Source organism: Brienomyrus brachyistius, chromosome 19, assembly GCF_023856365.1.
Source record: "Brienomyrus brachyistius isolate T26 chromosome 19, BBRACH_0.4, whole genome shotgun sequence".
Classification (NCBI taxonomy): Eukaryota; Metazoa; Chordata; class Actinopteri; order Osteoglossiformes; family Mormyridae; genus Brienomyrus; species Brienomyrus brachyistius.
In genome coordinates, this window is record NC_064551.1 from 12,982,388 (window position 1) to 13,043,335 (window position 60,948).

Sequence of the window (60,948 nt, forward strand, 5' to 3'; positions counted from 1 at the left end):
ACCTGCTTATCTTAGCAGGATTCAGAAGTGTGGGTGTCAATGAAACACTGCTAGCTTTCAGGATCCAACTCTGATCATATTTACAGCATGTGGGTGTTTGAGTTTTAGTGCGCTGTGCTGATGGCTTTAACGCACTCGCTAAACGGAAGGCGTGCGGGTCAGAGGGTTTAGGATTTGTGCCCGTGTCTGGGGAGGTCATGAGTTCAATTCCTGAGGCCTGCAGAGTAATCATGTCACATTCGGGCCTTTGAATGAGGCCCTTAACCCCATTGCTCCCGGAACGCAGTCGGACTCTGCTCACTAACCCTCACTTGTACGTTTCTTTGGACAACGACCTCATAAAAATGCGCATGTTCCGTCTGTTCGATTTCACCCAAAGGCTGCCACACAGTACCCCCCCCACCCAACACCGGCTGCCCTATCATTAAAGAGGTGGGCGCCCCCACTACCCTGCCCCCTCCCCCGCCAAAGCTCATAAGCCATGTTACATGTTTGCCTCAATCCTTCTGCGCCACGATTAATCAAATTCACTCAGGTATCTGTAACGGCATCTCCAGGTTGGCACAGAACGCTTGAATCGGACTTTATCTTTTTGTTATTCACTCTGGAGTTTTTAGCTCTCCGCCCGGCCTGCGTGTGGGAGCGATGTCCATGCGGCCATGTCAAACACACCCACCCAAACCGGGTTCGCCGGTGACAGCCCCCCAACGTCACACTGTGAGAGTGACACAGATAATGACATGTTTGTTTATGCACATCCGTCTCCCGAAGTCTTCATTGTCGTCTTCGGGGAATAACATCGGGGGAATGTGGAATGTTTATTGGCGGGATCGCATCGCGTTCCCATGTCTGAAGTTGCGTCATCTATTTGCCGAAATGCTTCTCTATTTAAATAAGCCTCTTATCGCATTCCCATGTGACACCGGCAAGGCCCGCTTTCACCCACGACGGAAGCACACATACTATTTTCCCATGATTCCGGCTTAATCTACTTTGCAAAGGGTTCTGTTTCGAGGTCGCGCGCGCATCGCGGCACTGGACCATCACACCCAGCCTAATACTTGCTCCGAAGAGACAGGCAGCCGTGGGCGGGTTCGGCGTTCAAAGTCTGCATTCGCCTAACCCTGCATCCCACTCTCCGCCACAGTGACAAACCTCAAACGGAAGAGCTGAAAAGTCCGGCGCCTCCGGCAGCATGTAAACAATCCATGGTGGTACATAGAAGTTACCTGTGTGACTTCGCTAACGGAAGCTCATGTGCTCTGAAATTCAGTTTCTTACATCTGTCACCAGGCGTAAGATCCATTCTCGATGTGACTGTTCGGGTTGTGGAAGAAATACCAGCGCCAGCACACACAGCGGGTCAAGGGTCGTTTGTTCCGTCCTCATGAACGATCCCACAGGCCTTGATTATAAGTCCTTGGACAGGCGTATGTAACACATGTCCTCACTGGCTTGTTGCTGACTGACAGGGGTCCTCTTTGCTGACGGAGCAGCTCGCTAGGGCTTCGGACCTGATAAAGTTACAGTCCCGTGCAAAAGTCTTAGGCAGTTCAAAGAAATGTTTAAAGCTGTTTATCTGGGTAGCAAGTGTACTTTGGCTTAGAACAAAAAACACAAATTAACATTAGAGCGTGCAAATTAAGAATAACACAATAAAAACTATGCTTATCCCAGGAGGATAAGCGGTTTGGAAAATGGATGGATGGATGGATGGATGGATGGATAATAAAAACTAGTAATGATTTCTACTGTTTTCTAAAAAGTTACTGATATCTAGTTGGACGGCTAGATGAACACCGCTTCAGTTCCCAAACTTCTCCTCAGGGGCACCTCAGCCGTTCCATGATTTTGTTAAATTTCAGCAACAGCTCAATTAAATAATTAAATATATTGGTTTAAAAAGTCAGTGACAGATTGACTAGCTGTATGAGGTGTGCTAGTGGCCAAGTCAAAAAATACATGGCTGCACTGGACGGTCACTGCAAATACTAGGATGATTTTAGCAGAGGTTCTGAAATGGCTAAGCTGACACACTTTGACAGGCACAATATCATAGTTTTGCACCAACACGAGGATAATCTAAACATCATTATCTTTGCCTGCCTAAGACTTTTGCACAGTACTGTACATCTGCTGCTCTGAGAATTTTCTGCACATGTAAACCATGACATGATGCCATATAAACCAAGGCAGAATACCAGACTGGCAATAAGTCTTTATTATTGAATGGTTAAACATTCCAGTCCTCATGGTTGTTGATGTGACCCAAACTTCAGGGAGGCCATGAGGTGGCTTAATGTACAGGCTTATGCTGCGTTTCATTTACCTCGGAGGTCGGAAGCCAGAGCTGGGAAAGACGTCACACTCGAGATAACCATGTTCCAGTACAACAAGTCGGAGAGCCATTTAGCAATACCTAGAATCTATTTCAAATAGCAAGATATCTTGCTTAACCGGATAAGCTGTCAGATTTAAGGTACTCCAATTTAAATGGCCTTTATCTTGTTTCACTTAAATTTTGCCCAAACTACCTTACATGCAAGTTATCCAGCTAAGCAAGAAATCCTGCTCTTTGAAACAGCCCCCAGTTCTAGCCAGGTTCATTGTTAGCCAGTGCTAGCAATGTCAGTTGATAATAAGCCATTTTGTGGTATTTTGTGCATAAAAACACCATAGCAAAATGCCCACAGACAGCGGTTGGACAGTTCAGTTTAATGAGTCACAAATAAGACGTAAGTGCTAATATACAGTATAAAACTACAGCTTTAACTTCTGTTCGTAAAGGGCGCAGCCATCTTGAATTCTGAGGTCGGGGTTGTGTAGATCAACGTTTCTCAAACCAGTCCTCAGGGACCCCCAGAATGTTCACATTTTTGCTCCCTCCCAACTCTCTCGGGGTCTCTGAGGACTGGTTTGAGAAACACTGGTGTAGATTCCTCCGACTTTCAGAATAGGAATTCTGACTTCGGGGGGCGCTAGAGTTCAAATTTTCATCTAGGAACTCAGCATTTACGAGTTATGAGTTTTAATGGAACACAGCATTACTCGGGCTGAAGCCCAAAGGCCTCTGCTAAGCAGGGGCCTCAAACAGGGGCCCCCCGTTTGACAACTTTCACGGTGCCCCCTCCCATCAGACAATTACACCATCATAGAAAAAGGCATGTTACAGCACCTCTGTGCGATGTGCGGATCCACGTGGCCTGATGGCTGGTTCCATGCTTCTCCCTGTGCATCTCTCAGCTGATGAGAAAGCACAGGCCCATTCTCTTCCAGAGGCTGTGCTCTCGCGGCCCTTTCATCCGGGACCCAGCCCAGCAGACAGGGGAAGGAGGGGGCGGGGGGGGGGGGGGGGGGGGGCCTTCGCTGTGCAGCACTGACGTGCCTTTGAAGTGCTGTGCAGTGGCAGCTTCCTAAGTGCATTACGACTGGTAAATCTCAATCAGGAACAAAATGAAAACACCCCAAAGGACGCCTGAAAGGGAACCGTATCAAGGCCGTACATACCCCCCCCAAAACTACTCATTATGCTCTGAAGTTGGGGCTGGTGTCAAGAGGCCCCCCAAACAGCAACTGAAGGTTTGGGGGGAAAAAGGTAAGAAGCAAACAGATGTGGGAAATCTTTACTACATTCAAAAGACTAAGACGGGGGGAAATGTTCATTCCGAGTGTTTCCCCCACATAAAGTCTGCGCATTTAGTGTGAGTGATCTCACAGGGAGGCTTTCTCAAGATGTGAGGCTGCGTCTGTGTCAGGAACATAGGCCTCCAGTGCGGTGATCCGCGGTGGCCCAGAGCATGTCGGTACACATTCTCCCTGCATTCCTGGTGAAGATGTTTTGCCGTAGAACAATGCTTCAGTCCACATCCAAAGTGGAAAGCAGTGACCGACTACAGGAGATGTGACAGTAGCTTCTCACAACACACCATTACAGAACTTTACTGCAATATCTCAGTACCTCAGTACATGATTACAGTATTTCAGTATAATATCCCAGTGCCTCATTACTGTACTTCAGTACCATATCTCAGTACTTTATTACAGTACTTCACTACAACATCTCAGTGCCTCAGTACACAATTACAGTACTTCAGTACAATATCTCAGTATCTTATTACAGAACTTCACTACAATATCTCAGTGCCTCAGTACACAATTACAGTACTTCAGTACAATATCTCAGTATCTTATTACAGAACTTCACTACAATATCTCAGTGCCTCAGTACACAATTACAGTACTTCAGTACAATATCTCAGTATCTTATTAAAGTACTTCACTACAATATCTCAGTGCCTCAGTACACAATTACAGTACTTCAGTACAATATCTCAGTATCTTATTACAGAACTTCACTACAATATCTCAGTACCTCATTACATTGCATCAATACGCGATTACAGTACTTTAGTACAATGCCTTAGTACACAATTACAGTACTTTAGTACAATGCCTTAGTACACAATTACAGTACTTCAGTACAATATCTCAGTAACTTCTTACAGTGCTTCCGTACAATATCTTAGTCGCACGTTGCACCTTTACACCCCATTCAGCCATACCGTTTTATAGTTAAGCCCAGAGTATTCAGTTTTCTTCTCCGGGTTAAGAAAATACAAATTAATGTGCAGTTCTTCTGTTCTTACCTGGAAGGGTTTGTCTTCAAGCTAATCACTCCCCCCCCCCCCAAAAAAAAAAAAAAAAAACAGTATTATAGATGTCTATTTTAGGTTCTTGTGTTGTTGTACATGTGGCAGCACTTAGTACAGAATTATAGTGTGCTTTTAACGTGTCGTATTGCACACACATGCTATTGATTTCCTTCAGCCTCTAATGTGCTATTGATTTAAATGCAAAGTGGCATAAACAGGGTTCCTCTGTATACTGAGATAGGGAACTATGGGGTCCTCATACAGAATTAGAGAAGGTCATCAGTGTGAGGAGGGTTGTGGCGCCTCCTGGTGGGCACACCTGTGAACAGTGCTACAAAAAAAAAAAGAAAACACAAAATCGAACTTATTCTTAAAACAATAAGCAGAATTTTATAATCTTAAAGAAAAAGGTTTAAGGAAATAGACCATTTAAACAGCATATTGTTAGATGATTTGGTTTAGGGGCAGATACAGAAAGGGCAAAGGAAAATATTATATTTAGCTGCAAAACGTGTTTTGATTTTTTACTTTTATTTTATTTTTTACATAAGGAGTTGGTACGTAATGTATGAAAGCAGTTTGCGGATTTCTACTACATAATCAGGTAATACATTCAACACACTCATACTCAATAGGTGGCTAAGGTAGCAAATGTGCTGCGGCGCTAAACCAAGCTAGATGTTTTTTTAATAAGCATATCAGGCAACCAGCCATCTGCCATATAATGACCCTAGAGCGTCTCCCATATAACACAGGGCACGGAGCTTTCACTGGCAAACACAAATGTTTCCACTCTCCAAGATGCAAAACTGAATTCCTGCGTATGAAACCATTTCAGCTGGAAAGCAGTTCACAGTTAAAGTATTAGATCACTGTAAAGATAAAACTCCATCCGAGATATAATTAAAGGTCATTTGGATCTTTGCAGTTAAAAAAAAATCTCTAAAAGCTGAAATCACTAATGTGCAAGATAGGGTCTTGTAAAGGTCTTATAATTGAAAATGAACTTGATATAGTTAATAAGTATAATGACTGTTTTGCATGGATATTCACAGTAGAGGATGCGAGTAATATACCGACTCTTATTACTAATCCAGCGTCGTCTATGACTAATATACGTATAACTGAAGCTGATGTGCTACAGAGCCTGGCTAAGCTCAAAATAAATAAATCGCAGGCCTCTTTTTTAAAAGAGATGAGGGATATATTTGCCGACCTTTAACTTTACTATTATCGGTTGGTGTGGTACCTTCTGATTGGAAGCATGCTAATATAACAAACACATTCAAAAAAGGGGACAGAAGTAACCCAGCAAACTATAGGCCAATCAGTTTAACTTGCATAAATAATGGAAACTATAAGCCAAGCAAAAATGGTAGATTACCTGGATTCAGATAACATTCCGAGGGACAGCCAACATGGATTTAGAAGAGGTAGGTCCTGTTTAACTAATCTACTTGAGTTCTTTGAGGAAGCTACAAGAGAAATTGATCATATAAAGGCCTACGACGTGGTCTACTTACATTTCCTGGGTTCAGTTTTCGGACCACTGTTATTCCTAATTTACATTAACGATATTGACACCAATATATTCACTAAACTGGTTTAATTTGCAGACAACACCTATGTCTGTGATGTAGCAGATACTGAACTAGCAGCACAGAAGCTACTCCCCTGGTAGGGGTTTCAACAAACTAAGTAAAAAAACAATCCTGTACCAATTCCACCATCTCAAGTTCACTTACAGAAGAGCCAGAGACTGTGTCACACTGTATCGCAGGTAAATAAAAATCAACCATAACCACCACATCATTTTCAAATGCAGATGCAACTCACTGTCAGTAACACTCGCACTGTTAACTAACAAGGACTGACAAGCACACACGCAGACTGAAAAAAAAACAGCCACCAACGTAAACTGTACTAACACACAAACACACAGATACACTCCCAGACAATCGCTGCAACGCGCTCACAGTGCAACTGTAAACCACTTTCTCTCACTACAGCAATCCCAGCAGTGTCACTCCGTGGTTGAGTTTCTTTTGTTCATAAATGCTTCCATTTTGCAACAATACAGTTGATTGCAGAATATCTAGCAAGGAAGAATTTTCACAGACTTATTGCGAAGGTGACATTCTATGACCGTACCAAGCATGAATTCATTTAGCCCAGGGCTACTCAAATCGTAGTCCTCAAGGACCAAGCGCTGTTCGTTTCCCTGCCTTCCTTCACCTGTAAGCCAATTATGAAACCTCTCTGTCTAATCAGAATCAGTAATTACTAAACTAAATACCTGGAAAAACTGAAAACAAAGCCTGGATTTGGATTCAAGGGCCATATTTAAAAACCCTGATTTAGTTCTTCAGAATGACCCATTCTTTCACAAATGTTTGTAAACCTGACTGCATGGCTAGGTGCTTCATTTTGCAATGGGTCTGAATGAAACACCTGAATTCGATGATTAAAAGGTGTGTCCTAATACTTTTGTCCATATAGTGTATGTGTCAGTATGTGTCTTGTGGCATGCACGGTGTAGACTATCCTTCCAATGTTTCTGACAACGTCATTTGCCAGAAACGTTTAGTCGTAGTGGAGTTCGAGGATAGGATTTGGACGAAGTAGAGGCACTTTGGAACGGTCAGTCCTGCTACAGCGTGATATCACACTACAAATCTGTACTACCTCAACTGATAGATTAGTACCCAAGTCCGATATAACGTGGGATCGGATTTGTAGTTCCGCAATTTTCGTTCGGAGAGAAAAGCACTCCGTGAACTACAACACGATATGATCTTAGTGGGAAACACTACATGCACCGAAAAACAGCTGTCCAGGTGAATGTTAATGATGTCCAATTCGTTAATGCAATACTGTTCTTTTGAACTGGTTCTTTTCAGTGACTCGATCAAACTTTTTGTAAATCCACTTATTCTATTCAGTGCCCCTGTGTGTAGCGTAATCTGTGTGAATACTCAGCCACACGATGGATGTACCTCCCCGCTCGCTCATACTGACTCATTTCATCTCTGACTCTCTAGTTGTACTCATTCACTTAAAGAGCTGGTTCACAATGATTCATTCACGAAACTGGCATCACTCCTCAGTAGTTCCACATATTGGTGAGTTCAGCACCTTTGATTCAAGCTGATACTTGGCAGGTCTCGTGAAAGTCACAAGACCCCAAATTCACCAAGTTTTCGGTTATTCCTCACACTTCCAAACTCGATTCAATGCAGCGTGCAACGGTATGAGGATATTTCAGCTGGTGCAAATTTAGCCATGCATGCTGAACCTTGCCTGTAGGCGGGTGGTGAGAACATGCAGATACTCCAATGATGTCAGTTCTTGTTTGCTCCATCCATCGACACGTGATGTTAACTTCCTTGAATTGCTGTGTTCATCTTTGTCGAAATTTGGACTGTTGACTCTGACCCATCCTGGTGTTTTACACCTGGTTCACTGCTAAATCATTAAAGGCAACCGACTTGTTGACATCCCTGTCTCTATAAATAACATCAAAGCCTCTTTCATGTTTGAGGTCTTCGGACGTATTAATGGACCACAACTTACCAAGGGCTGAAAACTTCCAGGTAGAGTTAACAGCATTTGTCCGCTGTGGAAGAGCCGGGACGCATTGCGGATCTAATGCTCTGGTCAGAACTGGTTTTGTTGGATAATCTCTCTTGGTCCCTCACTTTTCCTCCAAACATTAAGTCAACACCTTTTCGCAAACTTCTTACGTGAACTTTTACATTTGTGGGATTCTTTCCCTTGCACCATTTATTAAGCCGGTTCCATTTGCAATGAGACACCAACTTCTGCTGGGAACAGATTCATGATCAAAATCCTCCCCTGGAGGACTTTCCTTTTATTCCCCAATTTTACTCAGACCTTTTTTCAATTTGACCTTTTGTGTCAATTTGGCAATTTGACCCTCAACACATCACTCATCCTCCAACACCGTCAACCAAGAGTCAAATCAATTCTGCGCGAGGCTGTGCAAACTGACTTTATATTATTCTTAACAATATCACACAAATCAGAAAAAAATGCAACGACGTGTCTGTGAAACTATGCATTCACATTATTATGAACGAATCATGGCAGCATCCGTAATGTAACTATTGACGTGATATGCAAATGAGTGATAGAAAACTGATCACCCAAATGTCACCATTGTGAGGGCATCCCGTGCCGCCTCCGGCAAGATGCTGCCTGGGCCATATTGGCCACAGCTAAATCCACCAGTGAGCTCCTGACCTGAATTTGTATGATTTTATACATTGTGCTGCTGACATATGATTGGCTGATTAGATATTTGCTTCAATGAGCAATTGAACAGGTGTACCTAATAAAGTGTCCAGTGAGTGAACAGTATGCAAACAGGTAACGAGGTCTAGACGAAGGACAGGTGTGGGTCATCAACTACACAAACACTAGGGACTAAAAAATACCAGGAGATACAAGGAATACATGTCATAATACAGGCACAAACACGGTATATAATGATGCTACAGGCAAGGATAGTCTGGAATACATAAACGCAAGGAATTTGATTAATGTGGGGTATTTCCGGGGCACCAAAACCCAAAATGTCACAATGGTTTGGGGCGGATGGTTAATCAGCTGCACACTCAGCCCTCTCGGCCACGTGGAGAGCCAGGGAGCAGGGAGAACAATGGGGACTGTGAGTGGGGGTAAACCCAAGGGAACACAAGGAACAAAACGGGATAACCAGCGACACCTACTGGCCAAACAGGGAACTTAGGGAAATGACGGATAGAACAGGACAAGGCCAGGACTGACCCTCACAGTCAGCAGCAGCATCCAGGACACATGAGCCCTGGGTCATGATCAGACTTTGTTCTAAGAGCTCTTAGCCGAGAGTTCCTGCACACCACTCAGCTGTTGCACTTAGCAATAGGTTCTCATCTCCAGGTTCCATGTCTGCTGAAGCAGAAAAGGTGCTTATAATTGGATACTTGAGAGTTTCTAACAACCGTAGAACAGCAGTTTCTGTAAAGTGCCTTCCTGGACCGGAGTTTCTGAAATCAAGGCGATATTGGACCCACTATCCAGCTTGGTGGTTCTTGCTGGAACTAATTATATAAAGTCCTGACAAGAAATGTTAAAGAGGAACTCCATTTCTATGTGTCCAAAAGCAAAAAGAATATGTTGGAATCTAATTGTCTCTAGTCCCCTACCAATTCTTTACAGAGGGGATGTAACTATACTAAGATACTCTCTCTAAACTACTGGTTAGAGACTTGGTGTGCATCTCAAAGCATAGCTTTATCGGTAATTGGAATCTTTTTTGGGAACAGCTCAGCTTTTATAAACAGGATGGTCTCCATCCAAATGGGAGGGTATCATTCACAATAGTTTACCTGCCTGACTTCTGAGAGTGGCACCCAGGCCTTAAACCAAAAGCTCTCCATTCTCCCACCTTTAGATCATGTTTGTCCTTGAGTCAGGGGCCCCATCACATGGCATCCCCAACATCCATCCATCCATTTTCCAAACCGCTCATCCTAATGGGTCGCGGGGGGTCCGGAGCCTATCCCGGAATCAATGGGCACGAGGCAGGGAACAACCCAGGATGGGGGGCCAGCCCATCGCAGCATCCCCAACATCTACTAACTATTTAGAAAGAGACATGAATGAACCTAGAAAAATTATAGTAACTATTATTAGGTAAGGAGCATGCACTGATTACAGTGTGTAAGGAGCAGGCACTGATTACAGTGTGTAAGGAGCAGGCACTGATTACAGTGTGTAAGGAGCATGCACTGATTACTGTGTGTAAGGAGCAGGCACTGATTACAGTGTGTAAGGAGCAGGCACTGATTACAGTCTGTAAGGAGCATGCACTGATTACAGTGTGTAAGGAGCAGGCACTGATTACAGTCTGTAAGGAGCATGCACTGATTACAGTGTGTAAGGAGCATGCACTGATTACAGTGTATAAGGAGCAGGCACTGATTACAGTCTGTAAGGAGCATGCACTGATTACAGTGTGTAAGGAGCATGCACTGATTACAGTGTGTAAGGAGCATGCACTGATTACAGTGTCTACGGAGCAGGCACTGATTGCAGTGTGTAAGGAGCATGCACCGTTTACAGTGTGTAAGGAACATGCACCTCTTAGAGTGTATAAGGAACATGCACTGATTACAGTGTCTGCAGAGCAGGCACTGATTGCAGTGTGTAAGGAGCATGCACTGTTTACAGTGTGTAAGGAGCATGCACTGTTTACAGTGTGTAAGGTTTTTTTTTCCAGTGGTTGGAGTGCCAATCCTGCCACCAACCCCCAAGTTATTCCCTGTAAATTGGAGGACCTCCTTATAAGGCTGTCTACCCAGGATGAAGCAACTGCAGGTTAAGGGTCTTGCTCAAGGGCCCAAGGGAGTAGAATCACTGTGGGCATTGAGGGGATTTGAACCAGCAGCCTTCCAGTCATCACTATTACTAGACCAAGATTTAAACCTAAACATTCCACTGGGGGGCTCCTGTGTGGATAATTTAATATCAATCCCACTGACAAGATTAAATGAGCCACAAAATAAACCCAACATAAAATGCTCATTATTGAATGTTTGCTCTGTAGGAAACAAATAACTTGAAATAACAAATAACTTCCTGCCAACAACGTTGTGCTTGACACCGGCCTGGATATTGACAGAAACCTGGTTCAGACCCACAAATCCTTCTTGTTGAATTAATTGAAAATAGAAGACAGACAACACATCAAATGTTGAAACTGAGAATTCTTTCCTTCTTTCTTTCTTACTTTGTTTTTGTTTTATTCTGTATAAGTGGTGTGGTGATCAGATGCACGCATCTGAAGCGGTCTGGGGGAACTCTGTTGTGCTGGCACTATATAATATAAATTGAATTAATACAGTACTGAGATGCTGAAGTGCCGTAATAATGTACTGGAAAAATTGTGCTGATATAGTAGAGTACTGAGGTATTGAGATATTGAAACCACCGTGGAGCCCTTAAAAAAGCCTCTTGCCCTCTGGCCAGCTCTGTGAAGGGAACTGGATTTTCATATAAGAGCCTCATTAAGCTCATCAAAGGTCTATTTTGGTCTCACTCTGGAGCTCCTCACCACTATTTCCTCTGTTTGAATGGTCAGTTTTAGAGGGACATTTCATTTACGGTTTCTTCTTAAACACTGAGGTTCTCCCCTTAAACACTGAACGGAACGGAACGGAACAACTGTGGTCTATGGTTTTCATCATCCTGCGTCGCGTTATTCAACTAGTGAAAACAAATTGATAGTCATGTCAAGTCTCTGTTTCAACATCTCTACAGTATCTAAAGTACAGTAAGGTATGCTGGCAAGTGCCTTGGTACTCAGAGCATGTGAGTCACACTGCTGTGAGCGTTCAGAGACTGCAGCGGTGCACAACTCACCATTACGCTACCATTTTGTTACCATTTTGATCCTCCATAATTTTTTTATTTTTTTTTTTTTTTTGGGGGGGGGGAGGGAGGTTCATTAATGTGTGAATTTTACTTTACAGCCAGAGTGCAGTGCCCTCTAGTGCTGAGTGGAGGAAGCACGAGTATTTTCATATGGGTTTTGGTCATCATTAGTCACGGCTGAATCCGTTATTCTGGCAAACATTAGCTGTTCTCGACCGCTGCTTATAGACGTGCTTGTGGCCAATGGAGATACTGTTACAGAGTATGAACCGTTTGGAAACCAATTAATACAATCTGGATTCAGCTGGGAATTCCAGACCCGGACCGGCACGTACCGCTCAAAAATATGCGCATAATGTGGCCACTGACTCGAGTGATTGATACTGAAGTGCAGAGTGCTCTGTCACTGACAGGTAAATGGTCCCCCCGCCACAAAAAAAACTAATTAGCAAGTGGAAAAAAGCAAGCAGAGACTGTGCAGGTAGTGTTTCCCAGCAGTCAGAGTGGGACACCAAATTCCAGGACACGTATAGTATAATATGTGCAAGCTATCATTCATAAATTGATTTTAAATTTAAATTACGAAGTGCTTTGGCGTTGAACTTTATTAAAGGCTAATATATAAGAATGTATCAGTACTATAACATAATGCTATAATTTTGTGAAATTGTCTTACGATAGTGTAGCGTTTCAAATACTAGAATATCTGAAGAAAAACATCTTCAAATGACAAAAACAGTAAAGCTATATAAAGCCGTTGTGAAGGGAATATACTTTGTATAAATTCATAACTATATATGATTTTTGAATCATGTTACTATAAATTCAAATTGAGATTTTCAGTATTGTAAAAAAAAAGACTCTGAAAGTTTACGTGTAATGACAATTGCATCCAGCAGATGTCGACAGAACCCGCATAATATCAGTTTAAAGTCGCTTATAAAAGTGACTCACTGCTGTTACCCGTGTGGTAACTTCCGCTGCTGCAAACATTGAGAAAAAAAACACTGTTAATTCAGATATTGCAGTAGATGTCTAGACCAGAATTTCCTTCCTGACAAACATGAGGTGGGGGATCGGGGGGGTGGACTGCAGGTTCAGAGGGGATTCGGTGTTTAATTAAGGGCCTTATGTTGCAGCAGAGCCCCCATCCCCAGCACAGGCGCATATAGATAAATACCCTCTCTTCCCCTGATTAACCGTCAGAGATTAACCAAGACAGAAATAGCTTTGGCTTCATCAAAAGCGAGTGTACAATGTAAACTTCTTGACTTGAACAGTACAGCTCTGACTAAGGTATATTTTTACATGTGAAAAGGGGAAGTCAAAATTCACTCTGTAGCTACAGCTATGACTGAGGCACCAGTTCTAAGGAGCAAGTCATCATGGGTGTGAAGACTTCAGAAGCTGATAGGACGAAAAAACAAATAAAAGTTAACGTGTGTCATCACAATTTGGATCTGGGCTCCTAGATCTAGAAGTTAGGGCTGTTGTTTCATCCATCCATCGTCTTAGAGCTTGTACCAGGAGGAAGAGCGTTTGGGGACACCCTGTAGGGGATGCCAGTCCATCCCCGGGTACATGCAACAGATGCGGTGGGTAATTGAGAGGTACAGACTAGCCGAGCTGCATGTTTATAGACTGTTGGAAAAGCCTACACAAGAAGACCATATTCCACCGACACAGAGCATGGATGGGATTTAAACCCATCACCTTGGCAACCATGTTGGTTCACACCCCGTTTAATAGAAGCCATTATGCAAAACACCCCTTAAGAATATTCCACTCTGTTTGTTTGTCTGTGTGCGTCTGTATTTGTGGGCGTTCGGGTGTGAGCACAGCATCTGAAAGTCAAATGTACTGCAACATATCCAGGAAGACTGTTATAAATAACTAATTACGTGTTAAAGATATTTCTTCAGATCTTTCACAAGTTTGTCATAAAGGACAGATTTGCTTTTCTCCTTCTTTTGTGGTCAGTCACGGGGAAGCAGACAGACAGGTGCAATAGCAGACTGGTGGATAAATGGTTACACACATGTACCACCTTAGGCAACTTAGGGACTTCAGGCTGCCTGTCCAAATAATAAAGAACTTCCACGCTGTCACCATCGAACGCTTTTTGACAGGCAGTATCACCGTCTGATCTGGGATCAGCACACGACAGGACTGCATGGCTCTACAGAGCATTGTGCAGCCAGCTGACAGTCAGACAGAAACTCCCAAACCGCCAGAACATTTACATCAGGTGATCACAGAGGTTTCAGCTCTAGAAAGTAAAAAATCCAGCCCATGATTTAGTTTCAACCAACAGGATGAGTACAAAGAATCACAGTCACAGAGCACTCAGCTGGTTGGTCGAAATGAAATCTTGGCCTGGATTTGTACTCTCTGGACCTAAAATTTCCACCTTTGATTAGGACATGGTGTCATTTTGCACATCTTAGATACTTATGATTATTATTTAATGTCTTATGTTTGTAGTATGTTATGCCTAGTCTCTGTCTTTTTTCACAGTCTGGGTCTGCAACCACACATTTCACTGCATGCTGTGCTCAGTATTGTTGTGTATGTGACAAATAAAAGTTTGACTTTGATCACTGTGACTGACACACACACACACACACACAGAGGTTTATAATATCTTTGTGGGAACTCTATTCATTTCTATGGGGAAAACTCTAATCCCAAAATGACGACCTTAACCCCCACCCAGCCCTAACCTTAACCACAAGTAACCAAACTAAATAAGAAGATGTTTCTACAGATGTCCTGCATGTTCACATTTTTGATTGCAGAATGTTTTATGAAATTGAAGTTGCAACCACAGAGTTTTATAAAATTGAGGTTATCCAAATAGGGACCCCCCCCCCACCCCCCCCACAGACACACACATAACCTCCACAGCTGACAATGACACACCGGCAAAAGAGCACAGCAAAGGACAGATATTACATCAGTCCATTAGTTAAAGTGTCTTCACATTCATTAATGATTTAGTGAATAAATGTTGTTATATGCAGTGTGATCGCCAAATGAATCCCGCGGCGAGTCTGCTGCTGAGGGTAAGTTTAGCTACTACATGTGGGTAAGACGCAGATGGGAGGAGCGGGCGGTGTGAGAACGGGGGCCACAGCCAGGAAAGTCGGAGACAGAACATGTCGGATGCAGAGCTGATCCCACACACTGCATCTCCACACTGAGCTCACGCTCGCTGCTGCACCCACTCGCTGACGCGTCGGCACAGAGAAACGCTAACGGGCCCCCGTTTCGAAATGGCGTACTGCTCCCGGGGGGGGGGGGGGGGTGCGAAACTGGGGAGATGGCGAGAGGGGGCCGTCTCATTCAAATTCTCCCCTCATGCGCCGGCTATTGTATCCGCAGGCCTGGCAGCGCGTAAAAGCCACGGCACATGGAACAAAGACGCTATTCAGCGCCCCAAGCAGCTTCCCCTACAGTCTATTCTGCCATCACAGGAACGGGCTGCTGGTACGTGCTATCTCACAGACACGGGGCTCCACAGACCCCGCTCCCTCCCTCCTTGGCTCAGAGTGCCTGAGCTCCTCCATTTGTCTCCCTGCCCTCCATGGGCTCGCTGCGCCCTCCTCGTGTTCCTCCCAGTCCCACCTTGCGCCCCCGCCCCCGTCCCACCGAGCCATACCACACGTTGCTCACAGTCTCCCGAGGCTGTGCCCCCACCCACAGCTCTAGCAGGCCCCTCTCTGGTGGTACGATCCAGATCGGCAGGAACTGTAAGAGAGCATTGTTTGTGATCTCGTCCTACAAAGGTCACTTCCTGTGTCACTCGGGTGTCTGTTTGGGCAACTGTCCTCCGACTTCTCACCTTCTAGTCCCTGTCAAGATTACAAGTTGTCTCTTAGCTCTGGGTGCAATGATCCTTCTAATATATGAACTAAAAATGTAATAACATCCTTAATGGCTTCATTAACACATTATACAGTCAAACATACCCTGAAAGCTGTCTCTGTGAGAAAATCACCAAAGAATCTGACCTGCCAGAACTTACAGTAAGACACATACAGAATCCAGGAAGTTGTCTCAAATGCATGTCAACTTTAATACTAATACTTTTAATATTAATCCATCCATTTCCCAAACCGCTTATCCCACTGGGTCGCGGGGGGTCAGGAGCCTATCCCGGAAGCAATGGGCACGAGGCAGGGAACAACCCAGGACGGGGGGCCAGCCCATCGCAGTAATATTAATCCAATTTCAGTTTGACGTTGTCATTGTTTCATAGAGAGAAGGATGTCCAGGTACCCAAATGGCGGAATGCCTTCCTGCTAGTGTATTCTCTCCAATAGGATCCAGGACACTGTGAGGGGAAAATGACCCGCAAAGGGATCCTTTTAATGTCTATGTTAAGTACCTTGATAATGGCAAATTGTTTGTTGTGTATTTAAAATATGTGATTAGTTCTTGACTGGTAGTTTCATTGATCAGCATACTTTTGGTATATCTTTACCCTGCCATAAATTACACATGGCTGACATTTAGCTTACAGTTTTCTGCATTATTTTACTGATTTATTAATCTGGATATTGTACTAGAGCATTTCAGGTAAAGTACACTGTGCAGGTGTATAATTAAGTACACAGTCATATGATATCCAGCAACAAACACAGGCAACAGAAGAGGTTAGTGGCTTTCAGTTTGGTTCCATCATAGGACGCCATCTTTCCATCAAGTCAGTTCGCCACATTTCTGCCCTGCTAGAGCTGCCCTGGTCAACTGCAAGTGACGTGATTAGGAAGCAGAAACCGTGGGGAGCAAGATCTGCAGTGGAGTGAAGGTCATACAAACTCACAGAAAGTGACCTGATCACCCTACGTCAACACCCAACCTGAATGGCAGCAAATCCCACCAGCAATGTTCCACCATCTAATGGAAAGGCATCCAAGAAGAGCAGAGGCTGTTATAGCAACAACGGGCAGGCAAACATCACACTAACACCCTCGGTTTCAGAATGAGATGCTGGACAAGCTGGTGTCCACATGCCTTTTACCATTTATTGTATCAAATACAAAGGTACCACAGTAGTGACCTTCGGAACTGATCTTAACACCTTCACCTCATATGCATCCTGCTTCCCCTCTTCTCCCAGCACTGGGTTGCCATAGTGCAAATATATTGCCATGTATTCAGTTTATTCTTCTGTTTATTTTATGTAGGAAAATTTGCTTCCCAAATTATAGCATATGCCACTGCAGATGCTTAAATGATGGTCCTGTTACATAGATACCTTGCATGCGAATATATTTTAACATACAGTGTGAACTGGAAACCAGAACACTCACTGGGAAGCCATCCACACAAGAGCAGAAGGTCTGGACTCAGAACCCCCTTACTGGTGAGGCATGAAGCAAGCGCAAGCATGCCCCCGTAACGTGGGCAGATCAGGGGCATCAGTAAAAAAATGTTTTTTTGCTTGACATTCCCCAAGAAAATGTCTCATCATTTTCTCGGGGCTCAGCACAGAGCCAGAATGACCCCTTGAAGGTGGGTGCCACTGCATACAGTGAGGCAGTGATGAAGAGAAGGGTGTCGCCGTGCAGTGAGCTGCCGGTCCCCTTCGTGCCACACTCTGTCGCTTGCATCCAGTCATCGCCAAAGGTGACTAACGCGTGAGTCGGACTTCCTCCACTTCTTAATGATTCTCCACGCGGCGTTCTTCTCAGTAACCAGCTTCTCCTGGCCCCGTCTCCTTCATCCACAGAAGCTCAGGCTGTCTTTTCACGGCCGCACTGCGGACCCTCACTTGGGCTTTGCTGGGCAGCATCCAAGGACGCTAGTCTCTCTCTAGCTTCCTGAGTGGCACCCCCAGGCAGGCGGGGGGCGGGGGCGTGGGCCAACGTAGCTGTCCATCAGGGACTGATTAACTCCTCTGACGAGGCTGACATGCTTGGGACGCCCCAAGCGGGACATTTGAGCTTATCTTTTGGATCTGAGAGAGAAATGAGAGAAAAATAAAAAAAATTATGTTGCCAGCAGTAAAACTGGCTATTTTTTTCATTTTTTGCCAGAACCCACACTTAATGAGCTAAATCCTTCCATTGTCGCCGAGGTGCGCAGGGCCCTGATTTTCCCGGGGCCCTAGGCTGTAGCTTTACAATCACCTATGGATTAATCTGCTCCTGTTGCCCCTTATGTTTGTCTTCAGGGAACAGAAACTGACCCCTCATATCAGAGGCCTTTCTCATGCCAGATGCAATAATCACTAAGCATCTAACAAGCACTGCAAATCACATTTCCGTACAAAGGACTCTTCCCTGTGAGAAGGAATAAGGATTGAAATGTAAGCCAAAGAGGTCACGACCAAATAAACAGTGTTTGAAAACCACAGCATCCATAACATCCGCAGTGCTGTTTCCTTAAGGCACCGTGTCTCAGCAGCAGAACTGTAGGCAGGCAGACTGTGGTGTGTGACGCCATGACAGTGAGCCTTAGTGAGTGGGATGTGACCACAGTTACACTGAGTCAGTGCTCAGCCTTCCTACAGAAAACACTGGAGCTCTCTGCTGCTGGCCCACCTGCCCTCTGTGGTGCAGACTGGTGCCCAAAAGAAAGAAGGTCATGTGACCATGTGGTCATGTGAAGGTCATGTGACCCCATTCTTCGGTCTTGCCATTGAAGAGAAATTGAAGAGTCCTTCTTAACGCTGCCTTCAGACCAAACGTTTCCCACTAAGAGATAAAATTCCATGCCTCATCCTAAAATATCCGTGGTCCCCGTCTTGCCCAATAACAAAACGTCAGAATGAAGAGGGATTTTTAGAGGAACATTTTGTGGATGGAACTCTTGGCCATAGACTAAGGTCTTTGAAGGTGGACGCTATGTGTTAAAGACCTGACTTCTACAACATCCACCTCAACAGTAATATTCATAGTAACATTTTACTTGATGGGGCACAAACACTTAGTAATAACTATGTGTTATACAAATAACACTTAATACAAATCATGAACAAATATAGTTGTTACTTGCGATAAAACATGCATCACGATTCATTAATGATGAACAAACATGAGATCTGTATGTAACTAAGACTTCGTGGTTAATTAATACATAATAGTATAATACTATATTTGTGCCCTGTCAAGTAAAGTGTTACCTTATTCTTTGTCTACCCCAATTATTCAATAATAATTGCCAATATTTATTCCTAGTCCTCCTCAATGCTTGACTGCTGCATAGTTTGCGTATAATTCGCTGTATATTAGTGCTTAGTTATTGATGATACCACCATGCGATTATTCAGTTAAGTTTGCAGAGTGGAGTTTGGAAACTGTCGATTCAGTGCAAGTTTACCACTCTGTTCAGTAAATGAAACCATACACAACATGCTAATTATTAATAACACGGTCTGCCAGCTGCCTGTTGGAGACACAAACCCCACACTCTTACATAACTGAACATATAATGACAATCTACACTGTTTTACCAGGTGTTGCATGCAGGTGCTAAAAGCTGCCGGGATCAGACATGAACAGAGGAAGGAGGCATTGTTACTATTAATAGCACAGTGTTCTCAATGAGCCATAATGACTAGTGTAGACGATGACTCCTGTTTTCTGACTGGCCCGTGATTTGCAGTGGCTAAGCAGTGGCATCCTTTGGCCACGTCACTGGAATCCCAGACTAACTGTGCAATCATTTAACACCTCAGCCATTGGGAAACCAACCATTCTCCCTAGATGGGGTTTGGCGGTTTTGGACTCCCACATTAATGAAGGCTTACTGTATGCGATGACTCCAAAGGCATGTTGATTTGCCATATTGCCTCAGTTAAGACAAATCCCCCACGGTTTCCCAGTTTAATTGTGCCAGGCACAAATTAATTTCAGCCTTGCTAAAATTTTTGAGCTGATTTTAGCAATAATGAAATGTAATATACTCTTCGTAAATATCCAGGGGTGTAAATGGATATTAAAGTATATAAAGAAATACATGTTGCTTTAATTGGTTTTACTCCACCCTTTGCCTTTGGACGTTTGCATTTACTGTTACGCTTATTTGCAACATGTTAGATGCTTTTAAAAAAATCTCACAAGCTAGTACTGTTGGATATCAGAGAAGCGCATTGTCAAGTAAGTGTTGTTAATCCCACCAATTTATAGTACAGTGATATATCAGGTATAATCTGATCCAACCAGCAACTGCTTATATTCTGTCAACAACAACAAAAACAGCAACACCAATAATCATAATAATAATGTATCTTAACTGTATACTTAAATATTGCTTCCGAATAATATGTGTGCGGAGCTAGTTAATGGCCTAAATGTTGTAATATTGTGTCTCACGTACAGTGCAGTTTGCCTCCTCTGACCCATCATAGCTGCCAGAGATGACTGTTTGTTATTTAAGTTGTTGAAATTTGTTGAAAAGGGAAGGCCAGACTGAGCATAAACCCACGGCCGCTTGCGCAGGTCCCATTGCACGACCCGCACAGGAAATGCTGTGAGATCCATATTTGCGAGATGAGAAACTGTGACTGCCTGAACCTTTGAATTCTCTGAAGGATGAAAGCATGTTGCTGGGAAAGGCCTTCATTACGTTTTCATTTGGTTTAAACAAAACATGCTTTTTCTCTTCTCATGGGACGTGATATTCTATGTTTAACATTTTTAAATGGTCACACACCTCATAATATATTCAACTTGGGCAGCAACAGTACATTTTGTGTTTAATTATTGCTTCACGTCATACAAAACATGGAGTTCCTTGATTGACAGGCCTACGTCAAGTCATTGTGGAACCTAAATCAAAATGGCGCCCGATTAAGATTTTTTATATGGTGCCCAGAGTTATTCATGGATTTCTCCTGCTCCTCTTACTCCAAATTCCCCATAGTATTACAGCACAGGAAGGAGAGTGCAAATGACTCATACATCTGGTGAAAATATTACAGCCCCATCCATTCCTTCCCTATTAATGCTTACTGCATGGCTTAGATACATACAATAATTATTCATATCCTCTTTCTTTTTATTTAAGTTTGTCAAGATACGGATGCAGTTCTTTAATAGAACATGCTGCAGAATTTCCCAAGAACACTCATAATGCATTGGTGGGTAAAATATTTGACGTGCAGAGGTCAGCCCTTAACGACTGCCTGAATACTTTGAAAGTGGAGAGGATAAGCAATTCCTTCCAAGTGGTTTCGGGATTCCTGACCCGGAAGGGATACCCCCCTGCTTTCTTCCTACTTCTCCTTCTCAAAAAAACAAAAAACAAACAGCTGATCACTGGCAGCAAAGCTGCTACAATCCCCTCAAAGAATGTGGATTTGAAAGCGCTGTGTGTTAAAGGCACATTTGGGGTTCACCTTTGACCCTGTTGGTGAATACTGTTTCCCCTGTGGTGTTCTGACATGCTCTGAAAAGCTACCACGCGAACTGTTGGGAACTTAGCTATATTTTCTTATTAATTAGTTATGCATAGGTTTTTATAAGAGGTCTTCAAAGTCTCAGAGAACCAAGGCTGGGTCTGAACATAGATACAAGGTCTTTTTCTACCTGAGATCTCATTAGACTGCGGGTCAGCTGCTTCTCTTCCATTCCCCCGTGAGCATTGCTGACCTGTCATGAGCTGTACAGGTGGCTCCTGTTTGGTTGTACATGCTGGACACCTCCACACTCAACTGCCATTAAGTTCTTAACTATTAAACCATAGCTTCCGAAGATTTACTAAGCAGGGCAAAAGGGTTGAGGAAATAATCAAAAAACAAAAGCATCGATGGGAGAGGCCAGTTCTGCGGGTGATCTACGAAAAATGCAAAAATTTATGAACAGAGACACAGTCATTTCATTTAAATAATGACTGACACAATCAAGGGTAGTGCAAATTAGTGTAGCGTAATGTAACAAGCACACCCGTTGAGGGTGTGGATAATATCCTAACAACTCAGATGCAGCTTGTTACAATCTTAATCTTAATATGATCGTACACGCATAGGCTTATTCTCGTGTCCCTCAGAGGCACCTCCTTGCGGCATCTGTTGCAGCCATGTTAAACCCAAAATAAGATACGCTTTTTATCTGCGTTAAATAGGGCTGCAATGTGCAGTAAATTGCCTACAGCAAACCTCAGTAAATCCCATTGCGTGATTCCTTTAAATACCCTCCTCCCCCAAATTTTGCATTTCGAAAGGAAACTCCGACAAATGTATAAGCAATATGGCCAGTCACAAAATTAACTGCATCAACACCTTTCCACCTTTGCCAAGAGAGCAGATGCACTGGGGCAAACTGTTAGTAAATCCGGCCCAACGTCAGCTAAACTACAATATCATTTAAAGCGGAGCACAGAACTTCATTTTCCATGCCTAATATGAGATGTCAACTTTGTAATACAAAGAATAAATACAACCATTTTCATATTTTTTTCAAAAAATCTGTTTGCTTTCTATGATTTTGGGCCTGACAGCAAACTATAAATAACGACTGCGCCCCAATCACTGCCTCGTTTTCACAGGAAATCCCACTTCCTCTTGAGCGGAGTCCTGTAGGGCCCCCTTGTCCAGGAGGAACTCACACAGCTTACCCAGAATTCTGCACGCTAAGGGCCTCAGAGAGACGCCTTGCATTCCAGGCTGGACATTTTCCCATGCAGGTCTCCCTGCGTTTAGTGTCTCACCACTGTCTCTTTTGGAAGGAGCTCTTTTGATGTTTACAGGAGACACAAATAAGACCCAGTCAGCAACATCCTTTTTTGGATTTCGAGTTCTATTCATACAAGCTGACCTTGAAAGAACTTCTGATGTACAAGGGACGGACAAAATAACTGAAACAGATACTATATACTAATCAGCTTTGTCTTAACGAGGAGTTGGGTCACTCTTTGCCTTCAGGACAGCTTCACCCCATCTTGGAATAGGCCTTCTGTCTGTAGCTGTGTGAAGTGAGCTATCTGACCATTCTCATAAAGCAACAACATAGAATAAAGGAGATTACTTTGCGATCTTGACCTGCCTTGGGTAGACTTACAGTATAACATATATCATAATATTTTGTGGGTAAATAGGTGGTTAAGCAGTAGGAGCTGTAGATGCCAGGTTGTCTCTGAGCAGCTTCATTGTTGTAACCTCAAGTGAAGTGTAATATGCACTGTACAGTGTCGTGTCATACTAGGGAAGCTATTCAAGTAACTTTGGGCAAAAGCATTTCCTGGGTGGCGATAACGACAGAATCCCCTAACGATGTATTAATAAGCAGGACCTCATAAGGAGCTGGGTTAGCCTCTGCCTTCAGAGCAGCGTCAATCCTTCTAGGAACGCTGCCATAAGCCTCCTAAACTGTATAAAAATGAGGCATCAGATTATTTCCATTACTTAGAAGGATGAAGGAGGTAGAAATCTGCTTTGCGATCTGACTTCAGAATGACGAAAAAGCTTCAGTGTCGATTATATCAGGTTATTTGGAGAGGCAACGCGAGTCTCATGACTTCATCCTAGTGCTCATGAAACCGTTCTTGAATCTGGTTCGCAGCGTGTAGGACATGGGAACATCACGAGGGACGACGAAGGTGCACCTGGGCCTACAGTATGAACTCATATTCCTTGGCGATTATACAGAAATGCAGAAGAATCTCAGGATGTAATGACTCTCAGGAGATGGCTGCCCATACCATTACAGAACCCCTTGTCGACAGTTGAATGCATCCTTTAGCATTCTCCAAATGCTGGAAAAAGAGGCGAAAGATGACCATGTTACGTTTTCCATCGCTCAGGGTTCTAGGTTTTGAATGCTAAACCTCAGCTTATGGGTTTGTGCACTTTGGCTTAAGATACAAGTGGTTTCCAAATGGCAGCCCTGTCATAGAACATGGAGTTTCAGGGTCACGGAGATGCTAACTCAGTTCACTAGTGCATTTAAGGTCATGGCTTCCTGTCATTGAGCTTTGAGTTCCTTTTTTGCATATTTTTATACTAATGTGCCTAAAATTCTGGTCCTACTTGCCCTATTTCTTCATTCTGAAATCTCACATACTAAGTGCTGATTGTCAGATGTCTTTTATACCTGACACATGCTGCTAATTAGCATTCAGCCTAAAATGAATCATCTTTGAAGCTTTGTTTGTAATTGTTGTTTAGTTACTTCTGTGCTGTTTTTATTACCGCTGCTTCAGTTATTTTTCCCACCCCATATGTAAGACTGTACTCACTCATTAATCATGTCTAACATGTAATTCTTTAAACAAACACTACTATGTCAAATACAAAGAGCTATATTTTTCTTGGTTTCTTCTTCACTGTTTATAAAGAGGAAATCCTTAATTGCCTGATTATTGCCTTTTTTCATTCCCTATAAAGTGCTTTCAAAGTACTGCATCACAAAGTAGCATCCGTGAAATGCAGGCCACTATATTCTGACCAGAAAATGCTGTACGATTCATTCTGATGTCTCTAGCATGAATGCATCACAGACAGGTGGACTTTCCAGACTCCCACCAGCAGAAACTGCTAAATTATACAATCACACTTTTCCCGCTGTGCTTCACGAGTCTGCATAAATCTGAAAATGACTAAAGACTGAATATAACTGCAGGTAATCGACATTTTTATTGTGATATGAACACGCTTGTGCAGATATAGGCTAATGGTAAATAAGTATGCAAAAAGATGCACCACAATTGATTCTTCCCTCCTAGTCGGGTGTCGATTATCAAAAGTTATACTGTAGCTTGGTCCAAACTCAAACCATACTGTATGTACCTCAGACATAGTTCGTTCTGTCAGTATTATGTATACATACTGTTATTTTGGCGCAATTTTACAAATCAGTTTGTTTTATTCAAGTTATAGTGTATAAATGCCTGTCTGAAGACTGGCTAATTAGCTCATCAATGGCCCTGTTTACACAAGGTTTTAAAATGTGTATTGGGTGATCGGATTACAAGTGAGCAGCGCTTTCGCCATGCGCCAGCATGTGTCAGCGTTAAACACAAGTGTAAACGACCACCAAGACGCATTGCGATCTGATCACTCAAACCACTAGCGGAGGTGGTTGCTTTTTGACCACATATAAACACTAATGCGTCCTGATGCATCCCCGAGAAGGAATGTCTGTCCTTAAATCACTGCAATAGCTTCCACTGCATTACAGGATTAATTAAAAAATATTATTACTCTGTACAAAGCACTAAATGATCTTGGGCCTAAATACATTTTTGATTTACCTGAACTTTATGAAGCATCCATACCCCAGGGGTTACTTGGGGCAGGTCTACTCAATGTTCCCAGAATTAAGACCAAGCACACTTAAGTCAGGTTCTATGCTTCCTGACGACGTGAGGTCTGCCAACATCTTTTTAGTTAATTAACTATTTATTTGTTCGTTTTAGCTTTAAGGCTTCTGTTTTGTTATAGTAAATGTTTTTTTTTTTTGACGTCTTGCATTTTAATGTGCCCTCATGCCTCTGTAAAGCACTTTGAATTGCCTTGCATGTGAATTGTGGTATATAAATAAACGTGCCTTCCCATGCACGTGCGCGGGGCAGCAACACAATTCGAACACAAGTGGTACCTTGGAGACACAGGCGTAAACGGCGACGTGTCTAGTCTGTCTGCTTGTGATCCGATTGTCCAAGATGCTTCTTAAAACCGGGCGTAAACAGGGCTCCATACTAAGTAACAGCCAATGTTAAAAAAAAAATCCAAAAGTTAATCATTATTATTAATCATTGTTATTATCATGGTATTATTACTACGCTATAGATAAACATTGTATACGTGTAAGTAATTTTATAAAGAATAACTATATGCAGTGCATATATGCTACATAGCTAAAAGGAAATTAGTGATTCAAAGTAGCCATTCTAGTGGTTATTCTAAGCAAATCGCTTGCTTTTTAAAACTATAGCCCTTAGTGTGATTGTAGTGTGGCTGCTGCGATACACAAACAGATGCATCGCACAGTTGGAATTGCTCATTTACTTAACATGAGTGTTGAACTCGTGACCTCCGCTTTCGATCTTTGTTACAATCTTGTTATTCGTAGTAATTTCTTCATGTTGTTTTACCAAAGATGATAGTATAAATTGGTAACTGAGTAGATTAAAACCTCTGCTTGCATTTGCTTTTTTTTTTTTTATTATAAGACGTTGCGAGGGAATCACCCTTTATAAAAATGTATTTGAAACAGTTACTAACATAACAATGGTAATCTGCTACTCTGGATGATTTACTGTTTTACGGACATCTCTGAAAACACAAACAAGTCAGATAACAATATTAGAAAATAAAGCTTAGTTGTTTATCAGCAAGTATCTATGGGTCTCTTTCTAATGTTTTCATAATATGCGCAGTTTCTTCTAGAAATTGAAACAATACATCTGACAAACAGATCCAGCTCCCCCAGAGAATTTAAATAGGTCTAGGCATACAAACTTAAACTTGCATATGGGAACATGATGTAATCCCACGTGTTACAGAGACGTTGCAATTACTCGCTCTGAATATCAGTCCCTCTTAACTCCCCCCACCCCGTTCCGGCCTGCTTTCCCACCGGACCAGAAACGCCGCTGTGTGGAAAAAAACATCCCAAACGAATCCCGCTGCTAAAACCCTGCAGCTAAACTATGTAAATTGGATCCCCATGCAATACAGAGAGAAACGTGCGTCCATGCAAATACAAGCCTCGTGTGCTCTCACACTAACTCCCTTTCTCTGAGTACCATCGCTATGCTGAAACTTCTATTTTTTTTTTTTGGGAAGTGCGGGGACTATTTTAAGGGGGGTTGCTGGATCATAATGATTATAATTTTTTAACGCGGTACGCGCGGGCGTGCGCGGTTCGGGCGAGCGCGCCGCGTTACGTAAAGCAGTGCACGTCCCCGGCTCGGCCGGCCACATATGTGTCGCTTCTCGCGTTCTCATTTTTTTCGGAAGCGTCGCGGAAGGATCCATCTCTGGAGTTGAGGTCAGCGCTTCCGCCCAGTTTTCCTATGTGCACCGCCGAGTTGAAAATGGAGTTCGGGGAAGGCTGCGATCTCACATCGGCTTATTAAGAAAACAAAAAACAGGAAAAGAAAACATAAATACGCACGGCTCCGTGTCCTTTCCTTTTGCTTTGGTTTCAGGACGGACTTATGCTCTTATGCGTTGGAGGTGGATATTTTATCAGAAGATTATACGCTGCAGTACTCCGCACTAGATAACGCCGTGTGCCCCCAGTTACCGAGGGAATTTGTTGCTCCGGATAAACGTGCCTGCATTTATGCTGTTTGGCTCTTTTTTCCCTCCGCCTCTTTTATTTTCTTTGCTTTTTTAAAAAAAACATCGGCATTCGTCTGACTAGCTGATCGTGGCTTGGTGTGAATATCAGGATGATTATTTTGCGGTGGCTGGATTTTACTGCAGTCGAAGAAAGAACAACTCCATCTTGCTATTCTCACGAATAGATCACGGTTGTGTGTGTGATCAGCTGCGATGCATTTGCCATAGACCGTACGATTTCCCTTCTTTTATTTGATATAAACTGTTGGTCCTGTGTTTTTTCCTCATTTTTTTTAAAAATGGTGATGTTTGCGCGATTTTTCCCCGCTGTGGCTGCGTCGTTGGTGCGACTAGGATTGGGATCCCCGTAAGGAAAAATGAGCGAGGAATCGGTTAATCCAACCAACGAGTAAGTCTCTTCTAATATATTGCAAGGATCTCCGTCATCTCTGTCCTCTGATTTTTGTAGGTTTCAGGACTTTGGGCGCTCCATGCTGCATCCAAATATCCACAACAATATTATTGTATTACCAACATTGACTTCTCCAGTGGTGTTTGCCTTCGTTTTCTGGGTAATTGCTTTACTGATTCTAACATATATGAAATGCAGCCACACAAACCCCGACGTTTGATGGCTACATCAGTGGCTAGCTACAGAGTTGGGAAATGAAAGCAATGGATTGCAAATAACGTTATAACCTATATAGATAACTATATCTATATTTAGTTTTTTTTCTTTCGCTTCCAATGGTTAACCACTGAGAAGTAAAGATATTAGAATGTCTTAAAATGTTGTTTAGGAATGTACGTAGTCATTTAAGGAAAAAAATAATTATTCTTGATACTTCCAATGTTTTGACAGTCGTGAAATTTTCAGAGCATGATGCATGCAGATCTTGCTCAAAAATGCATGGCAAACAGAAGTATCTGGCTTTCGATATTACGGTTTGATCGGTTTATTAATTTTGTTCAGTTTTCTTTTTCTGACCTCAGCTTCGGGTATACGTCAGGTACCGTTTTGTGTCAGATCTGGAACAAGCGAAGCATTAAGTTAAAATAGCCGTTGCGAGGTTATATGTCATAATCAAGCAGACAGCGGTTGACTGCTGCAGTGTCAGTAACAAAAAAAAAAAAGACGCCATATTTTTCCTCAATCACACTTTTGCATACTTGCGGCGCCATTCATAAAAACGTGTAAGCACTGTAACACGCGTTGTTAATGAACCTGTGGCTCGCGGCGGCGCGGACGCACTCGCGCCCGTCCGTGCCGGAACGCCCGGCTGTTTTCATGAAAACGGGCCGACGACCTTCGCGTGCGCCTGTTGACAGTCGGCGAGAAATATCAGCCAAGGGAGGTGCTGCCGTCACGTGACCCCCCCATTCATAAAGTACCTGGTCGCCCATTCACAGCGCGCTGTCCGGCGCGGCGCCGCGTCTCCCGAGTCCGCGGCGATTAGCGCGTTATCGATCCGAGCTGCACGCGCTGGGCCCCCCTCAGACTCGGGCTGCGCGTCCACGCCGCACTATTTTCTCGTGCTAAGGCCGTTTAGTTTTTATTTTAAATTAGGCGTTACTGCTTAGTTTTAGGAGCAAATGCCCAAGTTGCGGTCGCGCTAAATGTAATAAGTTCTAATTTTATCACTTGTTGTAGGCCCTGCCCTTGATATTACGGTGTAATAGCAGCATGTGATGAATTAAATTAGCGGAAAATGACACCCAGCATTTATACACAAACACTAATAGTGCGTTTTTTGTCGTGAAATTTCGAGGATGCCGATATTTTTATTTTGTATTAATTTTCATATTTATGTAAGCAGTGTGGCATTAAAAAGAGCTATCCGAAAATCAGCCTGAAAAGTGCCTCGTTCGGTTGGTCTTCACAATCTCTCATTAGTTAGCCTTTCACAGTTTTCCCCCACCGTTTTATAAACATGACCTGAGCCGAAAACATTTTTTATGGGTTGTTATAGATATATCTTTTATTTTTGTGTAGTTCAAAATGTGACCTGTGACAGCAAGGGCTTGCAGTCACATATCAAACTACTCACTTATTTAAAGCCCTTTTATACAAGAGGCCAAAACATGCAGCAGTACAGTCTGTATTTCACCCTCTTTTATAAAATAAAGACTCTTTGGGTCTTCACCTTTCCGCAGGCTGTTCAGGTTCACAGAGGTTGCTATTTGTAGATTTGTTTATCTCTTGACTGTGAAATAGTTCCTACCAGCTATTTAATTTGTGGCCTTCGAGTAGGAGAGGAAGTGCTTAAATATTTAATAGGCCCTTAGGTGGCTGAAGACAATGAGGGTGCCGTTTACAGTGATGGAAGGGGTGGGAAGGCCAGGCCACATGTTATATGGCATGGGAGAGGCTACGCACAAGCAGATGTTGTTCCTCCAACCTCATTAACCTTGTGATGCATGCTCTGGAAATCTGTATAATCCAGTCATAAATGTTTTATGACTGTTTTTTTTTTTTTTTTTTTAAATATCCGGAAAGTCTGGGTAGCTTAGATGCACATGTTATAACATTGTGGGGGACAATTTTGACTGTGAACCTATGGGAGAGACAGTGAAATTCTGACATTCTCTTCCTAGGTTTTGTGTCGTGGCTTGGAAGCACTAGCATGCTGTCGGTGTGTATGGAGATGAGGGATTTTTGAAACCCGAGCTTTGTTTTTTATTCAAAAGTATGTGTGCCAGTCTTAATCTGGGATGGTGTGAACCCCCCCCGGCCCCCCCCTTTCACATTGCAGACAGTGTGATATCCGTCAATGTGCAACATTTTTGTCAACGGAATACTACTGCGCTGCTTTCACAAGGATATTTTTAACCTGTGATCACCCTGTCAGTTTACTCCAACCGTCAATCATAAATGAGCTGTTAATCTTTCGGTTAAGCCTCTTTTTGCCTTGGGACACTAAAGGTATTTCTAACCTACAGATTCCATGAGAGAATTCATTTGATCCCATGGGGGTAACAATTTTTGCATACAGTAGATGCTTCTAATAGGGTAAAGGGCACATCCGTTTGTCGTGACAAACATAAACACATTTTTTTTTTTTTTTTGTATATTCATAACAATTTCAGGCCGACAGCTTATTGAAATCTTGCAGTTCCTGAGCCCCTGAGTTTTGCTATCTGCATACTCATCTGCGCATATTTTCCTATTTGTAAAAAAAATAATTAAAACCATTTAATTTCATTACCAAGTCTCCAAGCCTCCTGAACTGGAGCAGTTGTCAGTCGTGTTTATGGTGTCTGGCTTGTATAATGTGCTCAGGTTCACGTAGACAGGCATATGTCGTCTTTTGAAGGAACAGTGGCTTAAACTAAGTTCTGTTAATATATAGTTGAGACAGCACCACATTTCCTGTAGAATATGTAGTCCCCACTGTTATTGCCGGGGGGGGGGGGGCAAAATAACAAGCGGGGAATCTGAGATGCGTTGCAAATAGTTCTTACTATTTCATACAATAGTGATTCTTTAAATTACGCAACACGTTTTTTTTTCATTTTATTTTTTTAGCATACAGGGGTGGAAAACTGAATCACAGTTACAAAGATGAGTCATGTTAGGCTAATAGCAGTAACTAGCATGTGTCAGGTATAAACGATGTCAGTCATCCAGATTTTCATTTGGAGAATGCTAAAGGATGCATTCAACTGTCGACAAGGGGTTCTGTAATGGTATGGGCAGCCATCTCCTGAGAGTCATTACGTCCTGAGATTCTTCTGCATTTCTGTATAATCGCCAAGGAATATGAGTTCATACTGTAGGCCCAGGTGCACCTTCGTCGTCCCTCGTGATGTTCCCATGTCCTACACGCTGCGAACCAGATTCAAGAACGGTTTCATGAGCACTAGGATGAAGTCATGAGACTCGCGTTGCCTCTCCAAATAACCTGATATAATCGACACTGAAGCTTTTTCGTCATTCTGAAGCCAGATCGCAAAGCAGATTTCTACCTCCTTCATCCTAAGTAATGGAAATAATCTGATGCCTCATTTTATACAGTTTAGGAGGCTTATGGCAGCGTTCCTAGAAGGATTGACGCTGCTCTGAAGGCAGAGGCTAACCCAGCTCCTTATGAGGTCCTGCTTATTAATACATCGTTGGGGGATTCTGTTGTTATCGCCACCCAGGAAATGCTTTTGCCCAAAGTTACTTGAATAGCTTCCCTAGTATGACACGACACTGTACACAGTGCATATTACACTTCACTTGAGGTTACAACAATGAAGCTGCTCAGAGACAATCTGGAATCTACAACTGCCACTGCAACATTGTGATTCATATTGTATTGTGAGCCTACTCAAGGTAGGCCATCTTCTGCAGTATGGCTTTTTTTATTATTATTATTTTTTTTTAAAGCTTTGCTAACACTAACCTCGGACATAGTCTATCAGGAAGTTGGGCCTTACTGTACAGCTTAACGAATGCTTTTAGACCTATCTCCAGCATGTTCTCCTAATATTGGGAGCTGGCCAGCAGCTAGACGAGAGTGTAACTGAGACTTGGCCGCTTCTCTGCACTCGCCCCTGTCGACTCATGGACGCGGAATGCCGCTGGAAGTTCTGGTTGCCGTGGGAGCATTTAGGATTTTATTCACTTAGCAGGTGCTCCTGGCCAAGGTGGCAGCAGGCCAGTGCAGACAGTGTGTCAGTAATGATCACAGATGGTATTAATGTTAACAAACACCGTGTATTAGTAATGACGGTCCAGGATGACAGTAATTCATGGGAAAACTGTAGGGCAGAGTCTGATTGTCTTAACACAAGAGAATATGTGTAGTTGGTTTTTCAGCGTTTCTTAAAATTGGCTGCAGTTCTTATCTTCCAGCCGGATCCAGAAAGCTCCGGAAAAGTTTGTGATTGCAACACAATTCTGGAGAGGATTCTTTGCCGTGGTGGACAAAGATGGAGTGTCCCTAGAAGGCGGGGCAGCACCAAGTGCTTAAGCAGCTTGCAAAAAGGTTAATCTTTGTTTTTGTGACTGTGCCTCCCTGCTTACTGTGGCACTACATTACCGTAATTGCATTCAATGCAGCCGATTCAACAGAATATTCACTTTTTGAGGGAGAAGATTCATTTACTTACTACCACTGTTTTAGCTGCCAAGTTGTATGTTTGGTTATTCTTGTCTTGATAAAATTCCTTTTTTTTGCCAGTCTGAAGCATCTTTGGTGTAAATTAATTTAGATATTTGGCACCTTTGTTATTAGTTTTGTGATTTTGATTGGTGTGTTTCACCTGTTTACATTTGCCTTAAATTTTGGATTGGATGGAGGAGTGACCACCAGCCGTATGTACATTTCGACCTGTCATCCCCCCCACTGGAGTTAGTAACCTATTTACGAAGCAGTGTTGATTCTGTCAATGAATCTAGGCCCTATTGCCCTGTGATTGTGTCGAGTACTGGTGGGCTTGGGTGTTGTGATGAGTGCTGATCTCTGGGATGTTGTGGAAGGCGGGGACTTCTGACGTATCCACGCACTATTTGATGCGTTTTTTTTTAATTTATTTATTTAATTTTTTTTTACTTCCTCCCGTCACGAGTTCAATTGTATTGATTGAAACTACATCCACTTCCCCTTTTCACGTAATGGTTCCTGTAAGTATTTAGGGAGTAGACTGTGAAACTAGCTGAAATGTCACTGGGGAGGATGCTGTAGGTTTTCTCAAAGATTCTGGGAGTAGAACTGCTTGCCATGTTCTAAATTTACTGTTTAGACTGAGAAAGTCAGAAGATCCCTTTCGTTAATTAGTGCCCCTGCTGGATAATCGCGAGTAGAAAGTGCAGAATAGTTGTGAATATGGGGTCATGTGATCTGAGACCCTTGTTTCCTTTATGAAATGTCATATTTATTTACAGTGTTGCATTCTGTGCCTTGACCTGAAGACGGACAATAGACTGCTGCAAAATAGGTAACATGGGTAACAAATTGTTGCCCTGTGAGAACTGCTTGCTTTTGTACCCTAGAGAAACACGGCTGTCCATCTATAAAGGTTGGTAAAAACTCAAAAATAATAGTAGTGGAAAATGCATAGATCATTAGTGCAGAAGAGCTGCTTCACTGCATGATGCTCAGTAAACAAATACCAGTTGTCACTGTGTTTGGGTGACATGTTAGTCTCACTTATCCGAGGCACGGTTTTCATGCAGTAGCTGTGCTCCCCTGCATTATGTACATTGCCTAAGTCAGTGTTTCCAAATCCAGTCCTTGGGGACTCACATACAGTCCATGTTTTTGCTTCCTCTGAGCTCAGGGAGCAAAAATGTTGACTGTCTGGCAGGAAGCTTGGAGGGAGCAAAAACATGGACTGTTTGTGAATGACTGACTTCATTTGGGCAAAATGAGAATCGCTATTAGCTGTCCCCCCCTACGGGTCCCATTCATGCTTTGCACCATCCAGGGTGATTTGTGCTGAGCAAGCCGACATCATCACCATCATGTCGAAATGTTTTGGGCCACGTTTTGATGGCTGAAGGCTCGCTTTTGTCGCCGCAGAAAGTTGTTTATCCTCATGTTGATTCGTGACTCTACCTCTATGATGAAGTTCAGCTGTTTTAAACCGCAGCTGTTTCCTGCTATGGATAGTCACTTGTAAACTCCTGTGGTTAAAAGATTAATTTATGACAATGCAGGTTTTTTTATTTTCTTCATTTAGCCCTCATTGTTCTTCAGGCTTGGGATCGCTTGCATCCTAAACACTGTGGTGGGTGCTGTGTCGTGGGTCCCCATGTCGTGTTTGTGATGGGAATCTGCGTTCTGAGAGCTCATGTGACATCAAAGCTTCCCCTAACACTGTGTCAGCTCCCGGTCACACTTCCTGTTATCACAGCTTTAGCGTTTCAATTTGGCGAGCAGCACGGGCTTATGATGATAACCTCCTATCTTAATATGCACTGCTGTGACCACTGCTGTACCGCGGCGCAATGTACCCGTGGTGCAGATGCAGGATTCGTGCTTTAACTGGGCGAGGTCTCACGCATGTGCATGCGCTGGGGAGCTTTTTGGTTCATTCATCTGCTTGCATTTCAGTAATGCACGTATTCACTTTGGTATTACCTGCTAATTTGTTTCAAAAAGTTCAGTCTGAATCTGATCTTTCTGTACTGTGCCGTAGGTTTTTCAAAAACGTTAAATGAAAAAATTACTATTTGTCACAAATGACTTTTTTTTTTTTTCTTGTTTAAAATGTAAAATTTGGCTTCTCGATTATTGGGCAATATCTGGAATGAAACATAACGGAAAGAGGGTAAACGGAGAGCCTCAGTTGTGTTAAGGTAGGGCTGAACGATTTAAAATTCAAATTGAAATCGTGATTTGAAATGACAAGCTGCAATTTAGGATGTGCATTATACAGCACATCTGACACAGGGTTTAAAATTATCGTGAGAATAGTTTTACAAATTTGTGCCGTGCTCCTCGCGTGCCGGTCATGCTCACCAATCAGAAGTGGCCGAAGCTAGACCCAGAAACGCATGAAACCGTTACATTTCTAGGGCAAACAAAAAAAATATATATATTGATTCTGCTGCTGAGCTTTAAGCAAATTATGTGCCTTTTTCATTATTATATTATCACTGTTATTAAGTCACAGATTTTGTGGTAATTGTTTAATGCTAATTTAAACAAGTAATATGAATTGTTTCCAGCATGTACACATCTTTAAGTTTTCGTCCTTGCATTAGAATATAGACCACTTAATATTTTGATAGTATCCCATGTGCTAATCCTGCATCATATGTTTTAAATCTATTGCACATTGAATACTGAACTGAAGTTCAATTGAATTGCTTGCCAAATGTTTTTGGAAATTGTCTGCAAAACCCCCAGATCGGAGGCAAATTGTTTTGCGATCAGCGCTGGCAAACCAGCACTTGATTGCTATGTGTGAATTAGGGCTGCCACTAACGACGGACCATGTTTTGATACGCAGATTAGCAGTCTGTCTAAAATTATTATTGAGATGTGTATTGTGATGCCAAATTTAATAATCAGTATAAATTCAGCGTCATCTGTATGTCTTATCAGTAACCTCTCTGAGAAAATTAAAAAGGTATGTAAAAGGTGTTCCACGGTCAACTGTGTTCTCATTGCAAAGTGAAGCTTTTAGGAACTACAGAAACACAGCCACGAAGTTGCAGACCACATAAAGTAACGGAGCGGGGTTGCTGAGTAGCGTCGTGTGTAAAAGTCGTCTACACGCTAACTCAGTCACTGCAGAATTCCAAACTACTTCTGGCATTATTTGCACCACAAAAACTGCACTGGGAGCTTCACAGAATGGGCTTCCATGGCCGGGCAGCTGCATGCAAGCTGCACATCACCAAGCGCAATGCCAAACGTCTGATGGAGTGGTGTAAAGCATACCGTCACTGGACTCTGGAGTAGTAGAAATGTGTTCCGTTGAGTGACGAATTACGCTTCTCTATCTGGCAGTCTGATGGACATATCTGGGTTTGGAGGCTGCCAGGTGAATGTTACTGCCTGACTGCATTGGGCCAACTCTAAAGTTTGGTATGGAGTTTTTATTCAGGAGTTGAGCTAGGCCTCTTAGTTCCAGTGAAGAGAACTCTTAATGCTTCAATTCTATGCTACCAACTTTGTAGGAACAGTTTGGGGAAGGCAACTTTCTGTTCTGTTCTGATGCTTTCCTGAGTGTATCTCAGTGCACAGAGCAAGGTCAATAAAGACATGGCTTTTTTGGTGTGGTGTGGTGATTTTGGTGTGGAAGAATTTAACTGGCCCTCACAGACCCCTGTACTCAACTCCATCAGACACCTTTGGGATGAACTACAGGTGTTGAAACTGAATCACTTGGTTTTAGACCGCAACAATTTATTACTATGGTGTTACATGGTGTCTGTGGCCAATACAGCATCATTTCGTCTTGGGAATGACGTGAAAGTCCTGCACAGTGGCCAGAAGGATGTCAAGCCATCCCTCTTGGAGGGCAGTGGCCAGGTCACTATGCCATGCCTGTGAAGGAGAACATTTCCTGACTCGTTCCTCTAAAACACCTCAAGGTTCTCTCTAACATTCGGATCTGGTGTCTATGCAGCCCGTGAGGGATGTGTGTAGTCTTGCTCTGTGTAGTTGTGGGTTATAATCCTGATACATGGCACCAACTTCAGAGTACAATGTTTGAACCACTTTTTGAACATGGTCCTCCAGAACAGCTCTCTAGTTCTTGGCAGTGACACGCCCAACAAGTACTGGGCCTAGGCAATGCTATGATATTGCAGCCCAGACATTTACTGATGCTTCTCGGTGCTGCATTCTGGGTACGCAGCAGTCTGGGTGCTAACTCTCTCTGGGGCTCGTCCACACCGTAACACTCCCGGATGTGGGATAGACAGTGAAGGTTGACTCAGCGGAGAACAATACATGGTTCACATTGTTCACCGATGAAACTGACATTTGACATTGGCAAAGATGACTAAAGGTTTAGCTATAGCAGCCTGGCTATGGATATGAATGCTTTGGATCTCCTAATGAACAGTTTTGGTCGAAACCGAAGAGTGGAGGTGCGCGTTAAATCCTGCAGTTGAACAGTTGTAGTTTTATGTTTTTTGGATACAATCTGGGTTAGTACCCAGACATCCCTTTCAGACAGCTTCCTCTTGCGTCCATGGTTACTCCTGGATGTGGTTCGTGCTTCGTGGTGGTACGCCGACATTACCCTGCATACTGATATGCCACAAGAACTCCATGTCGAGATGTGCCCCAACAATTTGTCCTCTTTTGAACTCTGATATGTCTCCCATTATTTTATGCGGATTGCAGTATTTTATGTACAGCTGTGTGATTGCACTGCTAATTCAACCATCATACTCTGTTCCTACTGATGGAATGTGCAGTCAGTGAAGATTGGCCACCAGGCTGAGCATATATAGGCGTGAAGCCTCAAGCACGATATCGGCTAATGTTTTAGTTTCATTGTCCTACCTCTGTAGAACAGATTGAGAGCCAGGCCTTCATTTGTCCATATACTGTACATGTATATGTGTGTGTATAGTATAAATTGTATAAACAAATTTCATTAATAGAAGCTCCATCTAGAATTTGCTCTTATTATAATGTGTGCTCTCAGGATCATGTCACTGCAGGCTTGTAATCATTTTGTGGGGAAAATTTGAGTTTTTTTTTTTTTTTAAAAAACACGAGTATGCTGATGGAAGGATGTCATACCTCATTGTCACTTCATTTACATTAAACTGGATCATTTTCATTTAGAAGTAGCCTATTTTTTCTGTTTCTGCAAGCGCGGTGTGCATGTATACATTCGTATTTGTGTGTGTGTGTGTGTGTGTGTGTGTGTGTGTGTGTAATTGCTACATTGCCGGGAACCGATTTCCCCCTAATGTGATATAAACCTGTTACTTTCTACAACCCCGTTTCCTAAGAAGTTGTGTTATGTGAATAAAAAACAGAAAGCGACGATTTACAAATCATATAAACCCATATTTAATTGAAAATATAACAAAGACGACATGAAATGTAGAAATTTAGTTTTATGACAAATATATGCTCAATTTGAATTTAGTTGAATTTAGGAACGGGCATGTTTACCGCTGTGTTCCATCACCTCTTCTTTTAACAACGCTCTGTAAATGTTTGGGAACCGAGGAGACCAGTTGTTGGAGTTCTGAAAGTGAAATGTTGTCCCATTCTTGTCTGAAAAGGATTTCAACTGCTCAACGGTTCGGGGTTTCCTTTGTCATATTTTTGTTTCATGATGCGCCAGACGTTTCCAATGGGTGACAGGTCAGGACAGCAGGCAGGCCAGTCTGGCAGCCGGACTCTCCTAAAACAGTCATGCTGTTGTAATTTGCTGAATTTGTCGTTCCACATTGTCTTGCTGAAACATACACAGCCTTCTCTGAAAAAGACGTTGTCTGGATGGCATCATATGTTGTTCCAAAACCCATATAGATCATTCGGCATTATTGGTGCCTTCTCAGATGTGCAGGCTACCCAAGCCATGGACACTAACGCACCCCCACACCATCACGGATACTGGCTTTTGAACCGTTCGCCGATAACCAGCTGGATGGTCCCTCTCCGGTCCTGGCATCCATGATTTCCAAAAAGAATTTGAGATTTTGATTTGTCTGACCACAGGACAGTTTTCCATTTTGCCTCAGTCTGTCTTAAATGACCTCATGCCCAGAGAAGTTGGTGGTCTTTCTGGATCATGTATTAGATATGGTTTCTTCTTCGCACGATAGAATTTCATCTTGCATTTGAGGGTGCAGTGATAAACTGGGCTCACAAACGATGGTTTTCGGAAGTGTCCCTGAGGCCATGCACCGTCTGGTTTTAATGCAGTGCCTCCTGAGGACCTGAAGACCAGGGCTGTCCAGTTCTGGTCTTCGGCCTTCTCACTTGCTTACAGACATTTCTCTGAATTCCCTTAATCTTTTAATGACATTATGTACCATGGATGATGAAATTCACAAATTCTTTGCAATGTTACATTGTGGAACATTATTCTGAAATTGTTGCAGTATTTGCCCACGCAGTCTTTCACAGAGTGGTGAACTTCTCCCCATCTTCACTGCACAGACTCTGCCTCTCTGAGAGGCTCTGTTCGACCTGTTGTCAGTTCACCTAATTGGTTGTGAGATATGCAACCAGGTGTTTTGTTTCAGTATTACTCAACTTTTCCAATCTTTTGTTGCCCCATCCCAAATTTTTTAAATGTGTTGCTGACATCAAATTGAAATTGAGTATATATTTGTCATAAAACAATTGAAATTCTCAGTTTCAACATTTGATAGGTTGTCTTTGTTCTATTTTCAATAAAATTTGGGTTTATATGATTTGTGAATCATTGCATTCTGTTTTTATTTACATTTTACAGTGTCCTGACTTCTTTGGATACATGGAAAAAATGAAAAATTCCAAAAGTCATGTGTATTGTATGGTTACTTAGGGTTGAGATTCGGGCTGGGTAGAGACCAAGGCTGTCATTGTTGGGATTAGTGTTGGTTATGCCCATAGAAATGACTGCACAGTATGGGGATAAAAGTGTGTGTGTGTGTGTGTGTGTGTGTGTGTGGGAGTGTTCCTGCCGTGCAATAGCATCTTGTCCAGGGTCTCCTGCTCCAGCCCGCCCCCCCCCCCCCCCCCAGAGGGTCATCCACAATAAGCAGCTGGAAGATGGATAGATGGGTTTCCACTATGGTCGTCATGGTTACCTATTTGCGTTACGCCCGGTGTTTTTCATTGAATGAATCCGGGCAGGATCGCCGGCACTCCTGGCATTTCCGCCTTTTAATCCGTAAGTCTGGGAAGTGACTGAAATGGCTACTAAGCAGCTCCAGAGTGAACTAAGAAGAAGGCGATTTTCTGTTTCCAACGCTTTTCCTCACAGCAACAGAGCCCATTCAGAGCAGCGCCGCGTATCGTCAGCCAATTCTTCGGATTTTCGGTGAAAGGTATGATTGCCGGTAACAATGCGGTCGCTACAGTAGCTAGAGGAAGGTAGCATAAGAAGCGGTGATGCCGTCTTGCAGCCCACTCCCACCTCCCGCCTGTGCAGTATGCAGTGCTTTCTGGATCTTTCATGCTGCAATGCATGCGACCGGGATGAGTCATCCACTAGACCATCCGGTGCAGGGACTCCACTGCCTGCTGTGCCTCCCAGAGCCTTTAGCCCCTCGGAGCCCAGTTGCCACACGTGATGCCAAACGCCGTAGTTATATAAATCAATTAAATGTAGAGAAGACTCGTGTGATGCAGCCGCGCTTGGCTTCGGTCAAGACAGGGCTACTGTGATTGAACAATGATGCTTGGGCTTGTAACTAGAACTGTTGTTTGGCCGTCTGTCCCCCTGCTGTTCATCCAGGTTATGTAAACTAGCAGAGCATGTCTGACGATTGTGTTCAGTGCCCCCGTGAAGGCCACTGTCACTGTGGGGGGGAGTTTTAGGTCCTTCCTTATTTTGTTATTGAAGACTAAAGGCTTCCTTTGTACACATGTCAGTAAAGCTGTTTCTGTGGATGGCCATGCCCCTGTGACCGTAGTTCTGCCCCTTTGTGCCCCTTCTAGACCCCTTCCTCACCTTTACTTCCTGCTCCATAATTATACCGATTGGGTATTTTCTCAGTCTGCGTGTCCCCTTGTCTCCAGCGGAGTTCCATGAATGACCAGTAGGTGGCCATGGCGGGTTCCACGCTGCTGCACATTGAACCCCTGCGGAGAGCAAGCCAGCAGCTGAATGGCTTCCATGGCGTAAACAGACTGCTGCTCTGGTAGCCTGGGGGGGGGGGGGGGGACATCCCAGCTTTAGCTGCGTTAGCTGTGGCTTGGGTATGATGTAGGGTGGGGGAGCTGGGTGCTGGCTGACCTCCAGCGTGTCTCTTCTGAGCTTGGAGGACCAGCCAGTCTGCTCAGGCCAAATAGTGTCTGGTTGTCCAGAAAAGGGACGTCCCCTCCGTGTGCTGCTGGAGGCGATGGATGTGAGAACGCTACGTCTCCGGCCGCCGGGAAGCGACCGTCTCCGTTGGCCGCTGTTGGTGTCCCTCCCAGCTCAAGCGATGCTCATGTCCCCCACTTTGTCCCATCAGCTCTGAGCTGTGGCCCATTTGCATCACATTTAACCCCCACCCCATTGGGTGCAGGGACCAGCATGTATGTGTGTGTGTATCTTTTCTTGCGGGGGTCCATGTGCCAGCTTCGTGAGTTGAGTCACCTGGGGGCGGGACAGGAGCTGAGTGCACGGAGGCAGAATGTGCATCAGCGTTTCCAGTACTGCAGTGGGGGTGCTTCTGGACTTGGCCTGTAAATTGTGAGGAACTTGTGATATCCTCAGTGTTTTGTACATCCTGAATAAGGCCCAATGTTTTTCTGGTCAGTAATACAGGATGAAGCCCTCATGTTGGTAACGATGGTGAAATAATGAAGCTGATTAGTGGCTGTCATCTCATTTGTTATATCAGGAATTTGATGTTGGATATCAGGAATTGGCATAACGATGTGTTTTGTGACTGATTCCCATTTGCAGCCCTTATGCTCTGTCTTACTGTGGGATGTGTAAATATGACAGCACGCCCTGCCTTACACCATAGGATGTGTAAATATGGCAGCACGCTCTGCCTTACACCATAGGATGTGTAAATATGGCAGCACGCCCTGCCTTACACCATAGGATGTGTAAATATGGCAGCATGCTCTGCCTTACACCATAGGATGTGTAAATATGGCTGCACGCCCTGCCTTACACCATAGGATGTGTAAATATGGCAGCACGCCCTGCCTTACACCATAGGATGTGTAAATATGGCAGCACGCCCTGCCTTACACCATAGGATGTGTAAATATGGCGTCGCGCTCTGCCTTACACCATAGGATGTGTAAATATGGCGTCGCGCTCTGCCTTACACCATAGGATGTGTACATATGGCGTCGCGCTCTGCCTTACACCATAGGATGTGTACATATGGCGTCGCGCTCTGCCTTACACCGTGGGATGTGTACATATGGCGTCGCGCTCTGCCTTACACCGTGGGATGTGTACATATGGCGTCGCGCTCTCTCACACCGTGGGATGTGTAAATGTGGCGTCACGCTCTGTCTCACATTGTGGGATGTGTAAATATGGCGTTATGCTCTGTCTTACACTGTGGGATGTATAAATTTGGTGTTGTGCCCTGTCTTACACTGAGAAGTGTAAATATGGCGCTACGCTCCATCTTACACTGTGGGATGTGTAAATATGGCGTTATGCTCTGTCTTACACTGTGGGATGTATAAATTTGGTGTTGTGCCCTGTCTTACACTGAGAAGTGTAAATATGACGTTATGCTCTCTCTTACACTGTGGGATGTATAAATTTGGTGTTGTGCTCTGTCTTACACTGAGAAGTGTAAATATGGCGCTACGCTCCATCTTACACTGTGGGATGTGTAAATATGGCGTTATGCTCTGTCTTACACTGTGGGATGTATAAATTTGGTGTTGTGCCCTGTCTTACACTGAGAAGTGTAAATATGGCGCTACGCTCTGTATTCCTCCATGAGGTGTATGAATACAGCATTACCCTCTGTCTTCCGCAGCGGGGTGAGAGTTACGCTCTGTCTGCAGGGCAGTCTGCAGGGCTGTCTGCAGGGCAGGGTTGAGAGGGTGACTTAGTCATACCGAAAGATCTCAGGGGGATGGACACTGACCTCTCGCACAGTGTGGTGGCGTGAGGATGGGAGGTGTACTTTCACAGTCTGCAGCTTGCTCGTAGCGGGGTGGTGGGGGGCTATTGTTGCTCAGGTGGTGTGAGCATGAAGCAAGAGCACAAGCAGTGAGGTCTGCTTCCGTTGTGGTTTCAAATGACCTCAGAGCCGAATCTGCAGCTGACGTCTTGCAGGGCTTTATCAGACACATTTATGACCTTCTAGCCCCTGCTCAGCTTATGACACGTGTGGCTGTGAAGTTACGCCTGTCTGTGTTTGTGTGTTTATATGATTGACTGAAGGAAAATGTATATGTTACTCTGCTGTGTGTGTGGTCCTGGTATACATTACATTGTGGGGACCAAATCTTCTATTTTGTCGTCGTGGTGACAATTTTTTTTGGGCCCCCCAAGTGCAAATTCAGTTGTATAAAAATCTGCATGCAATGAAAAAGTTAAAAATGCCATAAACCTTGTATTTTGTTTGGGAAATTATGATTAAGGATAGGGCTTGGTAGGGGTTAAGGCTGTCATTGTGTGTGTGTGTGTGTGTGTGTGTGTGTGTGTGTGTGGTCACGGTTCCCAGCCTGCTGCTGCTGGCCGCTCTCAAAATGGGGAAGTCGTGCCCCTGAGCAGGATCAGGGCACCAGGCTTCCCTCAGCTTCTGTTTGTGGCGCCTTCACAAGTCTGCGGAAACGCACAAGCATGTTTGCCGTGAAATGCAGTGCTGGGTGACTTCCCATTGTCGCTGAATCTTCGCCTCCCTTCACTTTCGCTATCTCTGATGTATCACTGAAGACGTATGAAGGCCTGCCCCCCACGCACTCAGACCCAAGCCTTGCGAAGGCCTGACCCCCACCTGCTCAGACCCAAACCCTGCTAAGGCCCATCCCCCCGCCCGCTTGTGTCCGATTTCGCGAAACCTCTGCTGTCTGGATGACCGCCCCACGTGCTGTTTGAGGATGACACTCTGTTTCACTGTGGGTGGAGGCTGCGAAGGGCATCACTGATGGTGGCCACAGCCATTGCATGTGGGGAGAGGACCTGTCCCAGCACATACTGGGATTTTTTGCTTCTGTACACGTGTCAGGACCTGTGGTCAGCCTGGAGATCATCTGTATTGGCGACTGATTGGCAGGACTGTTTTTCCGACTTTGTTATGCTACCATGTCTTAGTTTATTGTTGAGGACCGAGGCTGTTGCTTACAGAGACATTACTGTCTGTCTTCATGTTAATTGCAGATCTGTTTCTCTAATGGCAGTGATCTGTGGTTATTTCTTGATTTCTCTCCTTTCCCCTGACTTTGAGCTCATCTAGTTAATTTTTGGCACGCATGAGATCGGTGGTCATGCACTAACCCCCTCCCCCTTCCTTTTGCCCCCAGTGACAGTGACTATTTTGCACGTGTGAGAGCCGTGGTCATGACTCGGGACGACTCCAGCGGAGGGTGGCTTCCCCTGACGGGTGGGGGTCTCAGCTGTGTCACCGTCAGGAGAGTGCGGCGGCAGGATGGGGACGGCAGCCGCACCGACTTCCTCATCCAGGGGGAGAGGCTCAGAGACAATGCGGTAAGCATGCCTGCTGCTGGGCTGGGGGCGTGGCCTCACCTGCATGCTCCCTTCTCAGTGATGGGTTGCGGTCATGTGCTTTTTTTTTTTTAAAGGGGCAGGGCTCCATGTGAGGCTGTGAATGGGACACAAGTCAGTGCAGGATTGGAACACATAACATCTGCTATCATCTTAATTTGGTCTGATCGGTCGGATCGTGGGAACATTTTTCAAAATCTCTTCCATTTTCAGAATAAACTCATTAATAACTCTCCCCCCCACCCCCCGGTGTCTTCATCAATGGGGGCAAAAACTGCAGCTCTCATTAAGAATTCATTCATTAATTCATTCCTCAGGTCATTCATTCTTTTTTGTCTTAAGTGAGACACGCACATCACGTGTACTTGCGTTGTTCTGACAGCCTCACCGTGGATAAGCTCAGGGCTTTGCGCACTGGCATAGCTGATTTTATACACATAACTGGAAAAACATGTACGGGCTTTTTCCTCTTCTAGATCCTCCATTGTCTAAATGAAAGGCAGTGTGCTGGCTGTAGTAAAAAGCAGGCTTTCGCATGGGACACAGATAGCATCATAGCCAGGGTCTCCGTTCTTGGAAATGTCTACACCACATGCTTTCAATAGTGATCATTTTGGAAAGAGGGGGGTGGTGAACACCCCTGCTTTCCTGAGGTAGGGGGATCTTTGTGATTTAATAGAAGACTGTCGTCTTTTGATATGGGACTGATCCCAGCATCAGTATGGCTAAACTGTAACTGTTTGTATCGATGAATGGGTGAGAATTGTCTATCTTTTTCGGCCATTGGCGTTTACGTAAGCGGGCGTGGTATCCGGCGGTAATCCCCACCGGGCCACGCAAGGCCATGCTATCCGGTCGGCAGCTTTAGTAACGGGCCGTGATTTATGGACACGTGCAGCTGTGCGGGTCCACGTTTGACACGGAGCCCGGGACTATTGGGAAAGACTCATTTAGGGTCATCACAGCGATCGGGGGGGAGAAGCAGCCTCCCTATGGCCTGCTGCTCCGCGCCATTTCCCATCATGCTCCGCGCCATTTCCCATCATGCTCCGCGCCATTTCCCATCATGCTCCGCGCCATTTCCCATCATGCTCCGCTCCCTTATATGTGACAACATTGAAAGCCAGAGAGCCACGCACCAAGCAGTCAGATCCAGGGTTTTCATGGCGAAGGATGGGGGATGGTACGTGTACCCCCCATGATGGATAAGCATGGATAAGCCCCCCCCCCCCCATATAAAGGGGGATGAACCGGCACGTGTGGCCATTTTGGGAACACGGTTCTGGCGTCTAACCCTAAGAGGCATGGCTCTGCTTCCCCTGTTCTGTCGCACAGGGCTTGGTGGTGTGAGATCTGAGGAATGCCCCCCCCCCCCATTGATAGGGAGCACTGATTCTGTTTAGGTTGGGGGTTGAATTCCCTGTGTGGAATGTGGTTTAGGGTGTCCCGGCGAGACTTCCTCTTCAGGGCAGCACGTACGCTCACCTTACTGGCCCCGGCTCCACTCTGTCTCGTTACCCCCCTCCCCCCACCTGCCTCCCCAGGGTCCTGCCAGAGAGACACTTCATACCCCCATGCTGCTGCTTTTCAGTAATCAGGGGCTGTACACACACACACACACGTATATGTACATACACACACAGAAAAGCAGGAGATATATGCGCATGCCCTTGGTATGCACACACACACACACACACACACACACACATACTGGGAATGCACACAGACAGACAGCCAGCCGCATGCACACAAGGTCTTGCAGATCACAGGCATTCCTCACAATGAAAGGAGCTATTTTGTTTAGTTCCTTCAGGACAGGAAGGTAACAATTAAATATTAATGACCCATAGTTAGATGCAGGAGGATTGTGGAGTTTCCTGTACACCTTTTATAGAGGATGAATGTGGAAATGGCAGTATATCCCACGGCGTGCGGACAGTGCGAGGGTTTTAATCCAGCTAGTCTGCGTGCCGCAGGTGGTGCTGGAGTGCGTCTTGAAGAAGGAGCTTGTCTACAACAAGGTCACCCCCATCTTTCACCACTGGAGGCTCAACGAGAAGAAGTTCGGCCTGACGTTCCAGAGCCCAGCAGACGCCCGGGCCTTCGACAGGGGCATCCGAAGGGCTGTGGAGGACATCGACCAGGGTGAGCCCCCTGTGCCCCGTTTCCTGACTGTATAACATAACATTCCTGCTTTAGTACTGCACTCGTGAAATAGGGGGTGGGGGTGATGCGTCTGGTGAGTGAACTGGTGATCTCAGGCCACTCCAGGCAGCATGCCTGCCAGCCACTCTCGGCGTCATTTATTACCCCCAACCACAGGAACTGCCATTCAGTGTAAAAATGCCTCCAGGTTCTGCTTGTTTTTTTTTTTTTACTTTTCCTCCTGAGTAATTTTGGTCTTCACTGGTATTCAACGTGGGGGGGGGGGGGGGTGTTGAATACCTTGCAATCTTCTCTGTGGTTGGCTTGTGCTGCTCCTGTTTTTCTCAACAATGGCTGCCACACCCAGCTCATTCAGCAAAGTATGGGAGGGGGGGGGGGGGGGGGCATTTCGGGACAGAGCCTCCTGTGTCCATGACTTCCTGTCATACTGCCCGTGATTCTGATTGCCATGAATGTGCCCCTAGCCCCCCCGCTCCGGGGAATGGCTTTTAAACCCGGTGATTTGCCAGACACCCTCACACCAACCCGTCTCTGCCCGTGGTTCAGGAGCGGAATTGTTAGATCTGCAGTGACGTTCTGTAACATTCTGGCGGGTGATAGAGGTGGCGGGTGAAAAGGAGTCCGTTCGGCCAGCCGCCACCTTCTCCGAGTTACATAACGGCGCCCCCTCCCAGCCCCAGCATACGTCCAGAAAAACTTTGGACTTCCACAATTTGAAAAGAGCCGCAGTTCGCTGTTATGTCACGCTCTGCTGGGTATTCCAGGGCTGGACAGCTGCCTGGAGACTCCATCCAAAAGCAGAGCTTTTCATGGGGGGGGGGGGGGTTGTCACAGAAATGGGCACCAGGCTGTTAACCTGACAGCCCTCCATGACCCCTCACACGGTGACAGTGCGCTCCGGCGATTGCCAGAGCTGTGGAAGGACATGATGGCACAGAGAGGTGTCCTTTGTGCATTCCCCTGTTGGCAGGAGAGGCAGTGCTGCATTGTGGGATTGAGGGGCCTGGCTAGCCAGGGAATCACCGCGAAATAGCATGCTAATCTGCCAATGGAAACCATTCCCTCTGTGTGGGGACCATCTGAATCTAAGGTCAGAGGTCTGAGGTATGGTAGTGTGTGCCTCAGTGGGTTAATGTTCTGTGCTTGTGATCAGAAGGTTACTGTATCAAGCCCAGCCTCGGCACATCTGTGGGTCTTTGAGCAAGGGCTTTAACCCCCAGCTCCCTGGTGGGGGTCCTTCGCCGCCAGCTTGCAAGTTGGGGGAGGCGTAAAGAGAATTTCCCCACGCAGATCAATAAGGTATCAGTTGTTATTATTATCCTCAGGATTATGATCACCTCGAGGTTTAAAAACCTGGTAGTTTGTTGAGTTTGTGCGTGTTTTTGGTCTCTGAGTACATCCGGTAAAATGTAGGATGATGCAAGGCGTGACAGTCATACTGCATTCAGGCCTTAGAGGGCAGCAGAGAATACGGTGTTTCCTGTCCGGTAGGGAAAGACCCCACAATGACAGTCTCTCAGTACAGCAAAACGGCTACGGTCTTATATAGCTACGTAACACGTCGTCTTTGTGTTGCGATCCCGCCCGGGCCTGTGCTGTCATTAACTTAGCGTCAGACGGGGCCACGGCGCCACACGCTGGCGGTTTTATTCCCATTTGCCGCTCTTATTATGGAAGTCTGACGCACTGACCGTATCACTGACCCTAAAGCCCCCGGGGCGGTGTCAGAGTTGCCATAGCAACCAGCGTGTGACATGACATGCGTGTCCCCGCGGCACGCCGTTTCACCCCGGCTCACACGCACATGTTCCATCAGGCCGACCAGTTTCAGATACCAGTGGGTGCTTCTGATCTGAGACCCGGCTCCTTATAGAAGCCCCTCCGATCCACCCCACATAGCCCTAAGCAGATCCTTCACACGTCTGCGCTCTGAGCCCTCTGTCGGATTGAGGCCCTGCGTAACCATGACAACGGGCTACAGGGCTTCGCCAGCAGTCTGGTCCCGGTTTCCGTCAGAGAGGGAAGCGGCGCCAGGGGAGGACGTGGTGCGTACCGTACACACATATGTGCCCGTCCACGGCAAGTGCATCGGGTTTGCCTTCCAACATATTTGTAATTTTTGGGTTTTGCTAAGAGAGATGAATGGGGTATTCTCATGTATTATCATGAATATTACTTTAGCTGAATGGTTAATTATAAGGATTATTTAGCCGAATGCCTGCGTTGTTTTTAACGTACTTTATTGAGTACCACGCCGACATACAGTTAGAGAGAGATGACTGTGTAGATTGGCTGAAATTAAATGTGGGAGCAGGGCGGGGGGTTGTGGTTTTTCAAGACCTAACGCCATGGAAACAGGGGGATTGTTATGAAACGTGGTTAAACTGCAGTTTCGTGGTCGGGACTCGCCCCGACCGTCTGAAGCGTTCCATCTTGCTGCAGGCAGGAAAGGTAACAGTACAGTCTCAACAAGGAGAGAGACATTTGGGTAGTTTGCTTGAAACTGTGACCCGGAGGTGGGGGGGGGGGGGGCTTTGTGGGATGTGGGCTGGTGTTTTCATTAAAGAAGCGTATTTAAAGGTGAGTGTGTGCAAGCAATATGTACAGGAATCAGTAGCAGACAGAACAGTCCGTCTGGCCTTATTCCAGTAGAATAAGTTTTGGTAATATTGTGGTTTCTTTGTATGCTGGTATTGTGTACATGTGTCTAAGTGTAGTTGTTTGTGTGCGCGTGTGTGCGTGCATGTCATGGGTAACACCACTGAAATGCGGTTTTGTCATTACAGGCTGCCCTTCGACCCACAGTGACCCAGAGATGTGTGAAGACGGAATCCAGGTATGTCTGCTGATGTGCTGCTCAGGGGCAGGAAGAGGGCAGTGCTAAATTCACCCCCGGCACATTTCCAGTGAGAAGCACGAGGGGGAAGCTAATCGTGTATGCAGGCCGGCGCCACAGGCCCGCTGCACTGGCCAACTGCTGTTTTTGTGATGCTAAGTAGACATTTCCTGTAAACCGCAGGCATGCAAAGGAGACGGCCTTCTCTGGAGAAGCCCAGCTCGATGTCTGCACTCGTCCTTGCACACAATAGGGTTATTTAAGGCAGTGTTTCCCAACCCGGTTCTCAGGGACCCCCAGATGGTCCACGTTTTTGCTCCCTCCCAGCTCCCAGCCCCGATCTGGGTACTCAGTCATGCCTGGAGTTTAGCCTACAAAATGAGCTGCATCCTTGTACTTTGTGCGGGTGGTTCTCGCGAATCGGACTCCCAGAACTGATGGCGTGTTCAGTACTAATCCGTACATAGAGGCCAGCATCCACCTGTCCTTCGTAATCCTCATCATGGGGGCAGCATCACAGTGACGGCCATCTTATTCACTGTGAGAGAATGTGCTTCTGGGAAATGAAGTCTTTCCCATGGTTTTCCCTCAGTATCTGCCTGCTTAAAATGTAGATAAAGTGTGGTGTATGAATATGAAAAAAATAATATATATAACCATTCGCAGTGGAAAAACACCTTTTTGGGAATAATTTCTGCATCCTGTTTCCCACATACTTTTTTTAAACACTGATTGGGGACACATCGTGGTTGCCTGGTAGTTTTGCCATCTCCACATTCTTGAAGCCAATTATTTGGCCGGTCATCTGTGTGGAGGATGAAGTGGTAAGAATGACCACTAATTCTCCTTTGGACACAAGGACTAAGGACTGCAGGTGTAATGAGATGCGTGGATCTGTTCCAGTTTACACACAGGTGCTAATACGTGTGATATTCTGTGAGCGCTCCGTGTCATTGCCTGCAAGTGCTCCACATTAGTCTGTGAGTGCTTTGCGAGCACTGCCCTGTGAGTGCTCCACGTTGCCCTGTGAGTGCTCCACGTTGCCCTGTGAGTGCTCCACGTTGCCCTGTGAGTGCTCCACGTTGCCCTGTGAGTGCTCCACGTTGCCCTGTGAGTGCTCCACGTTGCCCTGTGAGTGCTCTGTATCATTGACTATGAGTGCGAGTGCTCCATGTCATTGGCTTTGAGTGCTCTGCGTCGCCCTGTGAGTTCTCCATATCATTGGCTGTTATCACAATAAAATTTTTCGATTTGCGATAAATGTCAAGTTATTATTTCTCTCCAGATTAAAGGCTGACTTGGAAAAAAAAGATAAATCATAGTTAAAAATCATCTTTCTTTATGGTTAGAATGTAAAAATCACTTGCCAGTCAGTAGTGATGCCCAAAATGATGCTTCCAGAACAATTTGCTGTATTTTCTGACCCCATTACATTGAACTCTCCGTTGAAAAATGGGCTCAAAGCATGACGGCCCAAACTGAAACTAAAAGCACTATGTGTAGCAAATGCATTTTGCATTTCACAAGTTAGAGATACAAGATGAGCAGGTTATGTTAGGTATTGCTGAAAAACGCTGTAGCTGGCATTCTTCCTACCTTTTCTTAATTCTCTGTGGATCATTATTGTCGAAATTTCTCATGGATTGAATTTTACTATGGATTTTCCTTTTAGATCTCACTGGATTGCCCTTATTGAAGGGGTTGCTTTTGACTTACTTGCCCTCCTGGTGAATTGCCCTGTTGTTTTGACGGTTTTGTCTCTTGTCTGCCTATTTGCCCTATTGCATTCTGTTATTTGTTCGATAAAATCCCCCATTTCCATGCCTGCATTTGCGATTGTGCTCCACTGCCGATCCTGACTGTTGTAATGGAGAAAGTGGCCTCGTTTTGTAATGCAAAGCATATCGCCAGTAACATGTTGTGTCTAAAATTATATCAAACTTTCATAGAGCACTTGGCATATCGATATCGAGGGAAATTATATCATGATAATCATTGTTATCATTTTATCTCCCAGCCCTACCTGTGAGTGCTCTGTGTTGCCTTGTGAGTGTTATTTGTTGCCCTTTTAGTACTCTGCGGTGGCCTGTGGGCGTTCTGTGTCATTGGCTGTGAGTGCTCTGCTTCATTGGCTGTGAGTGCTCTGCTTCATTGGCTGTGCGTGCTCTGTTTCATTGGTTGTGAGTGCTCTGCATCATTGGCTGTGAGTGCTCTGTGTTGCCCTATCCATGCTCTTGTCATTGGCTCTGAGTGCTCTTTGTTGCCCAGTCCATGCCCTGCGTCACGGGCTGTGAGTGCTCCATGTTGCCCTCTGCATGCTCTGTCATTTGCTGTGCGTGCTCTGTGTTGCCCTGTGCGTGCTCTGTGTTGCCCTGTGCGTGCTCTGTGTTGCCCTGTGCGTGCTCTGTGTTGCCCTGTGCGTGCTCTGTGTTGCCCTGTGCGTGCTCTGTGTTGCCCTGTGCGTGCTCTGTGTTGCCCTGTGTGTGCTCTGTGTCATTGGCTGTGAGTGCTCTGTTGCCCTGTAAGTGCTCTGTGTCATTGGCTGTGAGTGCTCTGTTGCCCTGTAAGTGCTCTGTGTCATTGGCTGTGAGTGCTCTGTGTTACCCTGTGAGCGCTCTGCGTCACGGGCTGTGAGTGCTCCATGTTGCTGTGTGAACGCTTCATGTTGCCCTCTGCATGCTCTGTGTCATTTGCTGCAAGTGCTCTCTGTTGCTCTATGAGTGTTCTGTCTTGCCTTGTAAGCATTCTGCGTCACTGGCTGCAGGTGCTCCACATTGTCCTGTGCACGCTCTATCATTTGCTGTGAGTGCCCTGTGTTGCCCTGTGAGTGCCCTGTGTTGCCCTGTGAGTGCTCTGCGTCACTGCCTGTGAGTTCTCTGTGTTGCCCTGTGAGTGCTCTGCGTCATTGACTGTTAGCACTCTGTGTTGCCCTGTGAGTGCTGTGTGTCATTGGCTGTTACTGCTCTGTGTTGCCCTGTGAATGTTTTGTATCATTGGTAATTAGCCTATGAGTGCTCTGTCGCCCTTTGTTGTTATTTGTTGCCCTGTGAGTGTTCCGCATTGGCCTGTGAGCGTTTTCTGTTGCCCTTTCAGCGTTGTGAGTGTGCTGTGTTGCCCTGTAAGTGCACTGCATTGCCCTGTGAGTGCTCTGTGTCACTCTTTGAACGTTACTTATTGGCCTGTGAGTGCCCCACGTCGGCCTGTCTCATGACCAGTTTCCACTGGGCTTCCTGTGTTCCCAGCTTCTCCTCTGGGCTTTAGTGAGATTGAGCCTTCTCCACCCCGGCTGTTTCTCTCCTTCCCATTTAGGTTGGCACCCCAGGTGTTCCCTAGAATGCTTCTTTGACTGATGTATCCCCCCCCCCCCCCCCCCCCTTCATAGCGGAAGTTCCTGGTTGGGCGACTGTTAGTGTGACCTAAAAATGGAGGTTTACTACTGACAAAACATAGTATTTGTATGGCCGTGTGCGAGCGTGTCCCCGTGCGCGAGCGTGTCCCCGTGCGCGAGCGTGTCCCCGTGCGCGAGCGTGTCCCTGTATGCGAGCGTCCCCGTGCGCGAGCGTCCCCGTGCCTGTGCGCGAGCGTCCCCGTGTGCGCGCACAGGCACATCTGCATATCTGCAGGCACAAACGTACTCTTGTGATTCATGCCTCGTTTTCTTCTCCTGTGTGACACATAGTCTATATTTGGCACGTTTTGATTTGTCGAAATAAAGGGAAATGTCGCTCCGATGAATGCTGTCCTAAAATTGTTTTTTACAAAAAAGCGTCCATTTTGTCCTCTGTAAATCAGGGACACACTGTCTGCGGACCTCAATGAGAGTAAACGAGAGGCATGGTTTTAGTAACAGCTTTCTTTGTGAAAAATACATTTTTTAAAAGAAAAGGAACGTCATTGCTTAAGATTATCGACTGTAGCGCTGGTATACGGTGGGAGGTTAGGAGCATGGCAGTGTTTGTCGGGCACATGCTTGCCGTTTCTGCACCATTAAAAATGCCGCAGGGCGTAAGCGTGGAGATAAGAACTCAGTGTTCCAAGCACACAGCCTTTGAGTCAGTGGAGAACTCAAGACAAGTGGCCTGCATCAACCCCAGCTCCCTCTGCTGGCTGAAAATATTACTGCCTCAAAAATCAGTGAATGGGAAATAGACTTGGGACTTAACTGGGTTTCTAGCATTTATTTTAGATGAAGCTGACATGAATGAAGCGTGTCGTCTGCTATATTCGCAGCTGAATCCTGAAGCCCCTGCTATTTGTCCTCCGACAATGGAGAGGAAGGCAGAGATCTTCTCCCGGAACGTGGTGACCAGTGAGCCCTGCCGGGTGTGCTACGTGCACGGCCAGACCTTCGACTTCTCGAACCCGAGTCGCCGCTACCTGCCTCCCCCGGTGAGTGAGGCTTTGCGCTTGCCCTGTACAGCACAGTGCTGTGTTTTATGGTTGTGGTTGGTCCTCTCACACGAGGTGCCATGCTGAGTGGTAATGTCAAGGTTTATGGGTCTGCATCAGTTTGGCTTTTCTCTTGGATTGTTTCTCGTCTGACTCATGCCTACAGGGGTGTGGGTTCGAATCTCTCCTCCGCTGTGCCTGTGTGGAGTCTGTATGTTCTCTCCGTGTCACATGGGTTTCCTCTTGGTGCTTTCAGTTTCCTTCTTCATTCCTATAACAGGTCGGCTGCATAAAGTCTTAGGGGTTGTGCATGTGGTATTTATGCGTGTGTGTGTGATGAACTGGCATCCTGTCCAGGATTTCTCCCATCCCTGTGTCTTGTAAGCTCTTACAACAGGGCTGGACAATCTTATCCGCAAAGGGCCGGTGTGTATGCAGAATTTTGGGGTAACCTGTAGGTCAGCTGTCCAAACGCAGGTGAGGACTCTTCAGCCAATCTGTCCTCTAATTAGTAATCGAATTAGGGAGTTGCAGCGAAAACCTGCATACACAGCAACCCTTTGCGGATAAGATTGCCCACCCTCACTTAGAGGATTGTTGGATAAATGTTTTCTCTTGTTTACACGTCTGAATTTAATGCCATTGTTCTCTCCCACAACCAGGTCAGCATCAAGACCCCACGGCACGTGAGTTTCCAGGACGAGGAGGAGATCGTGCGGATCAACCCGCGGCGGGACGTTCTGAGCCGCGGCTATGAGGATTACCGGCACCCGGTGACGTGGAGGCCTGGCCCAGAGCGTGACGACCTGGACTCAGGGGGCCCGCTATTCAAGCTGACGCTGAGAAGTACCCCGGGCGTGGGGAGCTGGGCTCCGACCCGGCCAAGGGCCCCAAAGCCCCGCCATCGCCGCCGCTCAAGACGACGAAGGCGTCGCGGAGGCGCCGTGAGGACGGCGAGCGCTCGCGCTGCACCTACTGCCGCGAGATGTTTAACCACGAGGACAACCGGCGCGGCCAGTGCCCCGACGCGCCTGATCCTGTGCGCCAGTGCATCCACCGCGTCAGCTGCATGCTGTGCGCTGAGAGCATGCTCTACCACTGCATGTCCGACTCGGAGGGAGACTTCTCGGACCCATGCTCCTGCGACCCCTCCGAGGAGCACTTCTGCCTGCGCTGGATGGCGCTGGCGGGGCCTGTCGCTGGTGGCCCCCTGCCTGTGCTGCTACCCTGCCGCTGCGTGCCTGCTACCACTGCGGCGAGGTCTGCCCGCTGCTGCGGAGGGCGCCATAAGGCCGCCGGCTGAGCCGCGCCCCCCCTCCCCCCACGCATTTCTTGACCACCTCCAGAGGGTGACGTCTCTCTCTCGCTTTCTCTCTCTCTCCTGGAGCCTTTGGAGAAGGAGGGCTGTTTTTTTTGCCCCCTCCAGGCCGTGAGCGGTGAGCGCCTCAGCCTGCGAGGGAACGGAGAGGCTCTGTAGTGCTCCACGCCGAGGACGAGGCAGATCACGACAAAATCACAGGCACACACTCACACGCGCAGACGCACGCACACACACACGCACACGCTCATACACTTACGCATCTAGACCGCAAAGCCGGACTAACAGATGCAGCGATGTCGATGAGAACCAGAGCGGCACGCTGTGCTCGTCAACATGTGTTTGTGTGTACCCTTGTGAAGGAATCTGTTGTCTTTAGTGCAGAAAACAAACAAACAAAACAATGTCGAAACAAGCCAACGTCTTGCGACTGAAAACTAGAACAGAGAATAGCTTTGGGAGTGTACAGCAAAAGGGATCTACATGGCTCTTCTTTTTCCATTTGCGGTCGGTAACAGTGGCCTTTTTCTCAGAAATATCGCATTTGCTGGTGAAACGGCGCAGTTTTTGCCACGGGAGCCTCAAGAGCGGGTCTTGACGCCATTGACGGTTCGCCTTCCTGACCCTCACGTGACCGTGCAGGTGCGATAGGTGTGCTTCTCGTTCGTTTGGGACTGTCTGTTGCGATCCTCATCAGTTTTGCCGCCATTTTGCGACTGCCCCGCACTTGGCAAGGCCAGTTCACACACAGTATTTCATTCCAATGCAAGATGATTCATTCCGTAACAAAAACGTCTGCGCCCATGTACACCCTGCCGGGGGGTTAAAATTATTAACAGTTATACTTAATTTTCTGTATCAGAGGTAAAGAAGCCCTTATTTAATGAACTCGAGACCAATCTAAAGTAGTTTTACTATCAAGTGATCTTGATAATGTTTTCTTTACATCTACTGTGGTTATCTGCTTCAGATATTTTCGTTTGGTTTTGTTTTCTATTCTTTCTGTTTAACTGACAATAAGCATTTCATTCAGCAGTTTTTTTGTTTTTAATTCTGGCTCTGACTACCCGTTTACAGTGGCACTTAATGGTCAGTCAATCCTTCGCAGTCTCTTTCGAATAAGGATGGGATTTATGACAATATTCCCCAGACATAAAGAAACCAAAAAACACAATAAAGTAAATTGGACAATTTTTGAAAGTGCTGGTTTCCACATTCACTACGATTCCCGTTTAAAATGAGATCAGTAAAATCCACCACACAGCAACAAAGATGTATATATGTATACGTATATGAATATATACATTTACATATAGCTGATAGCCTGTCTGCGTGCATGTGTATATTTGCGTATGTATACTTGTATATCTCCACGTAAAATTATGTATAACAACATGCTCGCGCATACTATGTCAGTAGGCAATAAATGTAATCTATATTGATCATTTGCAGAGGTATTTATTCAAGTTGATATAGTACATACTAATATCGTTGAATTAAAGCTTGGCGTGTGATTGCTAATTGAGCACACAATATTAGTATTTGCTTTTTAAAAAATTTTGTTTTACACGATATTCACCTAGAATATTTATGCGTATTCTTTTTTTTTTTTAAACAGCATCTTAAAACACGCCGAATTTGGTAATCCCAACAAGTACACTTTAAGAAGAGCAGTTATTGTGGCAGCCTGAGAGGTGTCATAATCCCCCCCCCCCCCCCCCCCCCCCCCGGCGATGGGGATGGGGGTGATGGCTGGAACTCTCGGCATTACCCATATAAAAGCCACTCTGACTTCTCAGCACCAAACTTTCTTCACCTTTCTATGCAATTTCAGCTGCCCAGTGGTAACCCTTTGCTGACACATTCGTTGTATAGACTGACTCTATATTAATGAGGTAATCCCAAGGTACTGAACCTACAGCGTGTGTAAATAATAAGTAACACTATGTCTAAATCATGATAGCCCCCATGCTAAATTGGTTAGATGTATTTATCACCGCTGTCCTAGACCTGACAGCGTTATGTACATAGCTCACCTTTGAGTATTGTTTCACATTGAAAAGTAGAGAGTGGCGCTTACCTGATGGAAATTACTTAAGGGGTTAAAGACTTTTCTTTCTAGTTTTGTAATCGAGAGAATAAGTGCAGACGGCTAATGCGGTACAGTAGTGGCAGTCCACTTGTTATTTTTAAACGTTTAATATCTAAAGCTGCTAGAACAATCGCTAATTTTTGTCATTTAGCAAAATAAAAACAGAAAGAAAAATGGCTTCGTAATTTAGGGAAGAGTGAAAAGTTAACCAGTTCTCAAAGAGCATTAAATAAGCATATGGAGAGCGGATTATTATTCTCTCCCCTCCCCCCCCCCCCCCCCCCCCCCATCCCCCTTAGCTTAGCTGTGTTTCTAAGCACGTTATTTTCTCCCATGTCAGGCATTTGATTTATTTGCATATTGCAAGCTGAACCAAGGTGGGGCGAATCTGATTGGACTTTGCTTTGTCTTAGGAGAGATACAGTGGAGGATTGTGTATATTGGAGAAAACCGAACAAGTGAATTTTTGCTCTGTATCATTACTGCACAGTGCTACACCTCGTCATGTACTGTATTTTATATGCATTCTCAACTCTGATCCTTTTAACTTGCCTGTCTACTTGCGTAACTGAGACATTTCACTGCTAGTGTATATTGTCATATTTTCTATAAAAAAAAAAGAAAATCGGGGGAAAAAAAATATTGCATTCGGAAGGCATAAAGACGCACGTGCATTCTACTCCGCGGAGGTTAACTTCATGAGTGCAGAGCTGCTCCGCTTCATTCTCACTGTTTGAGTTGCTTTGCCGGCGGGAAAAAAAAAGTGGTTTTCCTATGACCTCGCCATACTCTATAAGTTCTTGGTCATGTTAAGTGATTTACTTCTTGAGCATAAGTGAGAAAATGTCAATGTGTTAGGCTGCAGTATATATGGTACACCAATCACTTTAAAAAACGAATTATTTTAATGCTGGCTCCATGCTACGTATCCCGCCTGACTACTTTCATTTATCCATGTCTAATTCATCTTTTACCTTCCTAGTGCCATGCGTTCACGTCCTGACAGCCTCAAAGTGCCTCCCACGAACCGCAGTTTTCTTTGAAACTGATAACATCTCCTGTTTCTGGTTGCGTATGTTGTTTTTCGGTTGTTTTTTTGTTTTCCTTCCCATCCTCTCCATGGTTTTAAATACCACATCAATGATGTAAAATTTGTAGTTCAATTAACTCACGTTGTAGGTGTATTTTCTTACTTTCTTCCTTTGACGCGTATACTGATGTAGCTCATTTCTTTCCATAAATATATAATGTAAATATGCATATATGTATAAGTTTAACTGTTTTTACGTTACATCATACACTTGTAATTCGACATATCAAATAACATTATCATAATAAAAATGGTAAGTTTTAATCAGTTGTTTGTGTTTTTATTGCATTTTGTTCCCAGAACGTGATTTCGGTCGTCCACAATTATATTTTCCGCCGCATAGACATAATACTTAGGAGGTTATGTTGTGTCAGTCATTAGGATATTTGGAGCAACCTGTGTGTTTAAGCAGCAATTTGGTGTAACTGTGAAGAACAGAAATTATTTTAGCATGTTTAATTTTAAGAGTATGCAAAAGCTTTGTTGATGCACATGACAGGGTAGTGTATTTTTTTAGGAATTAGCCAGTTTCAGCGAATAAATCCTGCATTTCCTGAAAGCTGCATACAGGCAAGAGTTTCCCGCCATTAATTCCTCTATATCCATCTAGACCTGGATTGCAATCAAGTCTAGAAAAATAAAGCACTCATTATGTTTTAGCCTATAGGAAACGTAAACCTTTCATACGAAAATATCAGGCATTAAAATAGCCTATATTTATAGATTAGAGAAGATTAATTAACAACAACAACAAATTTATTTTTATATAGCGCATTATCACAACATTACATTGTCTCAAAGCGCTTTACAGTATCCTCACCCAAAGCCCCCTATACTATAACCTATATTTTATTATATATAGTTGATGGAATCTATACTCTGGTTGTATAATGTATGATGGGGACATTTGGTATGTATTAAAATCTTGAACAAATATTTCAAAACCAATAAATGATTTAAACTTTGCAAATGATTTTTGAATGAATGGATGTCAGCATAGCTTTGCAAATCGAATGCAGCGATTTAAATTAATTAAATTCATTTTTAGCTAATTAAGTTGATTTCTATAGATTCCAAAGAATGACGTTATACATTTTCTTTCTAATTCCATAAAGATCTAATGCTCTCCCTCTAATAACAGGCCTACATGTCACTGAATTCTCGGCTTTCCCCCGTGATCTTTCCTTGCCTGTATTCTACATGATTTCCTGCAGGAGGCGGTGTACCCAAAGCAACGCCTCTGCACAGCAAAGCCACGTATGATTACCAGATTTATTTACAACCCGACTCAAAACGAATTAGTTCTACCATTTGTTAAATATGTCGAAATGTATGTTTTATTATCAGTTTTTACTTTTAGTGTGTATATATTTTAGGCTGCAAAGTTGGCAAATTCAATGAGATGGTGTTATATTTTAGCTTGAAAGGTAACGATAATATGTTTATATAGGTAATCCGTACAAGATTATATTAAAGGTATTTCAGAGGCGATCTAACGCTGATGTAGACCCCGAATCCTTCAAGCCGTTTTCTCTTGACGTTGAAAGAGGTCACGGGACGTGACAAGCTACACCCATAGTCACGCCATATGCGTGCGGTTTTAAACATTATTTTTTAGATTCAGTATTCTTCTATTGTACATAAACGAATACGTGCGACTTCACTACGGAAAAACGTATTTCGATAGTGAATTAATAGATTAGTGAGTCAAACCGCAGAGTTTAAGGAGAAGCGCAATGATTTATAAATAAAATACAAACAATAAACTCGCAGTTGTAAGTAAAACGTAACATACTGCACACGATCTCTGTTAAAAGTGACTAAGTAGCATAGGAACAAATCCGTTATATCGCCTTAATTCGTTTGCTATGGTTTAAATTTTATACTGCGGTTTACAGTATTCCAAGGTTTAATATTCATTGTTAACTAGGCCTGTTCTTAATACTGAGTATTATGGGCGTTAATTTAAAGTAGTTGGATTAATTGTTGCGGCCCAAGTCGCAATGACAATGAGGCGCACGTGCCGCTCTGCCCTATGAGCCGCACACATGGTACCTGCAGGAACCCCCCAGACTGTCACACCAGGGCATTTCTAATTCCCCCCTTTGCAGTCACACTGTCTTTTGTGCAGTGACATATACAGCGAATTGATTCTGCGCGCATTAGCGCTTAGTCATAAGGTTTTTGATGGGATATTTTGATTGGTGGCCATGGGGGAGCTGTAGGAAGCTCGGCTTTCCTGAAACGGACCAAAGCCTCCCCTGATACTTTAAGGGGGACTCTGTAAATGCTCCACTTTTGTTTTATACGTTGTATTTCATTTTCCATATATTAACGTTCCTGAAATACAATATAGTATAAATATGGGCTGCAAACAGCTGTTTTGTTTCGCTGTGGTTTAAAACAATTTATCTAAGTAATGCTCAGCTGTTTTTCCAAAGTGATGTGTTGCTGAAGAGGCGGAAAACGCGACTTGTGTGTCTGTGCTTTATTATTATTATTTATTTTTTGCTCTTATTAGGCTGCTAAAGGTCTTAGGTAATTACATTGCTGTTACTGTGCCCATATGAAATGTCACTGACGGTATTAACTGCCCGCAGTAATCATAGTAGAATGTTTTTCGCAGTAACCCTGTTACTGACCGCGGTGCCGCGCACTTATAGGTATGCGCGTGCATGTGAATTGCGGCGCGCACCGGACAATAGGCTCCCGAAAGCCCGTAATTTAAACCCTGTTGGTAGTCATTTACATTTACATTTACAGGATTTGGCAGACGCCCTTAGCCAGAGCGACTTACATAAGTGCTTTGAGAGTCATGATCCAAGAACCTTCTTTAAACGAGTGAAAGAGTGATAGAAAAAAAGCCGAAAAATAGCCACCGTATTGATTACACCGTCTTTTTAGGCTATGGCTTTTGATTACAAAATATAATGAAATGCAAAACTAATTAATTAGATATAAAACTA

General features: G+C 44.7%; 1 protein-coding gene across 1 annotated transcript; it reads left to right on the forward strand.

Moving 5' to 3' along the window:
* Positions 1-27,041: 27,041 nt before the first annotated feature.
* Positions 27,042-57,177, forward strand: spred1 (sprouty related EVH1 domain containing 1). Its single transcript, XM_048984875.1, is given in 10 exon segments — positions 27,042-27,736; positions 43,890-44,073; positions 46,068-46,236; positions 49,044-49,093; positions 53,324-53,482; positions 54,145-54,316; positions 54,319-54,671; positions 54,673-54,708; positions 54,710-54,748; positions 54,750-57,177. Coding segments are annotated over 10 exon segments (1,230 nt in total). The 5' UTR covers positions 27,042-27,704; the 3' UTR covers positions 54,786-57,177.
* Positions 57,178-60,948: the final 3,771 nt, after the last annotated feature.